The sequence below is a fragment of the Triturus cristatus genome, chromosome 11 (genome assembly GCF_964204655.1).
Source record: "Triturus cristatus chromosome 11, aTriCri1.1, whole genome shotgun sequence".
Lineage (NCBI taxonomy): Eukaryota > Metazoa > Chordata > Amphibia > Caudata > Salamandridae > Triturus > Triturus cristatus.
Genome location: NC_140594.1, coordinates 7,678,804 through 7,750,892, shown reverse-complemented (window position 1 = coordinate 7,750,892; position 72,089 = coordinate 7,678,804).

Below are 72,089 nucleotides of genomic sequence, written 5' to 3'. Positions count from 1 at the left end.
TCTTATCCGGCTGCCCTCGTGTAGACTTAACGGTGAGTGCATCCACCTCCCCTGTCTTCTCCTCTTGCCCCCTTCCCCCTGGGGAGTATTTGTCGTGGTGAGGGAGGGTGGTGGGGTCGCGTCCCTCCCCCGGCCGTCGGCCGGGCCTCCTGGAGGGGTTCTAAGAGAGTTTTTACTTTAGCGTCTTCCTGCACGGTCATCTTCCCTGTACCCCCCCCTTTGTCCCCTGTTAGAATTGGGGATCTCTGGTTGGCACAGGTAGGTACTTGTGACAAGCAGGGACCCTCACCTCTAGTCAGGGTAAGGGGTTACACTCCTAAAATAACCCCTGCTCACGCTCTAGGTAGCTTGGCGCGAGCAGACAAGGCTTATCTCAGAGCGTTATAGGTTAAGCATTTGTGACCACATACAGTAACCCAGTGACAACACCACAAATGGACACCACACTAGAATTATATCAAAAATAGTGATCTTTTATATAAAGGCTTAGCACAACACCAAATAACGACAAAAATGACATACACAGTTCAAGAATATGATTTTGGAAAGAGTTCTTAGGTTAGCGACAAAATCATTCACCTTAGCGTCCATTTTAACCCACAGTACCTTATGATGCGATAAAAAGTTTCTAGCGGCACTTCAGCGTTGAAAATCAAGGTGTAGCTTATCCGGTAGAAATTTACTCGCTAAGGCACAATGCGACAAAATTCGGCCCGCTAACGAGCGGGGCGACAATTTCACCAGCGGTTATCTTGGTTGAGTCTGCGATGATTTTCGCAGCGATAAAATTACTCAGGCTAACGAGCGGTGCGATGATCTTGGCTTGTTCTGCGACGATTCCACACAGCAGCGGCAGGCTCTGCGACGAAGTTCGCAGCAATAGAATTCTTCCCGCTAACAGGTGAAGCGTGGATCTTGGCTGGTAGCGATCAAATTCGGTCCGCTAACGAGCCGGGCGATGAGTTTTCCAGCGCTGATCTGGCTCAGTGGCAGCAGGCTCTGCGACGATGTCCTCAGCGATAAAATTCTGTACGCTAACGAGCGGTGCGACGGAAATTTTCTCGCTAAGCCAGCTGTGCGTGAAACAGTGGAGATCTTTGGTTTCTTTATTCTTAGCCAGCTTCCCAACAGCAGGCACAGCTCCCAGAGGCCCCACAACTGGTTCCAGCACTCTAGGAGGGGCAGAACTCACACAGCAGAGTTCAGGGGGAAGCTGGGGGTGAAGTCATTTTGTTCCTGGGGCTTCTTAACAGGAAGCCAGCTCTACTCAGGCCCTTGGAGATCTTTTTAAGCACAAGTTGAAATAAAGGGGCATATCAACAAGAGCTTTATCTCTGCTTTTTTGGCTTTACAAGCCAAAAAAGCCGAGATAAAATTAGCGCCCTATCAACAACAGGGTGCTAACACGCAAATTTGCATGTTAGCACCCTTTTACTCTACGCTTCCCCTTGCATCTCTAATGAGATGCAAAGGGGGCGTTCCAGAGTAAAATAATAGGAGAAATGTCGCTAAGCGACATTTCTCCTATTATCAAGAATGTCGCTAGCCCTGTTAGAGACAAAAAAAGCAGCGCTAACCGCGGTTAACGCTGCTTTTTTACGTCTGCTAATTTTCAGACTTAGCCATGATATCCTATGGAAGGAGGATATCATGGCTAAGTTTGCCTGTCCCTATCAACAAGGTAACGTGTGATTATCGCTGGGTTTCCAGCGATAATCTCACGTTAGCCTGTTAGCGTGTAGATTTTTATCTCTATTGAGATAAGCGTTGCTAATAGCACGCTATCTCAGCGATAAAAATTCACGCTAGCCAGCGATAATTATCCTCACGCTAAGAGCGCTGAGCGATAATTATCGCCGGTTGTTGTTGATATGCCCCATAGTCTTTTGTAGTCTTTCTCCTCTCCTTCAGCAGCAAGGCAACCACTGCAGGCCAATCCCCCAGGTCAGGGACAGTACTCCTCCTTACAGCTTTCCCAGTTCCTTCTCCTCAGGCAGAGGTTCTTCTTGTCAAGCAGGATCTAATTTCTTGGGAGCAGGGTCCCAATACTTATACCCCTAATTCCTTTGTTCCTCTGGGGTAGAGGGGCCTTTGCCCAGTCCAAACCAGTTCCTGAGCACTTTGTTGACATGACTTTCTGTTCAGGGTGCAGGGCAGAGACATCAGACACTCCACAGGAGGTGGAGCCAGCATTGTGGTGGAATGGCACAGTCCTATTCAGAGTCCAGGTGTACTCCTCCCACCCATCTGGATGTCAATCTCTCTATTCACCACCGGGCTGCCCCAGCCTGTCTCCTGGAATTCCCCAGCCCTGTCACTCACAGAAACCAGACAGCAGATACACACCCTAGCAGAGGTGGGCTGAAATGGTTGGGAGAGTAAATACCAGCTTTCTAAAAGTGGCATTTGCAACCACTGAATATTAAAATAAACTTTACTAAAATATGTATTTTATTATTCTGAGTTCAGGCATACTAAACGCGAATTTCTACCATGTTCCCTGGGTCTGTTAGGATCATAGAATGTAACAATTCTAACAGCCTATTCTGGCCTATGGAGAACATGTAGCCTTACAAAAGTGAAAAACGAAAATGGCTGTAATTCACTATTAGGACATGCCACACACATCAGGGCTTGTCCTACCTTATGCTTACAATGCACCCAGCCCTTGGGCCTACCATGGGGTGACTAATTTGAAGTTAAGGGAAGGTTTAGGGACTGGCAAGTGGGTGCACTTGCCCAGTCAGCATGACAGTACCAGACTGCACGCAGGTTCTGCAATGGCAGACCCTAGACACATTTTACCAGGACGCTTCTGTGGGTGGCACAACCAGTGCTGCAATCCCACCAGCAGCATTTGTATTTACAAGCCCTGGGCACTCCTGGTTCACTTTACTGGGGTCTGACAGTAAACTAAATAAGCCAATCATGGAATCCAACCAACATATACATTTTAAATAGGGAGCACATGCACTGTGGCACTGGTTGGCAGTGGCACAGTGCTCTGAGCAGCTAACACCAGCAAGACACATGAGGCACAGCGACAAAAAGTGGAAGGGAGACTCACGCCAAGGTGCCAGGTCTAACACGTGTCCCCTCCAGCTGAAATGTGGGGAGAACTACCCTACCCCAGGGTGTTCCTCATCACTAAGGCGGAAAAATCTGGACAGACCGTCAGCATTGGCGTGATCTGTACCAGGGCGATGTTGCACCGTGAAATCCATACCCTGTAGGGAAATGGACCACCTCAACAGCTTTGGATTCTCACCCCTCATATGCATCAACCATCTGAGGGGCCTGTGGTATGTCTGAACCCGGAAGTGAGACCCAAACAGGTATGGTCTTAGCTTCTTCAGTGCCCAGACCACAGCAAATGCCTCACACTCAATAGCACTCCATCTCTGTTCCTGTGGAAGTAACCTCCTGCTAAGGAAGGCTACAGGTTAACTAGGCCCTCCTCATTAATCTGTGAAAGAACAGCCCCCACACCATGCTCTGAAGCATCTGTCTGAATGATAAACTCTTTGGAGAAGTTGGGAGCCAAGAGCACGGGCGCCGTGCACATAGCAGTTTTCAGGGCCTCAAAAGCTTTCTGACAGGTGTCAGTCCAAATCACTTTCCTGGGCTGCTTCCTAGAAGTCAGCGCTGTCAAGGGGGCAACAATGTTGTCATACCCCTTGACAAACCTCCTGTAGTACCCGGTGGGACCTAGGAAGGCTCTCACCTCTGTCTGGGTTTTGGGTGACTCCCAATTCAGGATGGGGTCTATCTTGGGTTGAAGGGGCGCCACCTGGGCGCTCCCAACCTGGTGCCCCAAGTACACCACGGAACCCTGCCCGATCTGGCACTTACTCGCCTTGATCGTGAGGCCTGCCCTCCGCAGCGCCATCAACACTTCCCAGAGGTGGCGCAGGTGTTCTTCCCAAGTGGAGCTGAACACTGCGATGTCATCCAGGTAGACTGCACTGAACGAGTCCAGTTCAACCAACACCTGGTTGACCAACCTCTGGAAGGTGGCAGGGGCATTCTTCATCCCAAAGGGCATAACCCGGAACTGGTAGTGCCCATCTGGGGTGGAAAATGCTGACCTCTAATTGGCCCCCTCGGTCAAGGCGATCTGCCAATACCCAGACGTTAAGTCAAACGTGCTGAGGTAGTTGGCAGCCCCTAGCCGATCTATGAGCTCATCAGCTCTGGGGATGGGGTGTGCGTCGGTCCTAGTGACCGAATTGAGTCCTCTGTAGTCCACACAGAACCGGAGTTCGGGTGTGGCTCCCGGCGCTGCAGCCTTTGGGACCAAGACCACTGGGCTGGCCCAAGGACTGCTGGAGGACTCAATTACCCCGAGTGCAAACATCTTGGAGACCTCCTCCTTGAAGCATGCCCTCACCCTGTCAGTCACCCTGTAGGCCTTGTGCCTCACAGGTGTACTATCCCCAGTGTCCACATCATGGACGCACCAATCAGTGACACCAGGAACCAGGGAAAACAGATCAGAAAATTGTCCCAGCAGCTGGCGACAATCATTCTGTTGCTCAGGGGTCAGGGCGAAAGAGAGGATGACACCATCCACTGACCCATTTTGCTCCTGGGCTGACAGGAGGTCAGGAAGAGGCTCGGTCTCCACTTCCATCCCAGCATCTGTTGCCAAGAGCATGCCCACTTGGGACATCTCCAAGTGGGGCTTGAGGCGGTTGACATGAAGGACTCTTAAGGGGTTCCTTGGAGACCGCAAGTCCACCAAATAGGTAACAGGACTCTTGCGCTCCACAACCTCAAAGGGACCGGTCGACTTATCCTGGAGCGCACAAGGCTCCACGGGGGCCAAGACCCACACCTTCTGTCCAGGCTGAAGCTCTACCAGAGTGGCATTCTGGTCGTACCATCACTTCATCTCCTCCCGGCTGGCTTCCAGATTTGCCTCAGCAAGTTGCCTGAATCGCCTAGTCTGATTCCTGAAGGCCAGCATGTAGCTATATACATTCTGGGGAGGTTTCCTGGGAAGATTGCTCCCAGCCTTCCTTGACCAGACTTAGAGGTCCTCTCACTGGGTGGCCATACAGGAGCTCAAAGGGGCTGAACCTTAGAGACTTCTGTGGCACCTCACAGTACGCAAAGAGAAGGCATGGCAAGAGGACGTCACACTTACGCCTCATGGGTTCTTCCAGACCCATTATCATGCCCTTGAGGGTACAGTTGAATCTCTCAACCAACCCGTTTCCTTGGGGGTGGTAAGGTGTGGTGAACTTGTAGGTTACACCACACTCTTGCCAAAGGGATTTCATATACTTGGATATGAAATTGGTACCCCGGTCAGACACCACCTCTAGAGGGAATCCCACTCTGGAGAAAATTCCCATCAGTGCACGTCCCACCACGGGGGCCGTCACTGTCCTCAGAGGGATGGCTTCCGGGTACCATGTGGCATGGTCCACCAGGACCAGGATAAACCTGTTGCCCATGGCTGTCCTGGGGTCCAGTGGCCCCACAATGTCAATCTCCACTCGCTGGAATGGGGTACCGACCACAGGGAATGGCTGGAGTGGAGCCTTCTGCTTCCTCCCACTCTTTCCACTTGCCTGGCAAGTCTGACAGGTCCTGCAGTGAGTGTCTGAACTCCTGCGCATTTGGGGCCAATAAAAGTGGGTGACAAGCCTTTCAAAGGTCTTGTCCAGCCCCAAATGTCCTGCCAATGGCACATCGTGAGCCAGCCCCAGTAGGAAGGCTCTGAAGTCCTGGGGTACCACCAGCGCCCGGGCTGACCCAGGCTCAGCAACCTTAGGCTCTGTATATAGGAGGTCGTTCTCCCAGTAAATGAAATGTGACCCAGACTGATCACCTGCGGCCTGGTCTGCAGCCTGCTGCCGCATAACCACGAGAGAAGGGTATTCTTTCTGTGCCTTACAAAAGTCCTCCCTGGAAGGCCCTCCTTCCTGCTGCCAATGGGTCAGCTCAGGCAGGTCCCCCAGTTCAGCTATCTGTTTCCCAGTAGGCTCCAGGGCATCCCCCTCAAGGTCTGCTTCCTCCTGGAGCGTGGGAACTTCAGGGGCTGGTTTCCCGTGCCCCCTGCCTCTTCTCTCTAAGGCCGGTCCCTGAGCCTTCCTCTCAGGCTCCAGGACCTCTTGAGCACCTCTACTTGCTGCCATGGACCGTGGGGTGACACACGCCCAATCCGGCATACCCAACATCTCCAGGTGGGCACTCCGCTCCACCTTAGCCCAAGGTGAGCTCTCGAAATCGTTCCCCAACAGACAGTCTACAGGCATGGCAGGCCCCACTGCTACCTGAAGAGTACCAGAGACCCCCCCCCACTCAAAGGGAACGTGAGCCACCTTGCAGTGACTCTCTGTGCTGTCAGCGGCAACAACTGGATAGAATGCTCCTGGGACAACCTGCTCTTGAGACACCAGGTGACACTTGACAGCTGTCACACTGGCTCCTGTATCTCTGAGAGTTTCCACCCTACGGCCATTAATGGTCACCCACTGCCTGTATTTCTTAGTGTTCTCAGGCAGCTGGGTTTGGGGGACCATCTCACAGTCTCCTAATGAGACAAGGGACATCTCTGCGGGACCCCACCCACCTTGGACTGCCCTCTCCTCCCCCAAGGCTACACTAGCCATCAGCCGGGGCGGAGCACCAGTGGGTGCTGGTTTACCATACAAAGGACACTTTAAATCAGAGGCAAAATGACCCATGTTACCACACTTGTAACATTTTAGGGGCCCCTTTTGAACAGGTGGACCTGTCGGGGCCCCGGTCGGTTTCTGGGGTGGGGGAGGCTGAGAACCTTTCCCTTGGTTCCCTTGGGCATTGCTTTGGGGCCTTCTTGGGAACTCCCTCTGGTTACCCCTGTCCCCCCACTTTTCTGCTGGGGACCCTGCCCACCTTTGGCGGAATCTCCCATTGGACCCTTGTGGACCCTGGTACTGACCCAGCGGTCCGCCTCCTCAGCAAGCTTTCTAGGGTTAGTCAGCCTACTATCAATCAGGTGCTGGCGTAGCTCAGGAAAACAATAACTGGACAAGTGCTCCCATGCAATGAAATCAAAGAGACCTTGATAATCTTCAACCTTGCTACCCTTCACCCAACCATCCAGTGCTCTGCAAAAAAAAGTTAAATACTCAACATACGCACTGTTTGGAATCTTTGTGCAACCCCTGAACCTTTGCCTATACAACTCAGGGGTTAACCCATACTTAGTCATCAACGCTTCTTTCATATGGGGATAAGAATTATCATCATCTATAGGCAAGTCTAGCAGTGTGTCCCGCCCCTCACTAAGGAACTGCCCCCACAACCCCGCTCCCCAATCTTTCTCAGGGACCCGGTGGGAAGACATGGCTACCTCATAGGCTTTGAACCACTGTCCTATGTCATCACCCTTAAAAATTCTTACACCACATCTTTGGGTATGTACACCCTTGATTCTGCCTGCACTGACGGTGTGCTGCCACCAGAGGGAGTAGACTCTAAACTTTTAGCCTTTAGATCTAATTCCCTCAACTTCATCTCATGCTCCATCTGGAATTTTATCTCTTCCAGAGCCATCTTTTTGCTTTCCAGCTCCAGCTGCCCATTCAATTTAAGTTTTGCCATCTCCATTTCATGCATCCTGGTTTCTTTCCTGTCTGCCAACTCCTCTGGCAACAGGTCTCTGCCAAAACTATGGACGCTTCCTGCTGGTTCATTATTTCTGCCTCCTCATGCGATCTTGACTCAATCCAGGCCCTCAGCGCCTTGAGTAGATCTGCCTTGAGCTTACATCCAACAATGGGGACTTGGAACTTTTTACAGAAGCCCTTCAGCTGGGCCTTGGTGTAGCTCTCTAGTCTCTCCTCTTCCCATTCAATATCTTCAATTTCAGAGACTACAGATGCTGCTCTCCCCACAACGACTGAACCAGGCATGATTTCTTAAAAAATGGCGATTTCCAGCAAAACGAAAATTAAAAAAGTATGTGGTTGCGCTATTGGTCTGCCTTCACTCTGTGGCGTTCACCAATCACTGTATATGTATCACAAATGCAAATTCGAAATCCTTACCACTGACCACCAATGTTAGAATCCGGGTTCTCTGGTTGGCACAGGTAGGTACTTGTGTCAAGCAGGGAACCTTTCCTCCAGTCAGGGTAAGGGGGTGTACTCCAACAATAACCCCTGCTCACCCTCTAGGTAGCTTGGCGCGAGCAGACAAGGCCTATCTCAGAGCATTCAGGTTAAGCATTTGTGAACACACACACACAGTAACTCAGTGACAACACCACAAATCGACTCCACACTAGATTTATATAAAAAATAGTGATCTTTTATATAAAGGCTTAGCACAAGACCAAATAACGACAAAAATGACATACACAGTTCAAGAATATGATTTTAGAAAGAGTTCTTAGGTTAGCGACAAAATCATTCACCTTAGCGTCCGTTTTAACCCACAGTACCTTATCATGCGATAAAAAGTTACTAGCGGCACTTCAGGGATGAAAATCAAGGTGTAGCTTATCTGGTATAAATTTACTCGCTAAGGCACAATGCGACAAACTTCGGCCCGCTAACGAGTGTGGCGACAGTTTCACCAGCGGTTATCTTGGTTGAGTCTGCGACGATTTTAGCAGCGATAAAATTACTCACGCTAACGAGCGGTGCGATGATCTTGGCTTGTTCTGCGACGATTCCACACAGCAGTGGCAGGCTCTGCGACGAAGTTCGCAGCAATAGAATTCTTCCCGCTAATAGGCGAAGCGTGGATCTTGGCTGGTAGCAATCAAATTCGGTCCGCTAACGAGCGGGGCGATGAGTTTTCCAGCGCTGATCTGGCTCAGCGGCAGCAGGCTCTGCGACAATGTCCTCAGCGATAAAATTCTGCACGCTTACGAGCGGTGCGACGGAAATTTTCTCGCTAAGCCGGCTGTGCGTGAAACAGTGGAGATCTTTGGTTTCTTTCTTCTTAGCCAGCTTCCCAACAGCAGGCACAGCTCCCAGAGGCCCCAAAACTGGTTCCAGCACTCTAGGAGGGGCAAAACTCACACAGCAGAGTTCAGGGGGAAGCTGGGGGTGAAGTCATTTTGTTCCTGGGACTTCTTAACAGGAGGCCCTTGGAGATCTTTTTAAGCACAAGTTGAAATAAAGTCTTTTGTAGTCTTTCTCCTCTCCTTCAGCAGCAATGCAACCACTGCAGGCCAATCCCCCAGGTCAGGGACAGTACTCCTCCTTACAGCTTTCCCAGTTCCTTCTCCTCAGGCAGAGGTTCTTCTTGTCAAGCAGGATCTAATTTCTTGGGAGCAGGGTCCCAATACTTATACCCCTAATTCCTTTGTTCCTCTGGGGTAGAGGGGCCTTTGCCCAGTCCAAACCAGTTCCTGAGCACTTTGTTGACATGACTCTGACTTTATATTCAGGGTGCAGGGCAGAGACATCAGCCGCTCCGCAGGAGGTGGAGCCAGCATTGTGGTGGCAGAGCACAGCCCTATTCAGAGTCCAGGTGTACTCCTCCCACCCATCTGGATGTCAATCTCTCTATTCACCACCGGGCTGCCCCAGCCTGTCTCCTGGAATTCCCCAGCCCTGTCACTCACAGAAACCAAACAGCAGATACACATCCTAGCAGAGGCGGGCTAAAATTGTTGGGCAAGCAAATACCAGCTTTCTAAAAGTGGCATTTGCAAACACAGAATATTAAAATAAACTTTACTAAAAGATGTATTTTATTATTCTGAGTTCAGGCATACTAAACTCGAATTTCTACCATGTTCCCTGGGTCTGTTCGGATCATAGAATGTAACAATTGTAACAGCCCATTCTGGCCTATGGAGAACAGGTAGCCTTACAATAGTGAAAAACGAAAATGGCTGTAATTCACTATTAGGACATGCCAGACACATCAGGGCTTGTCCTACCTTATGCTTACAATGCACCATGCCCTTGGGCCTACCATAGGGGTGACTAATATGAAGTTAAGGGAAGGTTTAGGGACTGGCAAGTGGGTGCACTTGCCCAGTCAGCATGACAGTACCAGACTGCACGCAGGTTCTGCAATGGCAGACCTTAGACACATTTTACTAGGCCTCTTCTGTGGGTGGCACAACAGCAGCATTTGTATTTACAAGCCCTGGGCACTCCTGGTGCACTTTACTGGGGTTTGACAGTCAACCAAATAAGCCAATCATGGAATCCAACCAACATATACATTTTAAATAGGGAGCACTTGCACTGTGGCACTGGTTGGCAGTGGCACAGTGCTCTGAGCAGCTAACACCAGCAAGAAACATGAGGCACAGCGACAAAAAGTGGAAGGCAGACTCACGCCAAGGTGCCAGGTCTAACATCCCCTTAGGCACCCGGGCCTCGGCCTCCCCATTGTCAGCCCTTGGCCACATCTCCCCCCCGCTCACCTCCTGTGCTCTGGCTGGTGCCCCGGCTGACGGCAGGGTCCTGGTCCTGCGCTGGACCCCGGGCACTTCGGGGCCTTCCTTACGGCGCTGTGTGGGGGGCCTTCAACGTGCGGGCAACCGAGGGCCGGGCGTGGGTCCCCACATCCCCGGCTCCCGCCCGCTCCTCCTGCGGCGGCGACGATGGTCCTTCTATGTCTGGGTGCTCTTCCCTGCTGCGTGGGGCGTCTACCCTCGCCGGAGCCCTCGCAGCTTTCGCCTCTGCCGCGGGCTTTGTGGCATATTTTTCCGCTTCTGCTGCCTCTTGTCAGGTCCGGCCGCTGCCCGGGCCGTCTGGCCCTCCTCTGCCCTGTCGAACGCATGCACGGGGGGCCGCCTCTCCCGCCGGAGCTCTTTCCATTTCGCCCCAGCCGCGGGCTTTACCCTCACCTGGCCATGTGGGGTCCCCTGCCGCCACGTTCTGGCCGCTAATCGGGCCTTGGGGGCCCCTGCCTAAATGTTGGACGCCTTTCCATAGACACCTTTTCCACCCCCCAGCGTCTGCCCTGCGTTCGGGCCTAAACCCCCCATCCATGCCATGTACTGCACATGCGCAGGTGCCTCTCGCATCGGCCCTCTGACCCCCCGCTCCCCCCTTTCCTCTCTATTTGTCAATCCACTTCTTCAAGGCCCTCAAATCTATTGCTTACAGGTACATGAAACAGCAAGGGTCTGAAGGAGGGATACCCACAATTGTTGCTCTGGTAGTACTGTGGTCGTCCGTCAGGATCTAAGGAGGTATTAGCCCTGTCTGGTATGTGGCGGCGTAAATAAAAGTGATCTAATGGTAGCGCTTGGATCTCAGTGTGTGACTCTCGGGGACTAATTTCCTGGCTTAAAAGCCAGAGAACGGTCTGGGGATTCCTAAAGTTTATAGCTATGCAGTCTCCCTGCTTCATCTTGGGGCTATTTCCCACCTAACCAACAAAATTTCTCCTGCCCTATCATGGGGAATTTTATATGCCTTGCCAACCAAAATAAGCTTTTGTTCCTAAGATCCAAATATGACTCTTGCTGGCCATTTTTTATCACTGGTACCCCTGTCAGCACGATGACATAAGGAGATGAGGCTGGGGGCAAATTTATAGTGGGTGGTATTATCACTTCTGTATTACCAGCATTACTCTCTCCTCCTGCATACCCCTCTCTATACTCGCTGGCCCTGGTAGAGAAGTGACAATTTTATTTTCATTCTGCCTAGTATTGACTAAGCGGTCACCGCTGGCCTCGGGTTGGGATTCCTGCTTGTTGTGCGAGTCATGTGAACTTGCGCCTGCTGTTGTCCTGGTCTTAATAAAGGCGACTAAACAGTTTTGTCCCTCCTGCTAGTTTGATTATTGCGCACGCTAGGGCTGCGTAAGGCGGTGGAGTCTTGGTTCCTTTGAGGCCCTAGAGTATCTGGGGGTGGCAGGCCAGGAGTGTCTACCTGGCGATTGAAGTCAGAGCCCCTCAAGATGGGTTGGGTTTGATAATTCCACGTGATACCTAGCCTAGTCTCCCCCAATATTTCCAATTTGTGTATTTGATCTTCGAAAGGAGCAAGCTCTTCCTTTACAATCGTTTTGAACGGAGCCAGTCGACCTCCCACCACACTCTGTACCCAGAACGGATAAACCAGCTCGGTTTGGGCGCTGACAGTGCAGCCGCTTATTACGCTGGAGGAAACCACGCCAGTCGTTGGCCCTCTTTGGCTTTCTTACTATTGGGAGCCCCCCCCACCCCATTTGTTTGCCTGCGCTTCCCAATCTTACATGAAGTAAGAGTAGCACCACCCTTACAAGGTACTGTTTTGTGGGCCGCTTCTGGTCGTGGAGATGCCCTGGGCGCTTCCCTTGGAAGCAATGGTGGTGGGGTGGGGGTTCTTGAAATGGATCGGTCAGTCAGTGGAAGTCACAAATCTGGGGTGGGGGAAAGACGCCTCTCAGTAAGTTTGATTTCTGAGGTTACCACTCCTATCGCCCTCTGTAACATTCTGTCGATAGAGGTCGGGAGTAGCAAGGAAGGGGGGGGGGTTGTTTGCTGGAGGGACTGTTTGGCGGCACAAGTGCGTTTCCCAATTGCAAAATTTGGGACAGGCCTAGAATGTCCCTCTTGCTAGGACCCACCACACTTACACTCCAGCCTAGTCTACCGTGAACACACAGAGAGACAGTTGCTCGTTAGCTAACTCTGGGGCATATCAACAACAACCGGCGATAATTATCTCTAAGCGCACTTAGCGCTCGGATAATTATCGCCGGCTAGCGTGAATTTTTATCGCTGAGATAGCGTGCTATTAGCAACGCTTATCTCAATAGCGATAAAAATCCTCACGCTAACAGGCTAACGTGAGATTATCGCTGGAAACCCAGCGATAATCTCACGTTACCTTGTTGATAGGGACAGACAAACTTAGCCATGAAATCCTCCTTCCATAGGATATCATGGCTAAGTCAGAAAAATACCAGACGTAAAAAAGCAGCGTTAACCGCGGTTAGCGCTGCTTTTTTTGTCTCTAACAGGGTTAGCGACATTCTTGATAATAGGAGAAATGTCGCTTAGCGACATTTCTCCTATTATTTTACTCTGGAACGCCCCCTTTGCATCTCATTAGAGATGCAAGGGGAAGCGTAGAGTAAAAGGGTGCTAACATGCAAATTTGCGTGTGAGCACCCTGTTGTTGATAGGGCGCTAGTTTTATCATTCCTTTTTTGGCTTTTAAAGCCAAAAAAGGAGAGATAAAGCCCTTGTTGATATGCCCCTTCTTTCTTTTTGTACTCCAAATGTCTACGGGGCATATCAACAAGGGCTTTATCTCTCCTTTTTTGGCTTTAAAAGCCAAAAAACCAGAGATAAAACTAGCGCCCTATCAACAACAGGGTGCTAACATGCAAATTTGCATGTTAGCACCCTTTTACTCTACGCTTCCCCTTGCATCTCTAATGAGATGCAAAGGGGGCGTTCCAGAGTAAAATAATAAGAGAAATGTCGCTAAGCGACATTTCTCCTATTATCAAGAATGTCGCTAACCCTGTTAGAGACAAAAAAAGCAGCGCTAACCGCGGTTAACGCTGCTTTTTTACGTCTGGTATTTTTCTGACTAAGCCATGATATCCTATGGAAGGAGGATATCATGGCTAAGTTTGCCTGTCCCTATCAACAAGGTAACGTGTGATTATCGCTGGGTTTCCAGCGATAATCACACGTTAGCCTGTTAGCGTGTAGATTTTTATCGCTATTGAGATAAGCGTTGCTAATAGCACGCTATCTCAGCGATAAAAATTCACGCTAGCCGGCGATAATTATCCTCACGCTAAGAGCGCTGAGCGATAATTATCGCCGGTTGTTGTTGATATGCCCCTCAGTGTCTTATAAAGCACGACTACTCGCCCGAGAGGGTCTCAAGGCGCAGCTTCTTCCACTAACCAAAACCCAAACCAACCACCACAACCCGGTCCTACTCCTCGCCTGTCATTTGAGGCCCGAGGCGGGGGTTCGGCCAATGACAATCAGCGCATCGAGATGGAACGCAGTTTTAGTTTGAATAGATAATATTATTTTTAAGTTCATTCAGAAAAATGTCACTTGTAGGGCGTCACTGTGCGCCATGAAGTGACGTATCGTTAAATTCAAACAAATTAAAAAGACCTTGTGGCACAACCACACTAAGAGAAGATGCTGAGCTTTTGATGGAGGAGGGTGGAAAGAAAAAACACTGCCTTTAAGTCAGTCTTCCAGATGTGAGCTACCTGCATGCAAGCTGATGTAATCCGGCTGCAAAGATGCCCGTCTGCCAACAGTGACACATGCGCACGCCTGCTCATACAGTCCAGGTGCCAGGATGCCACTTTGGCCACGGTGAAACATGTGCATGCAAGCTCATGTAGTCCAGCTGCAAAGATGTCCAGCTGCAAAGATGCCAGTCTGCCCTCAGTGAGCCATGCCAGCTCATACAGTCCAGGTGCCAGTCTCCAGGAGTGAGGCATGCCCACGCCTGCTCATACAGTTCAACTGCAATGATGCCCGTCTGCCAGCAGTGAGAGACATGCCCACGCCTGCTCATACAGTCCAGGTGCTAGGATGCCAGCCTGCCAGCAGTAAGACATGTGCATGCCTGCCCATACAATTCAGGTGCCAGTCTCCTGGAGTGAGGCCTACCCATGCTTGCTCATACACTCCCGATGACAGTGCCAACAGTGAGACATGCCCATGCCTGCTCATACAGTCCAGGTGCCAGTCTCCAGCAGTGAAGCATGCCCATGCCTGCTGCTCAGCAATCCAGCTACAATGATGCCAGTCTGCCAGCAGTGAGACATGTTCATGCCTGCTCATAGTCCAGGTGCCAGGATACCAGCCTGCCAGAGGTAAGACATGTGCATACAAGCTCATGTAATCCAGCTGCCAGGATGCCAGTCTGCCAGCAGTGAGACGTGCCTACACACGGTTATTTATTTCTTCTGTGTTTTCTATAGCGCGAACATGATCCAGTTGGGTATCGGGGCGCTTCCCAGGTAAATAGTAAGTTCACCAGTTGCGGCTAGCTTGACGCACGCGCGGGGGGGGGGGGGGGTAAAACTTACCTTTGCTTCTGGTCCCGCGTCGAATCACCTGCTCTTTCTCTGCTCACAGGAAGCAGAAGCAGGCAGCCTCCCTCTCCTCCCCATAGCCAATCACAGTGCTGCAATGGCAGCGTCGTGATTGGCTAGGACGCCGTCCATACAGGTGTCAATGGGGAGGTAGTTTTCTCCATGCAGGCTGCATGCAGCCTACATGGAGAAAACAGGAGTGTGCAACATTGGGCTTGCCACTCCTCCCCAACGTGCCCACCCCAACCCAACCCTTCTTCTGCTTTCTCACAGAGCGAGAAGCAGAAAGATAAAATGGTATTTATAGCATTTTATCTTTCTGCTTCTCGCACTGCGAGAAAGCAGTGGGGCGACGCTCCTCCGCCCACGTTGAGGATCCGCCCCTGAAGTTCACTCAACAATAGTTGTAAAGGTCTGTCTCTATGCATATTGGATTCATAGAGCTATCAATACAAGCTATCGTACGGCAGGCAATCACCACAATCACACACTGACCCACAGCAGGTAATCACCACAGTCACACACTGACCCACAGAAGGCAATCACCACAGTCACACACAGACCCACGGCAGGCAATCACCACAGACACACACAGACCCACGGCAGGCAATCACCATAGTCCCACACAGACCCACGGCAGGCAATCACCACTATCATACACTGACCCACAGCAGGCAATCACCACAAGCACTCACTGACCCACAGAAGGCAATTATCACAGTCACACACTGACCCACAGTAGGCAATAATCACAGTCACACACTGACCCACAGCAGGCAATCACCACAGTCACACCCACTGACCCACAGAAGGCAATCACCACAGTCACACCCACTGACCCACAACAGGTAAAAACCAGTCACACACTGACCCACAGCAGGCAATCACCACAATCACAAACTGACCCACAGCAGTAGGCAATCGCCACAAGCACACACTGACCCACAGAAGGCAATTATCACAGTCACACACTGACCCAGAGCAGGCAATCACCACAGTCACACACTGACCCACAGCAGGCAATCACCACAGTCACACACTGACCCACGGCAGGCAATCCCCACAGTCACACACAGACCCACAGCAGGCAATCACCACAGACACACACAGACCCACAGCAGGCAATCACCACAAACCCACACTGACCCACAGCAGGCAATCACCACAATAACACACAGGCCCACAGCAGGCAATCACCACAATCACACACAGACCCACAGCAGGCAATCACCACAATAACACACAGGCCCACAGCAGGCAATCACCACAATAACACACAGGCCCACAGCAGGCAATCACCACAATAACACACAGGCCCACAGCAGGCAATCACCACAATAACACACAGGCCCACAGCAGGCAATCACCACAATCACACACAGACCCACAGCAGACAATCACCACAATAACACACAGACCCACAGCAGGCAATCACCACAGTCACACACTGACCCACAGCAGACAATCACCACAATCACACACAGAGCACCATTCGCTGTTGCCACCGAGACCCAATAAAAGGTAAATATCTATGAAGAAATGTCGATGTCAAACCAATCTACTGCGATGAGACTGATGGTAAATGCACTTGGAGCTGCAGGTTGCAATGTGAGGTAATTTTCACCCCCCCCCTTGCACCCCCTGTACCAGTGGTAGAAGTGGGGGATACAAAGTAGGCGTACTGTGGGCAGAGAATCAGAGGGCGGGAATAACCCATGGATTAGGTCAGTGGGCGGAGTCAGAGGTGTGGCAGAAAGAACAAAATATCCCAACTTTTAGCATTTATTTCCCATTTCACTGACAAGTTACAGCTTATTACATTATTTAATTTAACCAATGGATACACATGTTTATTTAAGGTTCAATACGAGTTATTGACATTAAAATAAATTCACAAAGTGGGATGCGTTTCCAATCACAGAATGTCCCAAATATTCTTAAAAGTTGAATCGCAGCCATTTGTCTCCCAGCCATGGAGTTTCTGTCATCAGCACGTCTCCCTTTTCCCGCAAGAGCAGTTCAAACGTGAATGGCAAAATATCCTAGTTTGCAAATGTTTTCCACATAATTATGGCTCAGCCATATTTTCCACATAATACATCATCTGCTGCATAATCTGATGATTTTAACTAATAAGTTGTTTATAGCTCAAACGGATCAAAGGTTCCTAAAAAATGTGACTTGTGCTGCTGTGAAGTGGAGGGCCCTTTGCAAAGGTTGACTGGTCACTTCTCACTGCTGCAGTTGTATGTTCCACTGGTACCAATGAGGAAACATCTTTGCAGAAACTGTTAGCATGTGTAAAAACGTCAAAATAATAAAGTATCAGAAAATTTACAGCGCCACTAATACCAGTGTAGGGTGTCAGAGCACTTTACATCACACATATTACACAGAGAATCAATCATACGTGTGTAAATCACTGTATTGGAAATGTTACATAAGACAATGGACTACAAGGTGTGTGAGTCACATGACAATCATACTAGTAGACAGCATAGTTGAATAGTGATTGGTCTGGAGAAACACAAACTCAGAATTTAAAACATAATACCATGGTTGGGTGTTCTCTTTAATAAACAGAATTGATTTCTACCCAAATGAACCCTTTTTCTGAAACATGAGGATAATCAAAGACTGGGGAAAAAAACCATAACGCTCTAATTTATAACTTGCAGTTTGCATGCAGCTCTTACATGACAGTTAAGAGCTCACTGTTCAATGTTAGGCTTTTAACTGCATGGTACATGTTCTTAGCAGCACGCACATTAACCCTCTGCGCATCCTTTCCATGAGTCAAAACGTTTACTAGACAAAACAATCTCTCTTTACTAAGAACATTGATCACTGGAGTCATCATGACATTTTTATTGTTGCCGAAAATTGTTGGCGGCCAGGAAGGAGGCAGCAAGTGCTTTTAAATACATATTATACTTGCACACACAACGACCCCACCTGAAGTCAGCGCCAGCCGCGGTCCATGCAGGTAACAGCGCTGGGGCGATGATACAGAGGGAAAATTATTCATTTAAATTTACCCTCTGCATAGTCCCTCGAAATCCCCCCTTACCCGGCCCTTCTGCCCCACCACTGTTAGCTGCAAGGACCGTGGCTGGTCAGCGCCTGGTGCGGTCGTACTGCCCTAGAGCCACCCTGCTTAAGGGTCCTGTGACCTCAGTGATAGAGTCACTGTCACTCTATGGTGTGCTGCTTCATAGGCCTGCCTCCAAGACTGGAGGTGAACTTCAGTATGGTTTGTGGTAGACAGGCCTTCAAGGTTAACCCACACTTGCCACTGCTAGGGTCCACCTGCTGGTGGTGCTAAGACACCAGGGGGCATATTATCAGCAGGCAGCGATAATTATCGCTAAGCACGCTTAGCGTGATTTTCAATATCGCCGGATTACATCGCTGAGTTAGTGCATTATCAACAACGCTTAACTCCAAAGTGATAAAAAATCCAGCAATAGCGGCAAAATGCCTGAATATCGCTGGAAATAAAAAAGCAGCGTTAGGGAAATCGTGGTGGACTTAGCCTGACAATCCACTTCCCATTGACAAGTCGGCCAAGTCAGGTTTCAATCAGGCGTTCAAAAACCAGCGATATTCCCGGTTAGCGCTACTTTTATTTTCGCTATGCGGGTCCGGGGCTGGATTGATAATAGAGGGAAGTTGTGTTAGCGTCAATTTTCTTGTTAATTTAGTGAGGAACGCCTACTTTGCATATCATTAGCAATAAATATCGCTGACATGCAAAGCGGCAGGATAAACGGCAGCTATCGCAAGGATACTAGCGCGAACGCATGTTAGCGAGTCCTCGGTGATAGTGCGATAGGAAAATCACTGCTTTCCCGGCAATATGTGCTGGAAAAGCGGCGAAACTTTCCTTGATAATATGCCCCCAGGGCTTTTAAGATCTTGTGGGGACTTCTAAGGTCTAGCATGGGAACATGCTCCCTCAGGGGAGTGGTCTGGTGGACTGGTGATGAAAGCTGAACCCGGTTCCCCAGTTCCAAATTCAGCAGCTCTGACCATAGTGCCGCATCCTCTCCCCCACTGAACACCATACTGCCCCACTGAGAGACACTTGCAATGCACTGACCCACTGTAAACACCTGGATGTGACTCAATTCAAATTACGCACTAGACAAGAGCAAAATGCAGCCTAAAATAATTAACAACATCCTAGAAAAAGCAAACACTCAGAGGGAATGCAAGATTAAGTAAAGCATGTGATGTAAGCAGGAACAACATGGTTACCTTTTTCAGTAATTAGTGAGTGCTTCCACCTGAAAAGTTAAGGCCATGACTACAGGCCCAGAAAAGACCCGTTTCAATGCCCGTTGCTTATATCCTTACAAAATGTAAGCATTATAGATTAAAAAGACCACATTTGTAAATACAGGGCCGCGGTATGCATTTTCTGTTCCAATTCACCCATCAAGCAGGTATTTCAGTACCTCCAGGAATAGTGCACTTACCCACCCAGAGAAAACAATGATGTTTAAAGAGCGGCGAGAAAACAAAAGTAGTGCTTCACTGGCAAACACTGTAAAGTGGCGCTAATGTGTTCAGGTGTGAATAAATCAATCGCCACCTTGCAGCCACTCTGTCTTGCTTTAGTTAGTTATTTTTCATATTTTGAATGTTTTATTTCTCTACCCCGAGACTGCACTTAGAAATTGAAATATATCAGAAAAAGACGAAGTTTCCAGTAAAAGTGTTCTTTTTTGTGTCCGTTTCACAGGGGAGCAAATAAACGAAAGAGAAGGTAATACAGGTTTCTTGAAGTCTCGATTTTCACTAAATGAGGAACAACGAGACAGAAAGAGAGGGAGGAGGGGGAAGAAAGAGAGGGAAGAGGGGGAAGAAAGAGAGGGGGGCAGCTGCCAGCGGCAGGAGAACTGGACACTGTCCTGGTCTTCTCTGGGCATGAAGGAAAAGACAGAGGGGCATATTATCAAGCACAGTGTTAAAATTAACGCCGCTTGGGGGGCGGAGCTTGGCTCGCGACGAACATGGCCGCCTGAGCCCGGAGCTCCTCCGCACCGGCCTACTATCCTGTATTTATCCGACACCCCCTCAGGCATAAATCATCTTTGGACGACTGCTGTTGGGTCCGGGGGCCTCGGCGTCCCAGATCTGGCCTTTCGACTCTCGGAGGCCCCCCCGTTCCGGAGCTGTGAGGCGGGGGCTCTGGCGCGCTGCTGGGCCTTGCATCCCCGGGGCCTGGTAGACAGGGGGCGTGGCTGCGTCGCCTTGCGTGCGGCCGGGCTCTGTTGGGACGGGCCGGTCCCCGGAGCGACCTGTGGCAGGATTCGTGGGCCCTCGGCTGACTCGCGCCAGGGCGAAGGCGGGGTGCTGATCTGGCCCCGCGGAACGATCGTGTGAGCTGAGCCACTTGCAGCGCCTCCTCGAGTGGGAACCCTGGTCCCGCTGCCGTCCATCTCCATGCCTAGAGGGGCCTGGACAGTGGCCCGCGCCTCGAGGCAACCGGCATTTAGGAGGAGCAGAGATGGACTCGCCGGCTACAGGGAGGTTAGTGGAGATCGGACTTTGATTTGACCTATGCGAGGCTGGCGGCGCCCTGCCGCTTTGGATTGCGGCCTCCCTGCGGCCTTCTGAGGGAACTGTGAGCGCCTAACCCGAGTGGAGCCCTCACGGAGACTGCCGGACAGCACGTATACTCCTGGGATACAGTGCATCGCCCTAGTGCCTGCTGCCTATACTCTGACCTTTTGCTGTGGGGACCGTCGCTTTGCCTGTGACTGGCCTGCGCTGGGGCGCCTCGGACATCGGCGGCCGCGCCGTGGGGGCGACCTGGAGATATCTCGGCCCACTGCGGCTCTCGGGGTCGGGCGGCGCCGCCCTTGGGCCTGCCCTGCACGTGGGTCGGACGCTCCTGCGGTAGCCCTGTGCCTGCATCGGCCGGGAGTGGTCGCGGAGACGGCCTGGCACCATGGGAGGGAAAGGCCACCGCTGTGGGGCACAGGCGAAGCTTGAAAAATACGCTTTCTGTCAGGATCAGAAACGGTCCCCCCCGGACGGGCCTGCGGAGTACACGCTGGCGGACGTCATGGCCACGCTGACACAGATGCAGGCCTCGATCGGCACTATCTCCACAGATGTCGCGCTCCTCCGGGCGGATGTCGCCAAAATTAACTCCAGACTGACTGAGGTCGAGGCCACCACGGAGACCCTCACGCGGGGCACGGCAGACCACCACAAACGCATACAAGCCCTTGAACTGGTGCAAAAGCAGCTGCTGGCCAAGTTGGACGACCAGGAAGGCCGGTCCCGACGCAACAACGTGCGGGTCGTGGGTGTGCCTGAGAGTGAACGCGGCCCTGCCTTAGACCTCTTTGTTGAAAAACTGATCACCGAGCAGCTGCAGCCCCGCGGGCTCTCCAAGTTCTTCTCGGTCGAGAGGGCGCACCGGGTGCCGGGTGGGAGGCCTAAGCCTGGGGCCCCCCCGCGCCCGATCCTGGCCCGCATTTTCAACTTCCGCGACCGTGATGCGATCCTCCAGGCGGCGCGTGCTGCCCCCCCCACTGCGGGTGGACAACGCTAAGGTCACCCTCTATCCGGACTACACCGCTACAGTAGTGCGGCAACGTAAGGACTTCATGGCAGTTAAGGCAGACCTCCGCTCTCGAGAGCTAAAGTATTCAATGTTGTACCCAGCAAAGCTGCGAGTGGAGGCGGAGGGGCGCACATGGTTCTTCACATCGCCGGCGGAGGCCTCGGAATGGCTCGAGGGGTGGCGTCCAGCAAGAGTGAGGAGCAGAGGAGAGCGCGCCCCGGGCGGCCTTCCCGACTCTCACCAAACCCTGAACGTTGAGGACTCGGGCGCGGGGGACGAAGTGCCCTGAGGCATGGTGCTGTGATGTGACCGAACTGTTGGACGCTTGGCGACCTGGGGCCTTGCTGTGGCTGTCGGCCCTTGGGGCCTTGAACCTACAGGGGGCTGACGACCCCGGGCCCCCCTTTTTTCCTTTTCTCTCATCTGACAGTCTGCTGCTTGAGGGGACAAACTCAAAGTATGGGGAGTGGCGGCTGTGTGCTGAGCGGCCTTCCCCCGTATGCACGTACCAAGTTTATGGGAACTAAGCACTCTGCTGTGTTGGGGTGGCGGGTAGTTGTGAATCCGCTAGGCAGGGAGGCAGGGAGGGGGGTGGGGGGATGGGGAGTTCGTTTAAATGTTGATTTGTGTTTTGTTTTAGGTTCACCAACCACTCAGGGGTGCATACGGCGGATTGGGCAGGTACAGGTGCACAGGGGTGGCACAAGGCAGGGCGCGACCCACACACCCTCCCCTGGAGATGGCGTCACATAGCTTGACTCGGGCGACCACTGATTCACTGCCAGGTGCCCCTGCTCAGCAGCGTTCTCCTTCTTTTGCGGTCCTCTCCTGGAACGTTAATGGCCTGGGAGACAAGATTAAGAGGGGGCTAGTGCTTCAATATCTCAAGCGCAAGGGGCCCGCGGTGGCGCTCTTGCAAGAAACACACCTAGTGGGTACGTCCACCAAAGCCCTGGATAGGTGGGGGTTTAAGATGGCAACACATTCAGAGTTTACGACAGGGTCCCGGGGGGTGGGCATACTGGTGAACAAGCGTGTCCCCCTGATTCTTCTTGATTCCCGTAGAGACGACTATGGTCGCTTCGCGGCACTCACCTGTCAATGGGAGGGGAGGGTTTATAATCTGGTCTCTGTCTACATCCCCCCCCGACACTACAACAAGCCTCCCTCAGGGCACTGGGCGAATTCCTTTTGGCGCTCCCGCCTGGGGAGCTCATCATGGGCGGGGACTTCAATGCAGCCATGGACCCTGCACTGGACAGGTCTGCACACAAGACTCTCGGGGCCGAAGCCTCCACGCTCGCAGACTTTGCTACCGCGCTTGGCTTAGTAGACACGTGGAGGGCATACTGGCCTGATGAGAGACAATACACCTTCCTCTCCGGGGTACACCACACCCTCTCCCGGATCGACTACATCTTCACCTCACCGGCCGGGTACAAAGGGGTGACTGAGGTGTCGCACCTCCCTAGGGGCATCTCGGATCACTCGCCGGTGGTCATCACGTTTGCGTCCGGTGACCCAGGTAGGCGCACATTGTTCCCGATCCGCCCCGGATATCTTAAAATCCCTAAAATTGCTAAGACCCTCAAAAAAGCGACCAAGAACTATTTCACCGAGAACGCTGAGTCTGTCCAGAGCGCAGCAACCCTCTGGGAGGCCTTTAAAACCGTCCTCCGTGGCCAGGCCATCTCCATCATTACGGACCACACTAAGACCCAGCGGCTCGCGGGGCTGGAGCGGGCGATAGTGGAGGCGGAAGCATCCCATACACTGCAAGGGGACGAAGATTCGGCGCATACCCTCCATATGGCGCAGCAAGAATATAGGTCCCATCTTTGGGAGGGGGCCCGAGCTCGACAAGTCGCCACCCAGCACACCATCTATGAACTCGGTGATAAGGCTGGCAAACTCCTGGCGTGGTTGGAGAAGGGGGACCGTGCGTCGTGATGGGTGGCGCGGATTCGCCTGGGCGACGGGGACTTTACCTCGGAGCCCCAGCGCATAGCCGGGGCCTTCGCGGCCCATTATCAACGCATCTATACCCCTGAGGCCTCTGCCACCGTGGCAGACAATGAGCTCTTCCTCAGGGACATCGCAATGCCTCGGCTTGCCGCTTCGGGGGCTGAGGCCTTGGAGGCAGATCTGACGGCGGAGGAGATCACGCTGGCGATTTTGGCCCTCCGCAGTGGTAAGGCAATGGGGCCTAACGGAATCCCAATCGAATACTACAAGCAAAATTCCGCTCTTGTGGTCCCTCACCTATTAGCCATGTATGGGGACGGTCTATCGACGGGGATTCTCCCCCGTGATCAGAGGATGGCTACAATAGTGGTGATCCCGAAACCCAACAAGCCGTCCCACGAGTGCTCCTCTTATCGCCCGATCTCGCTGCTTAATGCCGAGGCGAAGATTCTGGCCAAGGTGATTGCAACGCGGCTGCAGCCTTACCTTTCGACCCTAATACACCCGGACCAGTCGGGATTTATGCCCCACCGGAACACCGCTTTGAATCTGCGGCGTCTCCATGGCATCATGCGGCCATACTGTCGTTAGATGCGCGGATGGCGTTTGACAGAGTGGAGTGGCCTTTCCTCTTCGCCGTCCTCCGCCATATGGGGCTTGGCCCCAGGATTTGCGCGTGGATCCAGCTGCTTTACACTAAGCCACTTGCGCAGGTGGTGGTCAATGGCCGCGTCTCCGACGCCTTTCCGCTGGGTCGAGGGACTAGGCAGGGTTGCCCCCTCTCCCCGCTCCTATTTGCTATGGCTCTCGAGCCATTGGCGGCGTGGGTGCGACAGGATCCGATGATCCGTGGCCTTAGGTGGACATTGGACTGGGAGGATCGCATATCCCTTTATGCGGACGATGTGCTCCTCTATCTCGCCTCGCCGGCGCGCTCTATCGCCTGTCTCCTCAACATATGTGAATCATATGGTAGTAGGTCCGGATACGAAATAAACTGGGAGAAATCCATCTTATATATGCTCCGAGGCTCCCCACCGCGTCTTCCGCCAGGCTGTAACATTCTAGTAGCTCACGACGGGTTCAAATATCTTGGCGTGTACGTTACGGCCGACCGAGACAAATTTGTCGGGGAAAATCTAATGAGGCCCCTCCAACGGCTTCGCACCGACGTTAAACACTGGCGCGCACTGCCACTGACATTGCTTGGACGGGCTTCGCTCTTTAAGATGCTCGCCCTCCCGAGATTCCTCTATGCGTTGCAAAATACCCCCTTCCCGATTGCACCCTCTTACTTCACTGCGGACAACGCTGAGATCACTCGTCTTCTCTGGGAGGACAAGTCGCCTCGCATTGCCCTCCATAAGCTTATCAGTGGCTGGTATGATGGAGGTATAGCCCTCCCAGACATTAAGACCTATTACTGGGCGTCGCACCTCATGGTTATTAACCAGTGGCTCCATGTGCCGGGGGATGACCCCGCATACCGTATGGATCGACAACTACTCGGCCCCGGAGGGGTGATGGGAGCCCTTTACAACCCAAAAAGGAGTCGCGTTCCGGCGGGGCCCACAGCCCATACCCTCCGGATATGGCACGCGGCGCAACGGGCGATGGGCTGGGCTGGGAAGATTACCCAGGCAACGCCGCTTAGGGACACTAGGCAGCTCGGGGTACTTCGCACTACCAAGGGGTTCCACCAGTGGGATCTTATTGGTATCTCCAGGGTGGGAGACCTCTGGCGCAAGGGAGAGGTGACCACTTTTGCCCAACTGCAAGCGGATTACGACTTGGCGGACACCGAACACTTCCGATATTTACAAGTTCAACACGCTCTTCAGGCGGCGATTCCACGTGGGACTCGGCTCCCTGAGTCATCGCCCTTGGAGGGCCGGCTCCTCGTGGAGCATCTGCTCCAGAGAGCGACGTCCTTAACGTACCGGAAGATAATAAACAACCGCCCGACCCTTTTTCCGCCCTCAAGGGGAAGTGGGAGGCAGAACTTGGAGAATTTGATGAGACGGACTGGAATTCCGCGCTCTCATCCCCCAGGGAGGTGGGCATATCTTCCAAGCTCAGACTGGTCCAACTCAAAATTTTGCACCGCACATACTACACCCGTACCCTCCTATTCAGACTCCATCGGGTGGAGTCCCCGCTGTGTCTCAGGAACTGTGGCCACGAGGGGACCTTCTTGCATACCCTCTGGGAGTGCCCTGTCGTGGCGACTTATTGGAAAGGGGTGTTGCGTATTCTCTCCCAGGTAACAAAAATTCCCACGCTGCCGGAACCTCGGCTGTGTCTCCTCAATGTCTGGGAACAGACGGACCACAAGAGGGTGACCCAGCTCTGGGTGACTTTGGGGCTCATGCTTGCAAAGCGTAATATAGCCCAGAAATGGGGATCGGGGCAGGGGCCTACCCTGACGCATTGGATCCGAGATATGGACCTTGTAATGGTGACCGAAAAAACTGTGTATGTCCATAGAGGGTGCCCCAAGAAATGGTCCCAGGTCTGGGGTGGATGGAATGTCTACAGGGGAAATATCTGTGAGCCCCCACCGGATGCAGCGGACTCGGATCTCAGTGACCAGGACTAATGGCTCCACTGCTGGAGATGGGCGGGGAAGGAAACGATGGTGTGATGTCATTGGGCTGTTTATTTCTCTCTGTGACACCTGTATTGTCATTGCTCCGGTACCTCGTAACCTTTGTATGCCATGCCTTGCACTAAACGAGTGGAGTTTGTTTTATGTGGTGTTGATAAACCCAATAAAAATATTTCAAAAAAAAAAAATTAACGCCGCTTTAGGGGCAGAAAACTGACGCTGAAGTGGCGATAATTGACTTGATAATATGCCCTGGAGAATTCCCATAGAAGCCAATGTTGACACCAGAACATGGGCTTCTATGGGAATTCTCAAGGACATATTATCAAGCCCATTATTGCCGCTTTAGCGGCAGTTTTCTGCCGCTAAATCGGCGATAATTTTACCGCCGTTTCTTGATAATATGCCCCACTGTCCTTTTCCTTCTCTGCTCGTTCTGCCCTCCCCAAAAACGAGCCTTAACTATCTGCCTTGCCGATTTCTGCCGTCTGGGAGGCAGGTTTAAAATAAGAAAGTAGAGAAACGGACACTATGAAATGAAAGGAGTAGGGGCTCGCAGTGCCCTGCGGATCCTGCCCACTTCGACCACTACCCTGTACCTGCCCCCCATTTCTAAAAAAATTTAGTGCATTTTTATAAAGCGCGGACATTACCCGAAGGTGTTCGAGCGTGTCCCACCGATCCTCCTCAATGGGGATGAGATCAAATGGGAAAACAGCAGCTCCTACCTGGGGGTGACTCTGGACTCTACACTCACATGGAGAAACCACATGGAGAAGACCTGCCAGAAAGCAGCAACAAAACTGTCTGCATTATACCCACTCCTGAAGACCAAGCCGATGCCCTTGCAGAGCAAGGTGCGAGCAATCACCGCAATATTTCGACCACCCATGACGTACGCTGCACCAGTTTGGAGTGGCTGCCGCCCGCAGCATCGGAAAGACCTGCAGAGACTACAGAGCAGGGCCTTACGGATTGCAGCAGGTGCTCCAATCTTCACAAGAACAGCAGACCTCCACAGAGACCTAGGCGTTGAGATGTTGGACGACCATCTCCGCAAATTCATCAGGACATTCTACAAAGGACTGGATCAACAAGATAACCTATTGATCAGGAAACTTGCAGACATTTCTACAAACCCATTTGACCGCTACCCGAGGCCCATCGAAGCGCTAACCTTGTGAAACTGAAACAGCAACACAGCATCCAAAAACCCATCACTGCCTGAGGGCAAACCGCCCCGGCAGGTACCCAAAACTCATCACTGTCAGAAGGCAACCGCCGCGGCAGCCAGAGAAAGCTCATCACCGCCAGAAGACATTTGGCAGACGAATACAAGACTATGCGATAAAACTTGCTGACACTTCCGCAAACCCAATTGACCGCAACCCGCGGCCTATCACAGCGCTGACCTTGTGATCCAACCTCAACTGTGACAAAGCGTCACACATCAATAAGACAACCTAAACAGCGACTAAAAACTCAACATGAATGTGGAGTAATGAGGCTATCGCCTCGGTATCCAAAAACTCACCACTGTCAGATGGCATCTGACAGACGAAAACAAGACACACGGATGGAAGGTGTCAGAGCGCTGTACAATAGAGCTAGTTACGTTACAAGAGAAAAGTGGTACAAAATAGAACATTACAAAGAAAAACAGGAGACTAAGGGTACACAAACACAAAATCCAACACAGCACGCAGGGGTGAGGAATGTACAGGAAAAAATATAAATTTACAATTTAGAGCGAACTTCCAAGAATGGGCCTGAGAGGCCCCCATACCCCCAGTGTCACCACATCTCCTCTAATGTGCACAGTTCATCGCACACAACATTCAAGGATGTGAACACAACAAACAATACGTGACGGTGATGGATGGTGACATTTAAAGCGCTATTTCTTTAAAAATGAACATATCTGTGGTATTTTACCGCTTTTTCCTGCTGCTCGCGGATGGCTGATGGATGGATGGCCTGTTCGCTTGCAGAGGTGGAGCCGGAATCACACCAGAGTGCAGCATTTAAAAGGAACTGAGGTCAGCAGCGAGCGTTTCAGAATGTGTCGACGCCTGTGCTTCCAATGTCAGCTTCTCTTACTCTGGCCAAAAACAAAAGAATGGGCATCTCTCAGGTGCTCACCGTGGCTTCAAGTCCTTCCTCTCTTTCTGCTCTCGCACTGCACTATGGGCCTTGTAGTGGTGCACTGCACAGCTCGTTCCACTTACTTCACGACTTTAATGTTCACCATCCAACGTTCTAATGTGCAATGCATTATGGTAATTTAAGTAGTTTTTATCTTGTAGAAGTGTCTTTTCATTTTGCTATAGCAAACCTCCAAATATGCGTTGACATTAATTCTGTTTCATTTTCTATTGTTAGATTTCTATCCAGCAGGGGCTTATTTCATGCTGTGAGTGGACTCCGTGGGGGTGGGGGGCATGGGGGGGTGGTCTCTGTCCCAGACTCAGGAGCAGCAGTTGTACAGGTGATCACACAGGTTGTTTAAGGAACGAAGCCCCAGGGGGCGCCTCTCCTCTTTAATATTTCAAGCCCAGGTGTCTCGCCTCCTAATTAAGGCATCTCGCTAACCCCGCCTTTATTTATATTAAAAGAGAACGAGGCTCCTCTAATTATATTAATAGGATATTCTGCTGGTCTTCGAAGGGGTCTCTCTGCTTTGAGCAAATATTGGGGCGTATTTCCCTGCGCGCTGGTGCGTCACTTTTAACAGTGGGGCAACATAAGCCTCTGCAGTGCAGGGGGGGGAAGCTCAGCAAAAGTGGACCGTGGTGGGAAAGGATGGGGGGCAGGTGCACTTGTACTTTGTGGGGGGCCCCCCACTGGTTTCGATACGCGGCTGACTTTTAATGTGAGAAAAAATGGCGCCCGGGCGGCTCAAGGGGCTTGTAAATAAGCCCCGTTGTTTTACCGACCAATGAATGGTGGGTGTGGGGTCATCGGCTTCCAGCTCCTGCGGGGCAGCCAGGAGACTTCTAACGATAACATGACCCCCAGCCCACCCTAGGGTGAGCACCACCTGGAAAGATACTGATGCAACATACGTGTCATCTCCACCCCTACATTTTTTTAATTTTATTTTTAATTTCATTTTGAAGGTTTTGTATAGCACGAACAAGACCCTTGCGGGTATCACAGCGCTTTACAGGGCAGATGTAAGTGACAGAAACAAGCATAGAAAACTATAGGTGAGAGTGATACAACAATAGTAACTAATACAGACTAGCAAATATATACAAGGATATATAAATAGTTCATGTGAATTTAGCCATGAGAAAAGATTTCACTTCTTATTTGAAAAATGCAGTGGAAGGATTCTGTCTCGTTTCTGGGGGCAGGGCATTCCAGATCCTGGGAGCCATTCCAGAGGAGGTCCGGTTGTAGGTTTTCTTCTTGGCGAATCATTGAGGTTTCAGTAGAAGATTCCCGGAGCTCCTGGTGGAGCTGTTACCACAGAAGAGCACCAGTTTGAGCTCGATAACTCTGAGGATTGTGATGTAATGCCTTGTGCATCATACATGCGATTTTCAGATGAATTCTAGCCTCGAAAGGTAGCCAGTTGAGGGCTCTAAGGTCAGGAGAGATGGGAAAGTTTCTTTTGGAGCCTGTGATGAGTCTAGCAGCTGTGTTGATTGACGCTCTTAGATGGGCCGTCGTCGATCTGGGAAGGCTGCAGAGAGCGACACTCCCATAGTCCACTCTTGGGATTACTAGAGCTTGAACTGCCTGTTTGAAGTCGTTTGTTCGCAGGAAGGGTTTCTTTCTTCTCAAGGCGTTCATCTGAAATTTGCTCCTTTTGTAGAGGCACCGATGTTTTTCTGCATATTTAGTTTACTGTCCAGAGTCACTCCCAGTGATTTTGCTGAGTCGATAATGAGAGGTTGACCCTTGAGTGCTGTTAGATGGTTCCACCTGGATGAAGCAAAGAAGGCGGGAATTAAGCCCATCACTTTTTGTTGCTTTAAATTGAAACTTTTTGGGGATCATGTAATGGCTAGATATACTTCAGTCAGAAAACAGGCATTCGCAAAGCCAATAAGTCTCGTCTTTAGGGGTCTATTGACTGTGCCAAAAACAAAAAAAAGGTGCTCTGATGTGGCAGCTTTGGCATTTTGTACGTGTGCGCACCAGGTTGAGCGCACCTACAAAATGACACCAGCACTTTTTTTATTTATCAAGTTGGATCACGGATTGAGAAGTGCAGGTCGGAGAGAGCACACGGAAGCACAGGAGAGGCAAGCATCGTAAATGACACGGGGGAAGCATCCCAGAGCACAGGGATGGAAGAAATAACACAGAGAGATACAGATGGTACAGGTGTGTAGATGCAACACAGAGACCACTGGTGGGGGGAAGCAACTCGGAATGCGGGACAATAGAAGCAACTCAGACGGCGGATGAGAAAAGGGGGGGACAAGCAACTAGGCGAGAAAAAGCAAAGTGGAGCGGGTGGGAGAGAACCAAACAGAAGAGAAAGCAATGCAGGGAAGAAGTCCATGAGGGAAAGTGCAACATTGAGTGGATGGCGGAAAAGGAGACGAGCACAGAGAGAAACACGGAGAGAGTGCTTCATTTGTAATATGACAAGGGCCAGTGCCCAGAGCACTGCACAAAAGACAACGACTGGTGCTATTAAATGTCCCTGTGCCGAATACTGAGGCTGCGTAGTCCAGAATCCACCCCAGGCCTCTTTCATCCACTGCCACGTCCTCCGTGCCCCTTTATCTCACTCTTGCAGACTACTGCTTTCTCCCTTGTTGACAGTTTTTCCATCTTCTCTTACTTCTTCCCATTTGTGTGTTTTCCGCCATGTGGATTCATACTGGATCACATGCTCAGTTAACACATCACAAAGGAAACAAAGAATGTCCTGGTAGCGACTCTCTGTACCAAAGAAACTGCAACCGTTCCTTCCAGGAAGTGACATCAGAACTGATGCTCAGGTCTCGTACTCTGACATCTGATGGAGGCAAAGTCCTGCTCCAGTGCCTCGGAGACTTGACACTTCAAGACCCTGAGAAAATAGGATTACATCCAGGGGCGACTTCAGGGTGGTGCGACCGGTGCAGCCGCTCCTGGTGCTGAGCTGGTGCTGTGCTGTAGTTTGCTGTGTTAAGAAATAGCATTAAAAGATTGTCCTGCAGAGCTGTTTTGCGTATCCAGCAGTTTTCAGGTAATTATAGCACTCTCCAGATGGCTCTGGCTATTACTGTTCCTGCTGGTGAGACATCAGAGTTGTGTCTAGTATTAGTTTGGGCTCGTCATAAAGTAGAGCAGAGTGTTAATGCCCCCACTGCCAAGGATGTGTACCATGCAGATCACAGACTTGTATTTTATGTGGATAGCTCAGTGGGTTGCTGCTTCTGTCCCAGACATCCTTTTGTTACGTGCAGCTCAAAAGTTACAATCCTAATATAGTGAGGTACGAACTCTTATCAAAGAGCTGCATGCAAACTGTACGGTATACATTTTAACATGTGATTCGTAATTGTAAGGTAATACCTGAATTACAAGGAGACCTTACAATTACGGGAGCCCATAGGGTACCTGCACATAAACCCTCGAATCCTAAATACCCACGAACCATCCTAATAAACTTTTCTGATTATAGATTTAAAGAGCGAATCTTAAATGTGGCAATATCAAGGAGATCATTCAATACCAATGACATTAAAAGCTTTAAAATCTTTTCTGACATGTCAGCAGCCTCTGCCCATAGACGCAAGGATTTTGTCAAAATGATCGACTCTTTTAAAGCTAAAGGAGCACAGGCGATGATTGTGCAGCAATCCAACTTGTAAGTCATAGCCAAAGGAATAATGCTTATCTTTACAAAAATACTTGAGGCTCAAAATCTTTTGGACGCTCTCACAGTTGCATAAGAAGGGAAAAAGGAAGATAAAGATTATGTGGTTGTAGGCTATAAGACTGAGTCGTTATAGAAATGTTCCTTTTTTTTGGGGGGGGGTGGATGTGGATGTGAAGTGAATCAGGGGACGCAACAGGATGCAATAAGATGGCATCCAATAGGAAGAGGAAGGAAGAGGACAGGATAGTGGGACATGTTGGGGTTTCTCTTCTTATGGGGAGGGTGGGATGGGGGGGGTGAAGCAGCCAGAAAAAGAGAGTTCATAGACGGAAATATATTTTTCTTTTCGAATAAGTTGAGGAAAAGGATACATAATGTCGCTAGGAATTATGCTGTCTTGCATAGTTGTCATATTGAACATATTGCATATATTACATATATTGCACATTGGATATTGCAATTTATTATACTTCAGTGTTTATCTTCCATAATTGACACTGCAGTATATTGTCTTGAGTGGTCTAATTGCTACTTGATTTGCACTTTAATAGCTTTTCGCACAGTTAATACAAATTGTACTGTAGTATGTTGGTTTAGATGCGTGATTTGCACTTTATTGTATGATTTGCACAATTGTTATATTAGATATGGTAGGCGTGCGCAATTTGCACAATCCAATGGTCTGCATTTCAGTATATATCTTAGCCTGATATGGTGCTTTGGGAGAAGACATTTAATAATTCAAGTGGTTATTTATTTATGCATTTTGCACATTTGCACGAACTGCATTCAGAAATGCACTTAGAAATGTTCAGTTTTTATAATTGATATAACCTGTGCTGTAGTCTATCGCTCTGAGTGGTCTAATAGTTACCTGATCTGCATTTTAAATAGCTTTTCGTACAATCGATACAAATTCTATTTCAGTATGCTGGTGTAGATGCGTGATCTGCACTATATTGTATGATTTGCACAATTTCAGGTATGGCAGACCTGCGCAGTTTGCACAATTTAATGGCCTGTACTTCAGCTTATAATCTAGTTTACTATGGTTCCATTGGAGAAGAGATTTTATGATTAGGCGGTTATTTACTTATGCACTTTGCATATTTGCATAAATCTTATTAGTATATATATCACATATCGCACTTTAGATGAGACTCCCTGGGACGCATGGATAAAACAGGTTACATTATGAATAGGAATAAACTTTCAATTTTATCGTTGAATGTCAATGGCTTAAATAATAGGCGTAAAACTGGTGCTATAGAAAGTTGGTTAAAAAGTCACCACCCAGATGTGATCTTCTTACAAGAGACACATTTCCTAGCTTTAGCAGATGCTAGTAAGATGTTTAAAAACTGGGCGGGTTTTTATTGCTCGGCTGTGTCAGGGACAGCTCAGAGGGGCGAGAGCATTTATATAGGCAAGCATGTCCAATTTCATGTTGAAGCATCTCATTCAGATATGAGGGGTAGATGGACATTTTTACATGGGAAAATAAATCACACACGTGTGATACTTGCTACAATCTATGCGCCAGTTGCAGATGACCCGCTCCCCATTTTGCAGTTAAAACAAGCACTGACAGGTATACCTGGTCAGATTATATGGGGAGGGGATTTTAATTATTTGCAAACTCCTGTGGTTGATTCTACAAAAAAAGATCAAAGGCAAAACAAACCACAAGTATGCACTGCATTGTTGAAGTGCAAGACAGATTTAGATATTTTAGACGTCTGGCGACTCAACAACCTGACTAAACGTGAGTACTCTTGCTATTCAGCAAAGTATGAATCGTCATCAAGGCTAGATTTTTTTCTAACCTCCTATAATCTGGAAGTTAGTAAATATGAGCATATAGCGAATGCCTTCTCAGATCATGCCCTCATTAGGATGGAAACCCTTCTAGGGAAGAAAGATGAACAAGCATCAAGAAGGTGGTACTTTAATAAACTTAATTTAGCAGATGAGCAATGGTGCACAGATTTAGGGAAGGAGATTGGCTCCTTTTTTTCTATAAATAAAGATTCTGTCCCAATTAACATAATATGGGATGCTTTTAAGGCTACACTGAGAGGCATAATCACCTCAAAAGAGATACCAAAGCAAAAAGCTAAGAAGGAGGAAAGAACGGCAAGAGAGAATAGTCTAGCCTATGCAAATCAAGTATACTTTGGAAATAGGACTTCAAATAATAGGCAAGAAGTGCTGAATGCAAAAACAAGAATGAGGGAATTTTATTATGACTTAGGGGGTAGGGCAAGTAGACTATATCTTCAGACAAGTTATGAAGATAGTGAGTATACAGGAAGATTGTTAGCTTGGCAAGCAAATGAACAGCAAGTCTGAAACAGAATTGAATATATCCAGGACAAAGCAACTAAAGCTCGCGTAAAAACGACGCCACTAATAGGCGAGGTGTTTCTTAGACATTATAAAGACACATATCAGACATCCCAGCAGGTCTCTCCCAAAGTAATTGATGAATTTCTGCGGGAATTGCCAATTCCAACTTTGGAAAATTATTTTAAAGAGCTGCTGCTAGCCAAATTCACGAAGGAAGAATTAGATGCGGTTATCAGCTCTTGCCTAATTGAAAAACCACTGGAGAGGATGGCATCCCCGCAGAATTTTTTAAAGCATTTTCTACTATACTCTGCCCCAAATTTTTAAAACTTGCAAACTATTTATTACAAGGGGGCGACCCACCTGCATCCTTTCGCACGGCAGTAATGGTCAGTATTTTAAAAAAAGATAAAGATAGTGAAAATGTGAACTCTTATAGACCAATAAGCCTCCTAAATACTGATTACAAAATGTTTACTAAACTCCTTGCCAATAGGCTAAATAAGATGGTGGGGTCCCTTATTGGGACAGATCAGTGTGGCTTTGTAGCAGGGAGACAGCTGTATAATAATACACATTTTTTATGTGAGGCACTAGATTTTTTAATATCAATAAGGTTGAGGCGCAGATTTGGTTTTTAGACGCCAAAAAAGCATTCGATCTTGTTTCTTGGAATTGTCTCTTTTCAATTTTAGTAAATTTCGGCTTCCCAAATGACATTATTTTTTTATTGAAACAACTCTATACAAACTCACAGGCCCAAATTTTAATCAATTCTGTTATTATAGGGACATGCCAAATCAATAGAGGCACGAGACAAGGCTGTCCCCTTTCCCCGATTTTATTTGCTTTATTCATAGAACCATTAGCAATTGCAAACAGGGAAAAAAAGCCCATACGGTTCCGGTTCAAGGAATGACAAACATAAAATGATATGCTGATGACATTGTTCTCTTCCTGAACCCTTAGATAAATAGCCAGATGGAAGTTATGAGGATTTTTGCAGAGTTTTAAAAGATAGGGAGTTATAAAATTAATAAGTCTAAAACAGAAATTATATTATGTAATTGTAATGTGAATTCTCTTTTACTAGAATTTAGACAGACATATAATACCCGTCCGAAGAGGTATTTAGGAATTTATGTAACTGAGAGAGTAGAAGATCGTTATTCCCTAAATTATATTCCATTGTTAAAAAAGGTACAGTCTCAGTTAAAACGATGGAACCAGCTCCCATTGTCAATAATCGGACGAGTTGCGCTAATTAGAATGTCTATTCTTCCGCTTTTTAATTTTCTTTTTAGTGCAGCTCCTTGTGCAATACAGACCACTTTTTTTTTAAAGAAATAGACAGTATGTTCTCTTCTTTTTTATGGATAAATAAAGTACCAAGATTAGCCCTTGGCACTTTAAATTATCCTGTCACAGATGGAGGATTATCCCTTCCGAACATTAGAAATTATTATTATGCGACATTTGCAAATCACAGATTTAGATTCTTTTTTTTAGATCCTCAAGAGGTGGATAACTTTTTTATGAATAAGATCCTAAGGGAGTGCAATATAATAGACCCAACTAGAGTGACTAAATATCCTAAAAAAGTAAGTTATAAGACCCTACAATGGTTACTTAGACAAAAAACTCAGATGTTAGCACACTACGATATTGTAAGAATTAATATTTCAACAAGGCTTTCAAACATTTATACGGGGGAAACCGGTCTCTTGGAGAATAATATACTGAGGTTGTGGGAAGAAAACGGGTGTGTTCAAATCCAGGATTTTATCAAGGGGAACTCTTGGAAAAACTGGGCGGAAATCGAAATGGGACTTCAACACTCAAACACAATTTTGAAATGGTCATTTATTAAATTGAAATCCATATTGGAAAAACTAGATATGGAAAGTCTGCCTTATAAAACTATTATTAGTGAAGCCCTTAATTCCCCCACGCAATGGAAAATTAGTAACTGGATTAAGATCTTTGAGGACAATAAATCTCTCTCATTATACGAAAAAGTCAGGGATAGATGGAAGAAAAGGGAAGATATGCAGATCCTTAAATCAACCTGGAATAGGCTTAACAAACTTAATCAGCCATATTCAGAGGGGCTAACTTCAAACGCATGCAATATTATGTGAAATGGTTGATATATAGGACACCGTCCTTTCTTCATAAAATATACCCGCAAATAGAAGATAAATGTTTTCGTTGTGTAGAGAAAGGAACCTGGACGCATATCATCTGGGAATGCCCAAAAATCCAGAGTTTCTGGGAGGAAATTGAGAAATATCTTAAATTTGTAATTGATCCTTGTATTTTCCTTGATAAATCGATAGCGGTTTTGGGCTGCTCTACTCCTACCTATGCACATGAGGAAGGCTTGTTTGTTGCATAGCAAGATCTATAATTCTGCAATTGTGGAGAACAGAGAAGGTACCCACTTTTAATACATGGAGGGCAAAGTTGTCTAGAATACAAGAATTAGAAAAAAAATATGCAATAAGATCAGGAGCTGTAAGAAAATGTGAGAAATATTGGAGTTTGTTTGAGATATAGGATAATATTTTGCAGTGGATATAAAAGGAGAGAATACATATCTGGGTATATGTCCGGTTATAGCACTTTGCACTTTAGATTATGTTGATTCTTTGCACTTTGCACTTTAAATTGTTAGGTCTTTTTTTGTTTTTTTGTTTTTTTGTTTTGTATTGTAGGGATATTGTGATTGCACTACTGAGCATTTCCTGATATGGACATTTATCAAACTGTAATACATTGAACTTTAGATTTATTTAATTTTTCGTTTTCCTTTTCAATATTTCGAAATATGTATTTATATATGATATTATTGTATGCTAAATAAAGCCTATGAACTCTCAATAAAAAAAATATTTAAAAAAAAAAAACAATTTTAACATGTGATTCCTGTAACTTGTAATCCTCATTGTCTTATGTAACATCTTTTATTGTCTGATTTACACACTTATGATTCATTGTCTCTGTATAATGTGAGTGATGTAAAGTGCTTTGACACCCTACACTGGTATGAGTAGCTCTATAAAACAAATGAAATGTATGTGAGAGAGGGGCAATGGATAAATAAGGAGCACTGTTGGAGGGTGGAAGTGAGGGAATCTGTGGAGACTGAGCTTTTTGTGGGTACCAAAAAAGACTGTCGCACCAGGCACTACCAGCGCTAAAGCCAGCCCTGATTACATCTCCCTATTCTGATTGAACTTCACTGGCTCCCCTTGTTGGACTGCACCATGCTAAAAACAGCTGCATTATCCAGTGGCGGATGGTATCTATGGTGAGAGGTGAGCGCACGTGAGTGGAAATAAAATAAATTTAAAAAACACTTCCTTCTGCACCTGACCTCTTCTTTCTTCCACTCGAGCCCGGCCACCAAGAAACTCCCTTGACCAATATCCTGGAGCTGCTCTCATACAGCATGAGTTATACGGATACAATGGTTCTGTCGGGGAATTACAATTGCTTTGGGATGTTCACAATATAAATGCATTACATGTAACATGTATCCATGATTTAGGAAAAGCAATGACAACATCCAAGCAATACTTTTGAATCGATATTTTTAAGAAAGAATAATGAATAATTAGGGCTACAAAAATACAATTGACAGAAATGTGAAGAAGTGACATGTAAAGGTGAATACAAACGATACACTTAATACACTTAATATAACAAACACGATTGGGTAGAAGTAATTTTTGGAAGATTGAGTCCATATACTTGATCACATACGCATCCTGTTCATGTATGAATTGGTTTTGGAACTGAGACGTTTGTGTGGACTCATGGTGTACGTCGACGTTTCGACCCTATGTTAGGCGCAAAATTTTTAAAAAGCGTCACGGCGGGTCTTCCTCGGGACGAAGGGGTAGAAGTGTAGCCTATGGGGTAGAAAGTAACTTCTTTAAGGGTGTGTACTTGTCATTACAAGTAGTTAAATAAGTGTTCAGTAAGTAATTAATGCTTACCCTGCGCAAAAATCAATCACTGCGCGTGAATTGGGCTTCTAATTAACGAAGGTCGGTATGAATTGACCTAAAGGATAATATCAAAAGTGTGGTAGTTTCAGAAACTGGCCTTATCAAGAAAGCCAAGGTTAATAAACACAGTGTGTGTGCTAGATTATAGAAATGCAATAAAGGTGAAATAGCTTCAAAAAGCTGTTAGTTGAGATGAAGCTCAGACGACTAATCGGACTTGGTTCGAGTAAAAAAAGTCATGCAGTGCATTTAAAGGCTCCGTGTATGGACACAAAAAGGGATTCCGAGTGCTCCCCGGACAAAAGATTATATCTGGTGCTCAAAGGTCAAGTATTCTATTTCAAGGCTACACGCTCAAGGGTTAAATACACATACCTCCAGAGTGACACGGGTCATGAAACACCAGATATAATCTTTTGTCCGGGGAGCACTCTGAATCCCTTTTTGTGTCCACTATTGCAAGGCTGCCTGTTCCCCATAGGCCAAAATGGGCAGTTTGATTGTTACATCTTATAATCCTAACTGACTCAGGGAACATGGTAGAAAACCGAATTTAGTATGCCTGAACTCAGAATGATAAAATACATATTTTAGTGAAGTTGGTTTTAACATTCTGTGTTTGAAAATCACACTTTTAGAAAGTAGGTATTTTTCTGCCTAACCATCCAGCCTGCCTCTGTTAGGTTTGTGTATTTCATGTTTGTGAGTGACAGGGGCTGGGGTGGCTCCATGAGGCAGGGTGAGTCAGCACTAGGCTGAATAGACCTATCTGCATTGGGAGTGGTGGGAGGAGGAGCACCTGGGCCTGAAAAGGGCTGTGCCTGCCTTCCACAATGCAGGCTCCACCTGTGGAAATTTAGCTTGTAACTGAACATTATCTGCGCCATCTTGCCTCTCCCCAGCGCCTCGCACAGCGAACGCACGGCCACCATTTTAGGCACCCCACTCTCTCTCCCCGCTCATTGTCGATCGCCAGCGCGTTCCCCTGGCGCTGCAAGCATCCCCCGCGCGCCGGCCACCCCCGCTCTCTCATACACGGGCCATAAACCCTCTCCTTCTGCACGACCCTGCCATGGAACCGCATCCCACGCCTGACCGACATCCCATACATGGTCATGCATCCCTTTGATAACCCCCTTCCTCTGCGCCCCATTGTCCGAACCGATCCCAGGCCATCACCTAGCCCTGCGGATGCAGTTTATTGTCCCTACTGTAAGGGAGACACCCCACATCAAAGGGATTACAGTAGATCAAGGCCCCCCACCCCCTGAGACCCGACCGGTCACACACACCCCCGGGAAGTGGCGGAATATCCTGCTGTGTGATAGCCATCTCCTACTGCGGGTGGGGTGGGGACTTCCACTGTAGATATGTGTGGGAACGAGCTCAAAGTGGGGATTCTGAGAATGTTCTTCCATACATCAAAGTGATCTCAAGAATGTGCCATGTATGATAACCCTGCAATAAAGTCATAAACCTGTGTATAAGAGGCCAGGCCTCAGAGATGCAGTTAGAGCACCTCGTGACGATACCTTGCTGTCTGATCTGATGTGTTCTGCTCCGACGGAATAAAAACTTTGTTTCCTGCCTTCCAGTCTCCGGCGCCTGCCTCTTTCATTGGTAAATTATCGAATGGTATGAGAGGCGATTACCGCCGGGCAATACTTGAAAGGTTATCGACTGAAACTGCCGCTACCATTTAACAATTGGCGTCCCAAGCGTGGGGCCCATCAGCGACACGTGGATCCAGTGGGAGAGGTCCCGACGACAGAGTGAACGACTGCAACGATCGGGAGAGCTCCTGCCCGATAGACCCTCGTCTGGCAGCCGATCATCCGAACTTCACTGGTTCCGAGCAGACCTCTCTCGAGTGATCTACGGTCCTGACTGGGAACCATCAGGAGTGCCGTGGCAAATACGGAGAGTAGAGGACGATCGGGCGCTGGAGGCGGAAGACGAGAAACTGTCCACGCGGTCCGGGTAAGGTCGTGAAACACGACAAATTGCGAAATAATTGATTGATTGACTGAAATACTAGTATTGCTTATTGATTGTTCTCTTTGAGATATTCGCTGTCTACAAACGGGGAGGAGTAGAAATACTCTCTCTCTCTCTCTCCCTTTGCAGATAGTGAAGGGTAGGTAACGCAGACTTTTGTCCCCGTTGTAACCCGTCGTGCCTATCTTTATCTCCCCACTGATTGATTGTCCGAACATTGATTGTTTTGAAGAATAGTGCTCTTTGAGATATTCTCTGTTTGCAAATAACGTAGAATAGAAATATTCTGTCTAGTCTTTGCAAATAGTGAAGGGTAGGTAACGCAGACTTTTGTCCCCGTTGTAACCCGTCGTGCCTATCTTTATCTCCCCATTGATTGATTGATTGTCCGAACACTAGTTGTTCGATATTGGTTCTTTGGAGGTATTCTCTGCTTACAAATAACGAGGAATAGAGATATTCTGTCTAGTCTTTGCAAGCAGTGAAAGGATAGGTAGTGCTGACTTTTGTCCCCGTTGAAACCCGTCATGCCTATCTTCTCCCCACTGATTGGTAGTTGGTTCGGCCCGGACCGCTTATTAGAGGTGAACCATCCGGCTCCTCTGGAAGGCACCCCTAATAAGGACATGTTCACTAAATACGAACTAATCGCCGTAGTTTGTAGCAAGCTATGGCATAAAATATACAAAGGGGGACCCCGAGAGTCAGTGGCCACTGGTGGGATCCTTTTTGACCCTACAAAACTAAAGTAACGCTAGGAAATAGCCCTTTGTGGGATATATGGAACTACGGGAAGGAGCCAAGCTCACGGCCAGGACGGCCACGAGGTAGCCCGGCTCCATCGCTCTCGCTGCCTAAACATGTCTGCCCTACCACCCACCCCGCCCAGTAAACACAACCGAAATCCCACACAACCGGAAGTCTGTTGATACCCACCATCGACGTCACCGAACTTGACTAGGATCACGCACAATTGGACTATGCCATTTTCCGATTACACTGTAACTAGATTGCAAATATGTACAACACTCCAACAAAGTAGTATGATTAAACATTTTAATAACTTATAGGTATAACAACGTTCCGACAAGGTGAACAGGTTAAAACACGTTTTAAACAACTATTTACATGACAGTCTGCTGCGACCTGCATCCCAAAGCATTTACGTCCACGTGACACCGTCCTCGCCTCTCCTTCCTCGAAGTTGCAACATTGGCCTGTTTTGGGCGGTCCTTTTAGTCGGCCTTGGGCTATAAAAGCCATGCAAAAATCCATTGACATCAGTGGCGGACAACTGTGCGAACAGTCCGGAAGCCACACGCGGCGCCAAGACCCTGGCAACGCCGAGGTGGGCCTGCCACGTCGTGCGGATCTTCCCATTCTCTTCTTCTTCCTTCAATAACGAAGGGTGCCCTGGCGGGGGGAAGCGACGTGGACGGGCCTCCCCGCCTCCCCAGGTGGAGGCTCACCAGCAGATGAGGGCACCCCAGCCATTTTTACTCGCCGGCCAGCTGAGTTGCACCCTGCCATTTTACTCGCCGGCCAGCTGAGTTGCACCCAGCCACTTCACTCGCCGCCCAGACGAGTGGGCGCCCCTGCACTCACCGGCCAGCTGCAGCAAGACAGCCATTTACGTCTTGACCTGCCGGACAGCCACCCAGGCGCGGGTTCCTTTCTGCACCAATATTGCCATTTAACGTTTGACTCGAGAGGTGGGTCCCCGCAGCAGAATGATCGGGGGACCCACCCCGGTGGCCGTAACGAAGAGCTGCTGCTGCTGCTGCCTTTGGACTCCGGCGGTCGGTTCTTTGGATCCAGGCCTAGCCCACCGTGAGACGGTTCTGGACTCGAAAGCTTGTCTGCTTGGGCGTGGGCCCCACCCTTGACAAAACGCCCCCTCAGCTTTGCAGAGTCTGCGGGAGTCATTGGCACTCGACTCCCGCGGACTTCCGGTGAGGGCAAGCCGCCGCCATTGTTCTTTGCCCCGGGCGACAACCACCTTGCCTCCGCCGGATCCTATGAAAGAGACTGATTCAAGGCGGCGACAGCGAGACCTGCCTGCTGTCCCGCCCTGAGGATGGATCACGGCATCGCTGCGAGATCGTGGTGACGTCATGCTGACGCAATCTGACGCTAACGAAAAGTTCTCGAACTACCGAAAGGGATTCTGGTCCAGCAGCTAGTTAGTGGAAAGACTTAGACTGTGCATTGGACCCACCCGAACTCGCCCCAAAATGGCGCCAATGTAGGAGGGGCTTACAGCTCCTTATGGCGTCCCGATTACTTGACATTTATGTTAAAAAAAAAAGAGAAAAAAGAGATATGTATGCGATGTTTCCACACATGATGGTCGGGGGGACGGGGAGGGTACCGATTTTATGCTAATGTAGTGTTGCTCATGATACTCGACGCCTCTCACGCCGTGGCCGGCCTATAGCGGTTGTAGGCCCGTATTTGTATACTGACATTGTTTTAAATAAAGGGCTTCTTAAAGGAATTACGGAATCAGTGTCATGACAAATCATCTAGGTTGGTAAAGGTTTTTCTTTTGAATAAATGATTGTTACTCCCAATCAATAGAAAACAGATAATGCAGACCCCATTTGCCTAAATCTTTTTGATTAACGGAATTTGTACCCGTCACACCTGTCTTTTTTTCAAGAGTTGTCAGAAAATGGTCAACTATAGCTTAAGGTATATGCCGAATGCAAGGTATGGTATCTTGCACCATAACACACGACCGATTGAGAAATGCATGTACGACCAGGGAACCCGAATTTAGGAGATGAATGAAATAGAGCATCTTTTTCTCGGAAGAAAAGAATAATAGGTCTGTGGTACTATCCACTCCTGCGGCTAGCCTGGTACGCGGTAAGTAGAACTTTTTCGTGTCTACGCGCGCTAATGTACTTTGAATACTGCACATCCCCTCCCCTCTTTTTCCCCTCCATAGGTCACGACGAAGTTCCGACTGAAGAATGGAGTGGACATGGACCGCACCATGTTCAATATAGGGAAAAACATAGACAAACGTTGTGGGATAATGCGCAAAGTACAGACCACCATTGGGAACATGAAAAGCTGTATGGTATGATTGTGCGTGTGTGCTACGATTATGCGGTATGAATGTGTGTGCATTTCATGCTTGGGTCGCATGAAGAGAACGTCATCGTATGATTGAAGTGCTCGTCCATCGATCAAAGGGAGGGGAGTAAAAGGTCCAACACCCCTCCCCAAGATAAACTACAAAAATACTGAAAATACGCAGCATACATAGGAAAGAGGACAGGAAAGGAGAGGTCCCCATACTCAACGTAGCCCTGAGTCTCCGTCTTAAGTTTCTGCGCTTGATGCATGTACTGTCACACCCTATCCGGTATTTGTGTGTACGTGATCACCGAATTCATGTCTTTCCCCCGCTTGTGTTTTCTTACATAGAACCGACCCATGCTACTCCATGTTGTGTGCGCACCAAGTAGCCTATTATCGTACACATGTCTCTCTCTCTCTCTCGTTTTGTGTCGTACATATGCCAAATAGCCTACTTGATGCGCACGTCTCTCTCACTCTCTCTCTCTCCCTCTCTCTCTCTCTCTCTCTCTCCCTCTCTCTCTCTCTCTCTCTCTCTCTCTGTCTCTCTCACTCTCCCTCTCTCCCTCTCTCTCTCTCTCTCTCCCTCCCTCACTGAAGGCTTCCTTGCCCTCTTCCTTTTTGAATAAATTACACGACACATACCTCCTCAGTCTGTGTATAATTGGCCTGAAACACGGCAGTGTTCGAACAAATTGACAGAAACAAAAACGACCGTACTTTACCACGTTACTACCTCTCCTTTCTGCAAAATGTTGAATTTAATTGACTAAGAAAGAAAGGACAGGTAAGACGACTGATGTCTCCCAATCTGGCCCTCATCACGGGGACTATATGTCAGTGGTTTGTGTTCTTAGAGCTTTAACGACACCATCTCCACCGCCCAGAACTGCCCCCGCCCAATTGTCCCGAACTAGAATGTCCAAGCACCCGTCCTCCCAGAATCACCCCAGCTCTGTACTAGCCGTCCCAGAGTATTTCGAGCAAAACAACTGATGACTTTGTTCTCTAAAGGTACATTGCCTAAGCTGATGGGGGTTACCTATTGTCTCCAGCAAGAAAAATGTTTAGCTTATGTCCCTCCCCAAAATAGATACCTATGAACCCATGACAGTAGCACCTCGCACTTTTTTCATAAACTTAGCAGTCCTCGGAGGAAAACGTGTATTAACAGAACTTGTGTTGAGATGAACGAGTCTCTACCGGAGAAGCCGGTTCGAATTTCTTAGACCAGAAAGTTGACAGATGTCAGGCTTCCTGCAACGATTATAGGGCACCGGAATCGACACCTAGCAGGCCAGACGATGGACAGGAACACCCACAGAAACCTGCACCACAGCAATGATTAATAGATTAGTAACACACACTGACATAAGAGTTAATAAACACCAATCATACAACAACCGATAAAAGCATTTCCCCAACTACTCGGTGGTTGGGAGAGAGGATGAAGTGTGTAAATGTCTTCCCTGCCAACTCTCTAAGATTTTGTTTCTTGTACTCATTCAAAGATAACATGCGGTCATCGGAAGAGAGGGGTCGGACGTGACGCACAGCCTGGCTGCGGACCATGGAACATCTATGGCATCGACCAAGGGGGAAGCAACGAAGCAAAAAGGGCGTGAGACGAGGCACCATTATCAGCATGATAAGCGATAGAACGAAGGGCTATCTCGAGGCCCCCTGCTCGCTGACCAGCGTGCCTGAAGTCCCAACCCGTCGGGCCCGATTGATGGGCCCAGTGCTGGAAGATTCTGCCCCCTTGGTCTGCTTTTTTTTTGATCCGACCCCACTCCACCCCCTCTTCCCCGGCATCCCGAAGCACGCCACACCCCTTTTCTCTCTCTCTCTTTTATATGGATTTTGAATTTGACTAACTACAGAAGAACAAAAAGCGGGTACCCCGTCTCAAAGTACCTATGATGAACTGTGTTAGGGAACAGGACTGTGATCGGGGAACAGCGAATGGTCACACCCTGCCACGTGAGAAATTGGATTTGAGCTGGACCTTAGCTCCACCGCCGGTGCTCAACAGTGCCAACAAAAGAAGAACAACAATAAGAGCTTACCAGTGATGGCTCGTTATAATAGGACACTGGAAAGAAGAACTCATGTTAAGTTGAATTCCTCTCCCAACCACCTTTTTATATTAACTATCTTCCTATCGAGTTTTCATGATGTTGCGTCAGTCACTTCCGACTGTACACTGAGAAGTTAAGAAAATCTAACTTTGTATAATGACATTCATTCAACACCAGCCATGCACACGACTATACTGACTATTTTTGATCCACACAAAGTCTGGGCCTTAAGTAATGTACGAAATATCCCTTATTTTGCCAGAAACATTTTTTTTGCTTTACGGTATCATGTTTGTGCTCAAACAAGCTCTCCTCCTCCTATCCCTGGGCCTGACATGCGGCGCAGCTGATGTAATTTTGTATGTACTACCTCCTCGCCTACTTTATCAACTGTATGTAACTATGTACAAATGTGTCAGATTACTCCTGCCTGCCCTAAAAACTCTGTATCTTTAAGGAATGTATGAAAAACATTAACGATATTATAGCTGAAGGGTTAACGAAGGTGAAATGTCGTCCAGGCAAGCTGGCGAGATATGTTAAAAGGGAGGACTGTGGAAATTTAGCTTGTAACTGAACATTATCTGCGCCATCTTGCCTCTCCCCAGCGCCTCGCACAGCGAACGCACGGCCGCCATTTTAGGCACCCCACTCTCTCTCCCCGCTCATTGTCGATCGCCAGCGCGTTCCCCTGGCGCTGCAAGCATCCCCCGCGCGCCGGCCACCCCCACTCTCTCATACACGGGCCATAAACCCTCTCCTTCTGCGCGACCCTGCCATGGAACCGCATCCCACGCCTGACCGACATCCCATACATGGTCATGCATCCCTTTGATAACCCCCTTCCTCTGCGCCCCATTATCCGAACCGATCCCAGGCCATCACCTAGCCCTGCGGATGCAGTTTATTGTCCCTACTGTAAGGGAGACACCCCACATCAAAGGGATTACAGTAGATCAAGGCCCCCCACCCCCTGAGACCCGACCGGTCACACACACCCCCGGGGACTTACACTGTAGATATGTGTGGGAACGAGCTCAAAGTGGGGATTCTGAGAATGTTCTTCCATACATCAAAGTGATCTCAAGAATGTGCCATGTATGATAACCCTGCAATAAAGTCATAAACCTGTGTATAAGAGGCCAGGCCTCAGAGATGCAGTTAGAGCACCTCGTGACGATACCTTGCCGTCTGATCAGATGTGTTCTGCTCCGACGGAATAAAAACTTTGTTTCCTGCCTTCCAGTCTCCGGCGCCTGCCTCTTTCATTGGTAAATTATCGAATGGTATGAGAGGCGATTACCGCCGGGCAATACTTGAAAGGTTATCGACTGAAACTGCCGCTACCATTTAACACACCTCCCGTGGTGCATCTGAGGACCCTGGCCCACACTGACAAAGGAAGAAGTTGTGCACTGGCAGAATGCACCCAGAACTGGTTTGGACTAGGTACCGGTACTCTATGCCTTCAAAGACAAAGGATTTGTGTGTATAAAAAGGGGGACCCAGACCCCAGAACTTTAGATCACTTCTGGGAATCAAGAGGACCCTTTGCCAAGGAGAAGAACCAAGGAAGCTGAAGGAAGAGCCTGTGCTGTGCTGTCTGGGGTTGGCCTACAGTGGTTACTTTATTGTCAAGGAAAGGAGAAAAGGAACTTTGTGTGTACTTTTGCAATCGTGAAGAAGAATCTCCAAGGGCTTGAACTGTGCTTGCCTCCCGACTGAAGTCTCAGGGATACCAGACTTCACCACCAGCTCCCCCTGAATTTCCTTGCTGGGAATCCAACTTGCAGAGAGGTGCCTACTGTTGATTGGACCCTCTGAGAAGACTGCTTGTCGCTGGGAGCTGGAAGCCGACGCAATGAGGAGATGTGTGTCGCCACAGCAGCAGTTGCCGTCGCATCGCCGAAGAAGCGTGCCACCGCCGCAGCTGTTCGCCGTCTCATCATCGCCGGTAGCGCTCCAAAAATCTGGAACTCTATTCCCCCCCACATCAGAACCATTCCCTCCTTTGTAAAATTCAAAAGCCAACTCAAAATCTTGTTCCTCAACCGTTCCGTTGGGAGTGGATAGGATCAATCGGAGCAGCTAGCTGACACCGCGCACTACTCCAATGCCATGGCTCCGAAGGACTCCAAAGACTAAGTCTGTCCTGCCCTGTTATTGTGTCACTCTACTGTTTTGTGTTGTTGAATCTATGCAATGTTTCCTGCTGTAAAGCGCTCCGATACCCTAGGGTCAGGCCAGCGCTATATAAAACTTCTTAAATAAATAAATAAATAAAATAATCATCGATGAAGCGCGTCGCATCACCGGAGAAGCGTGTCGCCGCCGCAGAGGTCACCATCGCATCACCGGAAAAGTATGTCGCAGGGCCTGTCGCTGCTCAGAAGTTACCAAGTTGGCCGCATGCCTGTCGGGCGTGCACGCATCGCATCCAAAGTTGTCGCATCGCATCAAGACACCAATTTCTCGCATCGTCCCGTCGCTTCGAGGTGCCATATTGTCGCATCGTCACCGGGCCGCAGTAAGAAAACATGTTGACACTGAGCACGTGTGACTGGGCCTCGTCAGCAGGCAGCTGGCACTGAGCGTTTGAGACTGGGCCATATCAGCAGGCAGCTGACACTGAGAATACGTGACTGGGCCTCATCAGCAGGCAGCTGACACTGAGCGTGTGAGACTGGGCCATATCAGCAGGCAGCTGACAATGAGCACACGTGACTGGGCCTCATCAGCAGGCAGCTGACTCTGGGCACGTGTGACTGGGCCTCATCAGCAGGCAGCTGACACTGAGCGTGTGAGACTGGGCCCTATCAGCAGGCAGCTGACAATGAGCACACGTGACTGGGCCTCATCAGCAGGCAGCTGGCACTGAGCACACGTGACTGACGCTGCAGAACATACAACTAGAGGCCCAGCTTCAAAGGTAAGAGTAGCAGCCAGAAGAAGATGATCTCCTCAAACACCAAACCCCAATCCTTCAGGGGCCCCCAGCCCTAGAAGGGGACCCTATTTTGCTCAAATTCAATGAAAGTGAAATATTTAACGACTCAGGGACCACTCCTCGTTCTTTGCACGAGGGCCCCGTCATTTTGCGTCACGCCACTGCGAGCAGCACTAGTCTCGAACTGACCAGAGGCGTAGATACCATTGGTGCAGCAGGTGCAGTGGTACCAGGGCCCTGAGCAACAGGGGGTCTATTACCCAGAGAAGTATTGCATTTTACTACCTAACAGGAGTCAAAGGGATCCTTTCCCTGCTTGTACCCGGGCCCCTGGCATCTTTGCTGCACTACTGAAAGTGGCCCCTGCGCGGCGCTTGCGTCAGTGCGCTACAGCTGCACCAGGCCCCCTGCGCCAGGCGCTCCAGCCGGCACCACCACAAAAGGCAGTGATTGCAATCACTCGGGGAACAGACGATTCTAAACTCTGGGGGCTGTCACTTGTCACTGCTGGGGGAGGAGTAAACACGTGCCTGCGCGCAGGATGTGTTATCGGGGTCTATTATGAAAGTATTCAAGCGACACGATTCTGAGTCAGGCTGAGACTCTCACGTCTGTGACTCACGTGCACGTCCGACCGTGAGGGGAAATTAAAATGTGCTCTGGTAACTAGCTTCTATTTTATTTCATGATTTCTCCTTTCCGTTCTCTCCTCTGCGTGACCTCCGACCTCTTGCAGCGCCTGCTTCTTCTAGGTAGGCCTGGGTTCCTGCTGAGTGACCGGATCACCCACCAACGCGCGCCGGAGGCAGGTGAAGAGAGTGCAGGCTGCAGGACAGCGACCCGACATCACTGCAGCACCAGCGCTCTCTTCCTCAAGACCCCTCTCTGAGGGTGGGAGAGTATGCTCGTAGTGTGAGACAGCTGCTCTGCGAGGGGTGTGCGAGTATGCTCATTGTGTGAGACAGCTGCTCTGCGAGGGGTGTGAGTGCTGTTGGTAGTGTGAGACAGCTACTCTGCGAGGGCTGTGAATGCTGTTGGTAGTGTGAGACCGCTACTCTGAGAGGGGTGTGAGTGTTCTTGGTAGTGTGAGGCAGCTACTCTGTGAGGGCTGTAAGTGCTGTTGTTAGTGTGAGACCGCTACTCTGCGAGGGCTGTGAGTGCTGTTGGTAGAGTGAGACCGCTACTCTGTGAGGGGTGTGAGTGTTCTTGGTAGTGTGAGACAGCCACTCTGTGAGGGCTGTGAGTGCTGTTGGTAGAGTGAGACCACTACTCTGCGAGGGCTGTGAGTGCTGTTGGTAGTGTGAGACCGCTACTCTGCAAGGGCTGTGAGTGCTGTTGGTAGTGTGAGACCGCTTCTCTGCGAGGGCTGTGAGTGCTGTTGGTGGTGTGAGACTGCTACTCTGCCAGGGCTGTGAGTGCTGTTGGTAGTGTGAGACAGCTGCTCTGTGAGGGCTGTGAGTGCTGTTGGTAGTGTGAGACAGCTACTCTGCGAGGGGTGTGAGTGCTGTTGGTAGTGTGAGACAGCTACTCTGCGAGGGGTGTGAGTGCTGTTGGTAGTGTGAGACCGCTACTCTGTGAGGGCTGTGAGTGCTGTTGGTAGTATGAGACAGCTACTCTGTGAGTGCTGTTGGTAGTGTGAGACAGCTACTCTGCGAGGGGTGTGAGTGTTCTTTGTAGTGTGAGACAGCCACTCTGCGAGGGGTGTGAGAGTATGCTTTTTGTGTGAGAAAGCTACTCTGCGAGGGGTGTGAGTGCTGTTGGTAGTGTGAGAGCGCTACTCTGCGAGGGCTGTGAGAGTATGCTCATAGAATTAGACAGATACTCTGCGAGGGGTGTGATTGCTGTTGGTAGTGTGAGACCGCTACTCTGCGAGGGCTGTGAGTGCAGTTGGTAGTGTGAGACAGCTACTCTGCGAGGGGTGTGAGAGTATGCTCATAGTATTAGACAGATACTCTGCGAGGGCTGTGAGTGCTGTTGGTAGTGTGAGACCGCTACTCTGCGAGGGCTGTGAGTGCAGTTGGTAGTGTGAGACAGCTACTCTGCGAGGGGTGTGAGAGTATGCTTTTTGTGTGAGAAAGCTACTCTGCGAGGGGTGTGAGTGCTGTTGGTAGTGTGAGAGCGCTACTCTGCGAGGGCTGTGAGAGTATGCTCATAGAATTAGACAGATACTCTGCGAGGGGTGTGATTGCTGTTGGTAGTGTGAGACCGCTACTCTGCGAGGGCTGTGAGTGCAGTTGGTAGTGTGAGACAGCTACTCTGCGAGGGGTGTGAGAGTATGCTCATAGTATTAGACAGATACTCTGCGAGGGCTGTGAGTGCTGTTGGTAGTGTGAGACCGCTACTCTGCGAGGGCTGTGATTGCTGTTGGTAGTGTGAGACCGCTACTCTGCGAGGGCTGTGAATGCTACTCTCTGAGGGCTGCGAGTGCTGTTGGTAGTGCAAGTTTGCTACTCTGCGAGGGGTGTGACAGTATGCTCATAGTATTAGACAGATACTCTGCGAGGGCTGTGAGTGCTGTTGGTAGTGTGAGACAGCTACTCTGCGAGGGGTGTGAGAGTATGCTCATAGTATTAGACAGATACTCTGCGAGAGGTGTGATTGCTGTTGGTAGTGTGAGACCGCTACTCTGCGAGGGCTGTGAATGCTACTCTCTGAGGGCTGCGAGTGCTGTTGGTAGTGCAAGTTTGCTACTCTGCGAGGGGTGTGAGAGTATGCTCATAGTATTAGACAGATACTCTGCGAGGGCTGTGAGTGCTGTTGGTAGTGTGAGACAGCTACTCTCTGAGGGCTGTGAGTGCTGTTGGTAGTGCAAGTTTGCTACTCTGCGAGGGGTGTGACAGTATGCTCATAGTATTAGACAGATACTCTGCGAGGGCTGTGAGTGCTGTTGGTAGTGTGAGACAGCTACTCTGCGAGGTGTGTGAGTGCTGTTGGTAGTGTGAGACAGCTACTCTGCGAGGGGTGTGAGTGTTCTTTGTAGTGTGAGACAGCCACTCTGCGAGGGGTGTGAGAGTATGCTTTTTGTGTGAGAAAGCTACTCTGCGAGGGGTGTGAGTGCTGTTGGTAGTGTGAGAGCGCTACTCTGCGAGGGCTGTGAGAGTATGCTCATAGAATTAGACAGATACTCTGCGAGGGGTGTGATTGCTGTTGGTAGTGTGAGACCGCTACTCTGCGAGGGCTGTGAGTGCAGTTGGTAGTGTGAGACAGCTACTCTGCGAGGGGTGTGAGAGTATGCTCATAGTATTAGACAGATACTCTGCGAGGGGTGTGATTGCTGTTGGTAGTGTGAGACCGCTACTCTGCGAGGGCTGTGAGTGCTGTTGGTAGTGTGAGACAGCTACTCTGCGAGGGGTGTGAGAGTATGCTCATAGTATTAGACAGATACTCTGCGAGGGGTGTGATTGCTGTTGGTAGTGTGAGACCGCTACTCTGCGAGGGCTGTGAATGCTACTCTCTGAGGGCTGCGAGTGCTGTTGGTAGTGCAAGTTTGCTACTCTGCGAGGGGTGTGACAGTATGCTCATAGTATTAGACAGATACTCTGTGAGGGCTGTGATTGCTGTTGGTAGTGTGAGACCGCTACTCTGCGAGGGCTGTGAGTGCTGTTGGTAGTGTGAGACAGTTACTCTCTGAGGGCTGCGAGTGCTGTTGGTAGTGCAAGTTTGCTACTCTGCGAGGGGTGTGACAGTATGCTCATAGTATTAGACAGATACTCTGCGAGGGGTGTGATTGCTGTTGGTAGTGTGAGACCGCTACTCTGCGAGGGCTGTGAATGCTACTCTCTGAGGGCTGCGAGTGCTGTTGGTAGTGCAAGTTTGCTACTCTGCGAGGGGTGTGACAGTATGCTCATAGTATTAGACAGATACTCTGCGAGGGCTGTGAGTGCTGTTGGTAGTGTGAGACAGCTACTCTGCGAGGTGTGTGAGTGCTGTTGGTAGTGTGACACAGCTACTATGCTGTTCATGGTCTTCAAGGTGTTTGCTGTCGTGAGCGGGATCCATTTGAGCTGGTTCTGTTGGATGGTGTCGCATGAGGTGGGAGCTGAAGTGGTGAGGTGGTCTTGGTTGTCGAAGTTGTCAGAGATCCTCTTAATCTTGTGGTGGAAGATGGTGCTGAGTCTGTTGCACAGGTCTTGGGAGGGTGGGATGTCTGTTGTTTCGCTGCAGGGTTTGGCAAGTTACTTGATGATGGAGAGAAACTCTTTGGTGTTGTGTGCTTTGGTGAGGATTCTTGGAGGGATTTCTTACTTGTGGATTTGATGAGTTGGTGGTGTGCGGTGGTGGGTGCTTTTTAGGCGGTGCGTGTTTCTGGGGTTTTATTCCTCCTCCAACAACGTCGTCGGCAGGAGCATCTGAATTCTTGGAGTGCAGGGGTGAACCAACTTGCTTTCTTCATGTGTCTTCCAGTGGCTTTCTTGAGGGGGGCGAGTGTGTCAGCGCAGTTTGTGATCCAGTGGTGGAGGTTGTGTGCTGCGTTGTTTACGTCTGACATAGTCGTGGTGGGGTACCTTAGAGGGCGGAGGTGAGCTGGGCTTCAGTGACTTTGTACCAGCTTCTGTGGTGTGGCTGTAGGAGATGCTGTTTCCTCCCATGAATACTTGGTCGAGTGTGTGTCCCGCTGTTTGCATGGGGGCGGTGACTAGTTGTTTTCAGTCCTATGTGGGTGAGGTTCTCTAGGAGGCAAGTGGTGTTTGAGTCATCGTGATCATCCAGGTGGAAGTTTAGGTCTCCGATTAGGATGCAGTCTGTGGATGCGTGGGTGTTCCGCAGAGAGTCGATTTAGGGTTGGTCTGGATCTGGAAGTGGTGATGCTCCATGAGGGTCATTGTGTCGTCCGGGAGGGTGGTCATGCGGAGAGTGCTTTTGTGAATGACAGCGGCGCCTCCTACTGGATGATGGAAGGGTCCTTGAGCAAGATCTTGTACCCGTCTGGAATGGCGGTGGCGATGTTGGGTGTAGAGTTGGCGTTGGTTCAGGCTTCCTTGAGGAAGGTGATGTCAGGTGAGTAGGTGTTGAGAACGTCTAAGATTTCTGTAGCGTGTTTCTGTAGGGAACGTACGTTGAGGAGGATGCAGTTGAGTGGTTTGTGAGTGATGATGTCCGGTAGGCTGGGAGATGCTGCTGGGGTACGGAGGTGGGTGAAGGTGCGGCAGTAGTGTAGACAGGAGAGAGGGCAGTGGGTGTTGGTCGATGCGAGAGCTGGCAGATGTTGTTGCATCCGGGGATCAGATCGTGGAGGGTGCTAGAGTTGTAGTTGAGGCAGGTCAGAGGACCAGGGTTCCTGGGCCTGGTCACGGTCAGGTGGTGAACGAGCGCAGACAGGCTTGCCTTTGGCCCGCTCGCTGCAGCGACCACCATTATGTAGGGAACGGGGAGGGCGCGTCAGCTGGGAGGAGGGAGCGGCAAGGACACACTGGAGGGAGGGGGGAGGGGCCAAGGGGGCCACAGTGGTGGGGGAAAACAAAGGAAAGAGTGAGACGTGAAGAGTGAAAATGAAGGAAAGAGTAAGACGTGAAAAAGGAAAAAAAGTGACAGAAGGGCAGAACAAAGGAAAGAGGAAAAGGGGTACAAAAGGAAAGAGGCAAGAGAGGCAGAGCAACAGAAGAGAGGAGTGCTCTCCCACCGGGCCACCAAGGTTGAGGCGCTTGCAGGAGCCTGCGGGTGGAGGGGGTCCTCGAACACCCTGCAATAGAGCTCAGGGGGCGGCACTTAGTGGTGGACTAGTGGGAGAATAGTCACATTCACCAGGTCAGTGGTCTTGCTCTTCTTGCCGCATAGTGGCCGCCATTAAGTAGGGATCGGGGGGAGGGTGGATCTGCTTGCAGGCAGGAGCAGGAAGAAGACACTGGAGGGGGGAGGGGACACTGGGGCAGCAGTGGTGAGGGAAAACAAAGGAAAGAGTGACAAGTGAAAATGAAGGAAACTGAAAGAAAGAGTGAGAAGTGAAAGGAGAAATGTGACAGAAGGGCAAAACAAAGGAAAGAGGAAAAGGGGTGCAAAAGGAAAGACGCAAGAGAGACAGATGCAGAGGCAGAGCAGTAGAAGAGCAGAGTGCTCTCCCACTGGACCACCAGGGATGAGGTGCAGGCAGGAGCCTGTGTTGGACTTGGCCCTTCTGGCAAGTTCACCCCTAGAACTTTTTGCATTTATCCTAGCCTTTTTCCTATGTTGCATTATTGGTTTTAGGCCTCTAGGCGCTTACACACTGTGTCCCAGTGGAAAGTGCGTGACCGTGTTAAGTCCTGATGTGAGAGGAGTGCAGGGTCGAGTTTGGTATGTGCGAACTCGTGAGATTGAATGCTGCGCAATGATGTGTGCGGCGTTGCTGTGTCTAGTGTAGAAGTGCCGCTTCTAGAAGATGGCATGTCTGTGTAATAAATGTGCAGTGACTGTCTGGCTTGTGATTGGCTGGTGGCTGGCTCCAGGAGTCAGGATGGGTCTGCCCCGGTGGTGAATGGAGAGATCTGCATGTGATGGCAGGGAGGAGTACACCTGGGACCTGAATAGGGCTGGGCTTTCCCTCCACAATGCTGGCTCCACCCCCTGTGGGGCGTCTGATGTCCCTGGCCTGTCCTGTGAATAGGGAGAGGGGCTGAGCAAAACAAAGTGCTCAGGAACCAGTTGCATCTGGTTCGCCCCTTCCCTGCACCTTTGGAGACAAAGGATTCTGTGTATAAAAGAGGGGCTGTGACCCCATGAAAATGTTCTTGTTCTTGGACTAGAAACTACCAGGGGCGTGCTGCTGCTGGGGCTCAGGGGAAGGCTTGCCTCCCTGGGCCCTGCCCAGCCCCTGGATGCCCTGGATGCTGGAGGACTTATTTTGGACTTTTTGAGACTGTCCTTGCCCTGGAGGGCTTGCCTCCATGGGCCCTGCTTTGCCATTGAATCTCTACAGGAACTTTCTGCTGTTCTTTTACTCCTGGGCCTGAGGGACTGTGTGCTGCTTGTGGCGCCTCGACAGCGCAATGCGTTGCTTTGACTTTCCCCTGGGAAGAGGAGCGTGGGCTGTGCGGCGCTGCCCGGTCCTGTAGAGGGAGTCCCCCTCCAAGGGGATTCCCCCGTGGTGGCTGCCGAGCGGGAGCCCACCCCGCTGATTGGTCGTGTTTGCGGGTGCCCACCCCGCGTATTGGTTGTGAATGGAGGGATCCTGCCCCTCATCACTGCCTACTGGTGCCTTTGTTGCTGCTGCGGGTGCCCACCCCGCTGTGATTGCCTTGGCGGGAGCCCACCCCACACTTTGCTGGTGGAGATCACCGCTGCCACCCGGGCGAAAGCAGAAGTCAGGCGGCATTGTGCCTGGTGGTGGGCGGGACTTCTGGTTTTTCAGAGGAAGTCCCGCGCACGCCGCCGCCTTGGAAACCGACCGGGAGAAGGCGGCCCGGAAGACTGCGCAGGCCTCGCGGGACTCCCGTGAGTTGAAGGAGCCCCGCGTATGTCCCGAGAGTCCCGGGTCCCAGGAGGGGGCCCGGGTGAAGGAGAGAGGTGGCCGGAGCAGGCTGCAATAGCGTAGTACTGCATGCGGGGCTCCCGTGGTATAGAGGAAGCCCCGCACAGAGATAACCCCGAGCAGCCCCGGTGAGTAGGGGCTTCCTGAGCGGACCCGCCGTTACAGGCCGCTCCAACGAGGGGGGCACATTGCTGTTTTACGGGCCAGAGGGGCCTGTGTTCGCTCCATCGGGGCATATTTATTTAAAGGGCCCCAGTGGGGGTCCCAATGGCCAGTGGTGCCCATGCTGCCACGTGTGAGGGCATGTTTATTGTTAGAGCCTGTGTGTGGCTCCAACCTGGGGGCAAAGTAATTTAAAAGCCCCTTTTGCCGCCATACTCACAGCTGCTCCTCTAGTCAGTGGGCAGCTGCAACGATGGGTGCCATAGTAGTTAGAGAGCCCCAGGGTGCCAGGTTCCCTTGCTCCTTTCCCAGCTGCCCTGCGAGAGCGCAGGCAGCTGCAACGTTCTGCACAGAAGTAGTCTATAGTCCCTAAGAGGGACAGAAGAGGCACAGTGAGTGCCCGGCCTTTTTATTGTTGTTCACAGCTGCCCAGCAAGTAGTGGGCAGCTGCACCGTTTAGGTCTTTCTTTCCTTAGGGGATGTGTTTGAATCCGTAGTGAGATGCACTCCTTTGCTTCCCTTGACTTTCTCAGCTGCCCAGCAAGTAGTGGGCAGCTGCTACGTTTAGGTTCTGGTGCAACCTGGACCCTAATGTGATTGAAGTACTATTGTGGTTTAATGCTTTGGGTGTTAGGAAATGTACAGTGTGTAGTATGTTTTGTGCACCCTGTGTTAATGCTTATGGTGTTAGGAAATGTACCGCGTGTAGTATGTTTTGCGCACCCTGTGTTTTATACCTCTAGATATGATTTCTGCATAGGAGGTTGTTTTACCTGTTTAGGTTGATGTTAGGGAGATTATACTTCCCTGTGTGATGTACGCCCCTAGTGTAATTATACTTAGGAGGTAGGGTCTAATGCGTTAGTCTTGTGAGAGATTGCATAATGTGTTTATGCCCCTGGGATGTATATAGGATAGGATTTATACCTGATTCTATTGTGATAATGCTGAGGTCATTATTGCGCCAGTAGTTACTGGTGGTGCTCTACAGTTATATTTTGTGTTACAGTTGGTATATGTTTTACATTTACAATTGGTGATTTGTGCTAATTCTGACAGTGGTCCATGTGGCCCTGTCTTGTGTAAATAGTCCCCTGTAAAATTCTGCCCAGAGCCAGTTGGCACCGTGTAAATTATGTAATTATCATCTAATGTGTTTATTATAATACAAAGGCTATTTTTTATATATAAACTTGTGTGGAGTTTCTTTTGTGGTGGGCCTAGGGTGTTGTTGCTGTGTGCGCGCGCAAACGCTTTACACATTGCCTCCGGGATAAGCCTAACTGCTCGTGCCAAGCTACCAAGGGGGCGAGCAGGGGTAATCTTTGGCGTGTAACGGCCCAGCCCTGACTTAGAGTGGTGGTCTCTGCCTGGCTTTGGCGCAAGCCTTAGCCAACCAGAGATCCCATTTCTAACAGCCTGCATGTGGAGGAAGGTCTCGAACACCCGGCAACAGAGCTCAGGTGGCTCAGGGTGCAGCACTTAGTGGTGGAGCTATGTGGGGGGAGCAGTCACACTGACCAGGTCAGTGGTCTTGCACCATGCAACAGAAGGTGGGAGTGGGAGGCAGCACCACTGGGCACACCTAGAAGAAGAGAGGGGAGGAGCACGGACCAGCTGTGCAACACCTTGACGTGGTGGTTGAGTTGGAACAGAGGGTCCGCTCTTCACAGGTTCGTCAGGATCCAGCCGAAGAGACAAAAGCAGCAGAGAATGAGCCCCCTGAAATGCTTGAGTCTCGCTGAGCCCCCAATAGCTTCCCTCTGGCCCACTATCACAAATTGCGTGAGATATGCACGAAAGGAAATTGCTCCTGCCACCATGCCGGTCCTTACATTTTTGGTCTCAGTTAAACTTAAGACCAAAACTTAAGTTTAATCTGAGACAAAATTCTAACTTTACTACTTGTAAATGCCCTTTCTGAATACCGAAAGTCGTAAAGTTAGATTTTTGTCTTAGTTTACCTTTGTGAAAGGGGCCCAGTGAGTATAATCTGCTCAAGCGAATTATTTTTTGTGCTTATCACAGTGACTGGCCCACCTTTGTCAGCGTTGACTCCAGTAATGTTCTCCTATGATTACAAGTGGGCAAGCGCTGCACGCAAACACAAATAGGTTTAGCAAATAAAAGTTACAGAAACGTAATTATATCTGAGTGCTATTGATGGAGCAAGGACTCGTAGAAAAGAGACTTGCTCGGAAGCGATCCGCTCCTTTAACTTACAAACAAGTTACTAAAAGTGTTTTGTATAAAAAACTAATGCGCACCACACAAATACATAGGTTAGTGAAGCTCGCTTATGTGTTTACTAATGTTAACAACATGAATGAAGGACTAAAACAGCTTTAAACGGGGAATCTTTATTGCGCATGAGTCAACTGTATCTACGCAGTATGACAATCTAATGCTTGGAGGGAAATTCTTGAGCATTAGCAGAAGACACTAAAATGGAGTCCTGAAGACTCGCGTGCATGGCATCTGCCTGGCTGAAAACAAAAAAAACAAGCAATATTACTGATGCTAATGCGGGGAAGGTATTAATAAGTGAAAGGGAATAGAGTAGAGATGGGTGGTATACAGTGAAACCATTTTATTTGTGAAAGTAACATCTGTCTTTTGACTTTTTCACTAGTGCGTATTTGGGCCTCTCCTGCATAACCGGACTGAATGAAGTGACGTGATGCCTGCGCATGCTCACTGAGTGAAGCCATGAAGGCCATGACTAAGGCGTTGAATGGAAGCCAAATTAGAGTGCTACAAGCCTGGGAACGGATGGTGAAGAGTCCAGCAATGAGGTGTTCTATTCATCGTAGTGTCATTAATGTTGTAAAATGGATACATGTTGTGGATGGGAATAAAATTTTGAATAAAAATTAAGGGGATGGGTTTGCGAACAATGGTTGAACTGAATTAAATGACATGTAAGCATGGTGTGATGATCTTTCCCCTTGCCTGACCAATTAGATCTCATATTTGTACGATATTATAACTTTAGTGGGTGGTACATGAAGATCGAAAGGTATAATTAAGATAGCTTTAGTTAGTTAGTTAGCAGAGCTCGGGATGCTGTCTGTGTAGCGGGAGATGCTGATGCTGGGAGAGATGCTGTGAGATGCTGATGAAGAAGCCGAATGCATAACCTTCTATCCTAATTTAATTGGGTTAGACAAGAAGATCGCAGAAGAATCTTGAGGAGGAAGAGAGTGTCAGAGAGGTGTGCGGCGCAGCCGTCGGTATTTTATAGAGGTCACCTATCCTGTCCTGAATCCTGTCCTGAAGTCTTTGTCTCCTGACCTATCCCGGGGGACCATTACCAGCCCTTTGGCCAGGGGGTTGGTCTTCACACCATTCTTGGTAATTATAGTTTCGTGCTATTTGTAGATGCTCTCTTCTCTCTATCCTCTCTTTTCCTTAGACATCGTTCATTGAGTAAGTCTGTGTTATATTGTTTGATGATGTAATTGAATTTCTCTCCTAAGAATGATGGTGAATGCACTGTGTATTTGAGATGGTTCACGAGATTGAAATTTAGATAATGATTTTAAACTTCCCAAGCCTGTGGTTATTTATTTTAAATGAAAAGAGAGAGTTAGAGTTAATTTTCACCATCAACTAGTTCAACTTATGGTCCATCGACCAGAGGAAAGAACTTTTTGATCAGTGAAAGGTTAGTTAGGAGTTAAGATATAACTGATTCTAAATTGTGGAAATCATAAACTTTGAGTCCAGCGGTTTACTCAATTGCATGTGTTTATGGGCCCAGGTGAGTATATGGTAGTGGAGTATCTGTTGTTGGTACACCGCTGGATCACTATAGTGTCTGGAGTATAATGCGTTTTTTGTTTTTAAAATATTTAAAAAATAAAAAGCAGTCAGCAAATCTACCCTTCTTAGACACACCAGGGGATCCACCCATACCTTGGAGGCAGCAGTATGATGCGTTCAAAACCTATTTGGGAGTCATTAGGGCATCAAGATTTAGACCAAAACATAAGAAGTTTCTACTACTTCATTCTCTGGTGTTTGAAGGGAGATCAACATTTAAGTACCTGCCAGACATTCAAGTGGTTGAATGGGAGGAAATGGATGATTTCCAGGAGGTAGTAAAAAACTCATCAATAGATTTGACATCCCACCTAGACAGGCAGTTTCATAGCACAAATCCCTCAAGAGGTAACAGAAAGCAAATAAAGATGTTGACACATACATACCTGTGTTACGTAAGCTGGCGGGGGAATGCCAATTTGATAACTTTACTGAGCAATTAATTTGTGATCAGTTTATTTGTCAGTGCACCGATAGAGCAATTAAACTGAAGTTGCTATCTATGGACAATCTTTCATTGACCAAATAAATCAGTGTTGCAAAAAGCATAGAAACATCTATTAAAAAGGCTTAGGAACTGGGTGACAAAACCCAAGAACAAGTAAATTCTGTACGATCCATTGAAAAAAAAGGAAACTCATCTCTTTCATCTAACACTTTCACGCAAATAATTAATCAATAAAATGTGTTCTTTAAACAGACCAATAATTGTTTTAGAGGCGGCAATCCATCCCATGCAAAAAGAGGGAAATCTTGTCCAGCTAAAAATGTCCAAAGTCGATTGGGTTCCAAAATAGAGAATTTTGCGAAGGTGTGCGAGAGTATGAAACACAAAAGTACCAATGCTACAGCAGTGTGTGATGAGAATGAGAGTAATTTGGATGATCTGATTGGTGAAGTACAGGACATGGATTTTGTTGTTAATGAAAGTGTAGTGAAGCGGGGTGATCTGCAGCTGTGTGTTGATCCATGTGTCAATGTGCAGATTGGAGATAATGTGGTACAGTCATTTGTTAGACCCCGGGGCCAGAATCACTATGATTACACAAGAACTATTCCTACAGAAATGGGGTGATCGACAGTTGATTCCATCAGACAGATTCCCATTCTCTTCAGAAGGGACTAAAATTGAACTGCAAGACTATTTCAATGACATATTGATGTTTAAAGGGATACACATCCTTCGGAAAGTGTATGTGGCAGTTAAGGGATTAAATATATTGGGGTGGTTTCACCAAGGGCTGTTTGGCATGATTTTACATCCAGGAACTGCTGAAAAAGTGACGGTTGTAGGGGATAGCAGTGCAATTGAAGACTTGTTAAGCCAGTTTCGGTGTTTTCAGGTGAACTAGGGAACATAAAAGGATTCAAACACAAGATTAAAGCTGCAGAAAATGCCACACCCATTAAACACAAATTGAGAGGGGTGTTTTTCAGTGTCTGGGGCGATCTGAAAGAGAACTTGAAAGGTTATGTAGCAAGGGCATCATTAAACCAGATGAGTCCTTGCTGTGGCTTTCCCCATCAGCAGTCGCTTGGAAGCAAATGGGGAATTGAGGGTATGTGTAGATCTTAGGGCACTCAATAGAGAGATTTGTGTTGACTCACACCCACTTCCAAAAGTCAAAGAGATGCTATCCACAATCTCTGGTGCACAATATTTCACAAAACATGACCTAGCTTCAGTGTATCACCAGGTAGGGTTAGTACCTGAACTGCAGCCCTTGACTGCATTTGTGTCACCATGGGGAACCTAGTAGTATTGCCAAATGCTGTTTGGCCTCATGTCAGCAGCTTCGGTGTTTCAGATGGTGATACCCACTATGCTCAAGTGCATAACTAATGTGTCTATTTTTCAAGATGATGCTGCATTCATGCACAAAAATGTAGTGAAAATAACATCCTCCTCAGACAGGTCCTCACTATTTTTCATAAGGTGAGTGTGGTTTTAAAAAGGGAGGAATGTGAATTTTTAAAGGATTCAATGGATCATCTGGGATATGTAATTTAGTGTGATGGAGTGCGACCGAAACCAGGATCAATTGATGAGATGTGGGAGAGGTGTGGCACAGCGGCTAGAGCAGCTGACTACAGAGCACGGGACTCCAGGTTCGATCCCTGGTGGCGGTGGCAGCTCAGCATCATGTGATTCTGGGCAATAGCTCACTTAATCTACCTGACAGACCCCAGCACCTTGAAACCCTTTAGGGGGTATCTGTGAGCGCTTTACAAATAGGAAGTATTATTATCATTATTATATACTTGATGCACCACCCCCTGAGGACAAGATGGGTGTAAAATGTTTCCTGGGTCTATTGTGAATTCTATTCATGATTTATTCCTGAGTTTGCATTCAGGATCAGACCTATAACAAATCTACTTACGGCCAGGGTAGATTTTAATTGAGATACAGACTGTGCTGCTGCATTTACGGATATCAAACAACTGTTGTCTAATGTGAGAGTGATCAAACCTTATAATCACAACCAAAAGTGTTGCTTGACGATTGATGCAAGTAATTTACTTTTGGGTGCAGAGCTATAACAGAAGTTTTTAGATTAAGGGGCCGATTGGGATGGCGGTCGGAAAACCACCCCGACCGCCTTGGAAGCGGACAACCACCGCCCGCCGGCACCGTGGAAAGACCAGCAGTGAAATTAGGATCAACCGCCAAAATACACCGACCTCGGCGGAACGGGGCCAAGAAAAAATTCCCGTAGCTGGCAGAGATGGCCAAAATACGTCCGCGGCAGTCGGATTCGCGGCGGAAAAACACCAACCCGCCACAAGTATAGTGGAGACACTGCACGGGAAATTAGGATATCCCCGATGGTCCCGCAGTACGTTCCGCTTTTCCTGACCGCCGCGGTCGCAAACAGTGATGAATGGGAGAGCCGGCGGAAGTGCTTCAGCAAAGCCACCACTGCGGACGATCCGTGAAAAATATGGCGGACAAATAAAAAAAAACACAATAAGGCCAAAAAGTGCACACAGCAAACTAGCCATGCCCCCCAAAAACACAAAACACACCCCAATGACACAACCACATGGCAAAAAGAAAAATACAATTCCCAGGACAATACTCACACCATGCCTGACAGCAATACCCCATTTGGACACACCCACATAGCTGAGTATAAAACCAGCCCCTTCCTTAACCACAATCCTTTGCAACACTCCAGAAGAGAAGGGCATTCACCAGATCAGAGGAGAGGCAAAATAATACAGCACACACACATCACCAGCACCATCACTACCACACCTGCACTACTAACCCCCTGCATATCACACACCATACACATCACAAACACACCCACCACTCACACTCCTGCACCCACAACCACTTTTCACACCACACATCATGGCAACACATAAGATGCCCAAATTCAGAGAGTGAGTTGGCTGTCATGGTAGATGAGATAGTCAGAGTGGAACCACAACTATTTGGTAGCCTTGTCCAACAGACACCCTTAGCCACAAGAAAACGAATGTGGGCAAGGATAGTCCAAAGGGTCAATGCAGTAGGGACCACCCCACGTTCCAAAAAGGAAATCATGAAGCGGTGGCTTGACCTGAAGAGGGTTGTCAAAGAGAGGAGGAGCAAGAACCGTGAGCTGGCTCAGAGGACTGGCGGTGGCCCTCCCATCCCACCAAAACCATACACACCATGGGAGGAGAAGGTGCTTGCCGTACTGCATCCATAGAGTCTCACAGGAGTATCCAGGGGAGTGGAGGCTGGTAAGTACAAACAAATGACTACCACCACACTGCTATGTACTGTCTTGCCTTGTCTACAAAGCTACAGCACCAAGGACAAATTTCATTCATCTGCACTACACATTCACAAAAACATGTCTCACAGATCCAACATCCACTCACTTCCACACACCCCAAACGTAGCTAGCAACATCACCATGGGGGCATGTGTACAGGCAGACAGCACTACAACTCCCACCAGGCCCCTTTGTCACACTGCATCAGCAAGATGGAACCCTCCCCCCACCCCACCCAGAAGCATGTGTCAGCCATTACAAAACCCACATCAAACTTACAGGTAGGAAGCCATCTTGCCTGGAAGGGTGTTTGGGGGTGGGAGATCTGTACCACTACTCCCACCATGCCCCCTGTCCCACACCTCAGCAGGATGGAGCCCTCCCCCACCCCACCCAGAAGCATGTGTCAGCCATTACATAACCCACATCAAACTTACAGGTAGATAGCCATCTTGCCTGGGAGGGTGTTTGGTGGTGGGAGGCCTGTACCACTACTCCCACCATGCCCCCTGTCCCACACCTCAGCAGGATGGAGCCACCCTCCCCCACCCCACCCAGAAGCATGTGTCAACCATTACAGAACCCATATAAAACTTACAGGTAGGTAGCCATCTTGCCTCGGAGGGTGTTTAGGGTTGGGAGGCCTGTACCACTACTCCCACCATCCCCAAGTCCAACACAGCAGCAGGATAGAGCCATACCCCACCCAGAAGCAGTTGGAAGCCATTGCAGTATACCAAACAAACTTACAGGTAGGTAGACATATTATTCTGTCTTGTGACACCACTGAGCAGGATGTAAGCCTCCACCACGCACACACAGATGTGTCACATAACAAAGCCAAATGTGAGCACATAACAGGTAAGTAGCCAGTATGTGCACCCACCCATTTGTCACAAAATAAATGGTGCCATATGACAACACCATCCTTCTCATTGCACAAATATGCACACCGACCCCATTGCACCGCACAGTGTGCACACAGGTAAGCAAAGGAAACTGTCACAGCTACCAAAGTGTGACACACCAATGCACATGTAAAAGAAAGTCAGGGCACGATCATGCACAGCAGCTATTGACATGTGCAGTGCCATGGGGCCAGAGCAACAAGGACCCTTCAAAAACTAAGAAAGCATGTTTGGTGGTACAAATCAAGATATGCACATGACAGGACAAAGGTATGCAGGAGATGACAATGGCCAGTCCATGTCCAGATGTGAGGTCTGCCAGGTCAGACAAATCAACAAAGAGTCCTCAATAAAATAATATGTTGTGTCAGTCCCTAGATGTCAACAGGTCCATGTAATCACAAATTATGCACGTGGCGCATGGTATGTATTGACACCTCACACCATGAACAAGCAATGCATGTACCACTGCATCATGTCAGGGGGCACAGTAGTGCACATAGAAAACATTGTGATGATCAGTCAACTGTGTAGAGTACAAACAGTGAATGACACACAGCTAACACAAAGCTTGCGGGGTGCAAAACAATGACCATTTCTCATCTGACCCACAGGTGACCAAGAACTCACTGCCGAGAACAACACCAGCAACCTGCAGAGCTAGTCTCCCCCCCCCCCCCCCCCTCCCCGGTACATGGACTCTCGGATGATGACTCCCGGAATTCTCTGGACGATGAGCTCGAAGCCAGCCCATCTGGTGTGCCAGGTCGCATCAGGTCCCAGGACCCCATCATCCCCCACCACATCTGCTGCAATAACAATGTCTCTGCAGACCCCTGCTGTCACGGCCTGTGTGTCCTCCACCACCACCATCACCACCACACCACCAACATCACCACCGCCAGCGCTGCCTGCAACACTCCCCCTGTCCCAGAGGATGACACCAGCAACTGAGGACGGCAGGGAGAGGGTGTGGGTGCCTACAGTGGTGAGGCAGCAGGTCCGTGGCAGCAGGGAAGCTGGGAGGGGCAGGGTCACCCACAGACAACAAGAGGCTGGGACCCAATCCCTGGACCACATCACCAGAGTCCTTGGGGCATATGAACGGGCCCAGGGATGAATGGGCCGGTCGGACAAACTGTTACACAAGCTCATCCTGCTGATGAGGTCCATTGACACCCACATGGGACAAATTGTGGACCTCTTGGGCTAGCAAGTGGCGATACTGAGGGACAGGCCTGCGCCACAACTAACACCGCCACCTCCCTTTCGTGAGTCGCAGGATGACAGTTCACCATCCTCCCCTGCGGCCACAGAGAGGGGTGAGTCCTCAGACCCCACTGGCCCTGCAGCAGGCCCCCCCACCAAGTGACGAAGGGGCCATCCTAAGAAAACCCTGGGAGTAGCTGGAGGCAAAGCACCTGCCAAACGCAAGTCACAGAGCCAGATATGATGGCAACCCACTTCACCACTGCATTGACTTTTTGGACTGTCCTTACCCACACTGCCTTGTGTATGGCATCTGTTTGTTGGACTGGGTCACCATGGTGACTACTCGATTATCTCATTTACCATTACTGTCAACTCAGTGCTCTACTAATCACCTCAATGTAAATGTACAACCCCCTCACATGTCACCATTGTAAATAAAAAACCTTACACACATGTTGTTGTGTCTACTTCGTCTTTATTTCAGGATGTACAGTTTTCAACATGATTACAAAGTACCAGGAGACTGGAGTGTATGTAGGCAAGGAAAACACAACACTTGTCACCAGGGTACTCCAATCTGCACTCATTACATTGAGCAACAGTACCGACAAACATCCTGTATCTGTGCAAAACTATCCTGTCCCAGAAACATTAGCAGCCAGCACTGAGATGACAACAGGCTGTAGTCACAAAGCTCACATACACCCTCACAACAACAGCAACATCCACAGACAATGGGTACGTTGTACATTGTCACCCACCTTCAAGTGAAGTAGCGGGTGATGAGCTCTTGACACAGGTCAACACCTTCCTCCTTTCCACTGTCCTCATCACTGGACACGGGTTGGTTTGCAGGCGGGGGCCTTGGGTCCTCATCATCATCCAGAATCAGGGGAATATCCTTGGGAATGTCTAGGTTGTGGAGCATGCAGCATGCTACTACAATCTGACACACTTTCCCAGGCAAGTACATTAGTGCACCTCCGGTCGTGACTTAACAGACCAAAAGTACACTCCACCACACGATGTGTTCTCCCGTGGGCATCATTGTAGCGGACTTCAGCCGGGGTCCTGGGATTCCGGAGTTGGCCCAGTAACCAGGGATGGTTGGGATATGCAGAGTCACCTAGGTGTGAGAAACACAAATAAACATTGCTATGTCACGGAGGCAGAGGGCAGCAGGTCACACACCCAGCACGCCACATAACTAGGCATACTGCACGCTCGGGGAGCAGATTAGCCATCAGCTGGGGTACAATGCTGTTCCGTAGGATGTAGGAGTCATGGCCTGAACCTGGGAATTTGGCACACACGTGGGAGATGATCATATCTGCCAGGCACACCACTTGCACATTTATGGAGCGGTAATGTTTACGATTCCTGTAGATGTGCTTGCGTGTCTGTGGTGGTACAAGCCCAACATGGGTGCAATCAATGGCACCAACAACATGGGGGATGTGTCCAAGGGGATAGAAATCTCCCTTCACAGCTGCCAATTTAGGACCCCTGGGAAAATGGATATATCTGTCTTTGTAGACCATCATAGCGGACAGTACATCACGCAGCACCATGCTGAACATCGGTTATGACATCCCACCAGCGCTGGACACTGTCTGCTTGAACGATCCAGTGGCAAAAAAATGCAGGGCCGCCATCACCTTATACGTTGGGGTGAAAGCTGTTGGATATGTTCTGTGGGGCTGCAAGTGGGGCTCCAACATATCACAAAGGGTCTATACGTTGGCTCTATCCAGACGGCATTTCCGAATGATCACCTCATCCTCCATGTCTTCCAGCTCTGTCAAGTGACGAAGCAGATTTGGTCTCCTCCTAGTTGAGATGAAAGTGGACAGATGTCAATGCAATACATCATGAAGTGGGCACAGCAACTCATGTTCTGGATGGCATAACGCCAACAATGACTGTGATCAAAATTGAGTTACAGACCAGCCTACATGTAGAGACACCTTCTGCTACACAAATGGCACACTTGTAAAGTTACATAAAGCAGGTCCCTCAAACACCACCTCGGTCAATGTGAATGCACATAGGGATATGGCCACAATTACCATGGGCACGCCTGGGAGTGTAGCATCCAGCATATGTGTAACAAATCAACCCCACTGTCTCATACCTAGCTGCTGTACCTGACACACCTTTATGCGTCATTTGAACCTGGCACACATCAACAACACAATGACCACAGTCTGAGCAGAAAGGACGATTGTGTGCATGATCAGACATGAGAGGACATGCAAAAAAGAACATCATTCATTGAGACAAACATTGCTGTGAGTGTCACAGTACCTCAACATATTGACATGTGTACACATTGTAGAGTCCATTACAACACTGTCCTGTGTACAGGACCATCAATATCACAAGTGACATGTGGGGAGTACATGCCAATCTACGAAATCACATACACAAACATGGCATGTGTAGTCACCAGTGGAGTTAATAGAACATTGGCATTGTGTGCACAATGATGTGCCATTTACCATGTGGCCACTCTGCACTGTTGATGTTTGCCAGATGGCACCCAAATCATGGTAGCTACCGTCTGTCCCCAGCGGTGTGTCATCAGCACTCCCCATTTACACAAGTGCAGTAGTGATAGGCATGGAGACATGCCCAAATGGTTGGCATGCTCCGCCGCCCAAATCGCGTTGCCTCATGTGAATGTATGGCACCCAAATCGCGGTAGCTACCGTCTGGCCCCGGCGGTGTGTCACCAGCACTCCCCATTTACACAAGTGTGGTAGTGATAGGCATGGAGACATGCCCAAATGGTGGTTGGCATGCTCCGCCGCCCAAATCGCGGTGCCTCATGTGAATGTATGGCACCCAAATCGCGGTAGCTACCACCTGGACCCAGCGGTGTGTCACCAGCACTCCCCATTTACACAAGTGCGGAAGTGATAGGCATGGAGACATGCCCAAATGGCGGTTGGCATGCTCCGCCACCCAAATCGCGGTGCCTCATGTGAATGTATAATAACAAAGCAACAATGTCTCAACCAGTGATCAATAGGAAGACTAATAAGTACATAAATCACTGAAGGAAGGAAACAGGAGACCAAGATTGGGGGTAAAGGTTGTTATTTAGCAAGTAGTTATAGCAGCACTACATTACAATTGGATTAGAGTAACCAAAACAACCAATTGTGCACCTACCATGCTAGGTGTGAGTGATAAGTGCAGTGACACAAGTGATACAAGTTCAAGTTCAAGAAAACTTTATTTCGGAATAATCCATAAAAGCACATAAAAACAGTATAAAACATTGACAACAATGGATAAAATCTTTAAAAATAATGCGTCCAGCCAGCCAATACATACTAATTACATACATAAATCAGGTTGACATTTTTAGGTATTTTTTCCGTTTGTGCCAGAAAGCCCCCAAGAATTTTGCCACTGCAAAGACAATGTGTGCGGCCGTTTCGCTCTTGAGAATTCTAAAGGCTTGGTGACACCTTACAAAGCCCATGTTCCTACAAATCGGAATGATCCACTTTCTGCGGAGCTCAGTATAGCCTGTGCAAAAAAATATAAAATGCAGCTCAGTCTCCTCACTTGCTCTGCATGCCGGGCAAATACTGGATGTCGACAGGGACCAGGAGCTAGTGAAAGCGCGGATTGGCAAAGACCCGTGCCTCCACTGTAGGTAGAGCTTCCTAATTATTACGGGGTAAACATTATCCAAGGCCGATTCGAAAGTGTATGTGCTCTTCATAAGAAGGAATTGGTTTGTTAGGGACCCTAAAGATTTGGAGGGTCGAAGTAAAGGAGCCTTAGAATCATGATACACCTTGGTTAGAGCCTTTTTAGAAAATTTGGGACACACATTTCCAGGATCATTCCATAGTGCATCTAATCCTAGGCTCATCAAACTATTCCTTATGAATTTAAGCCAAGGAATATTCCCCGAGTTTGGGAAGCTGAGAACTTCCTGGAGACCCTGTCTATAGTGAATCAATTCAGGCACTGTCCATAATCTGCGCCAGTAGATCACAGGACGAAGTGCCAACTCTTCCTCCAATGGTCTAATGCCTAAGTCAAGTCGTAGGGGCACTAGCGGTGTACTCGGAGGAAGGGCTGCTAGACACCTAAGGAATCTATTCTCCTCCTTTGTCAGACTATCCAGGATTTTATGACCCCATAGTTCACTCCCATAGGTAACTACTCCTCTTGCTTGGACTCTATAAATATGAAGAGGAGGGCCTATGGGTTTAAGGGTTGACCTATTCTTCCCCACCAATGCTAGTATTCCTCCGATATGTTGCGCCAGCTTCAGCCTTGTTTTCTCCTGATGTTGACCCCACCCCAATTCCTCATTGAGTGTGACACCAAGATATTCAAACGTGCTCACTCGGTCTAGTACATTTTCCCCAATGCGAGGAATACGGTGAAACCTGGGTGGCGGATTGAAGGCCATAAATTTGGTCTTTGTGGTGTTAATTTCCAATCCATGCTCTCTACAGAAGTCCCCAAAACCATCCAGAATACGCTGGATTCCCATAGGTGACTTGGAGAGAAGGAGGGTATCGTCAGCAAACATAATTGCTGGGACCCTCCTTCCCGCCAACTTCGGGACATCCGAATTGGGGACCCCATTAAGGTGGTCAATGACCCCGTTAACAAAGAGGCAGAACAGGGTCGGTGCAAGTACGCACCCCTGTCTTACCCCTCTCTCAACCGGGAACTTGTTTGAGAGTGCGCCCTGCGCACCGCACCTCACACGGGCATAAGTGTTTGTATGGAGGCGGATGATCATGTTCAGGATATCAGCTGGCATCCCAGCTTTCGCCAGGACTTCCCAAAGCTTACCACGGGGAACAAGGTCGAACGCAGCCCTTAGATCAACAAATACAGTATAGAGGCTGCCACCCTCCAGCTGTATTGTTTTCCAATGTATAAGGGACAGCCTAAAGACCTGGTCCACGGTAGAGATCTTCTGGCGAAACCCAGCCTGAAGAGGGCTCAGGACATCCCTCTCCTCGATCCAGTCCAAAAGTCGATCCAACAGAAGCCTCGCAAAGAGTTTCTGTGGAACGTCTATCAGACTGATCGGTCTATAATTGGCGGGGAGCAAAGGTGAGCCCCTTTTAAAAATGGGCACAATCTCCGCCCCCAGCCAAGTTGGGGGAAGTGCCATCCCATGAATAATTGCATTAAACAGTATCAGAAAGTACAGTGCCCAAATTCTGACTTCGTGCCTTAGGAGGTCGCCTGGAATCTTATCTAAACCTGGCGCTTTTCCTAAAGAAAGGCAAGTGATTGCCCTTTCCACTTCCTCCAGCTTAAAGTCTTCCAACACCGTGCAACTATCAATGGGGTTCACTAGGCTCTCAGGCGGTATTCCCATTTGGTCTAGCCCAACACTGCTATAGAGGGACGAGAAGTGTTTTTCCCAGACTTCAGCTGTAACATTACCTTCTAACGCCTTTACAGGCTCAGCAGAACCATGTCTGACTATGTGCCAGAATTTTTTGGAATCTCTAACTTTGAGAGCAGATGTTATTTCTGACCAGTTCTCCCAGTCCCAGTCTATTTTCGCGGCTTCCAGACTGGACTTATAGGCCACCCTCTTTTCCCTGATCACAAAGGATGTTTCCTTATTTTTAAGTGCTTTGAGGAGATCTTTCTTTGCTACCCTGCAGCTGGCATTGAACCAAGAGGCTCTTTTGCTCCTCGGTTTCCTGCCCCGGACCACAGGATTCAATACCTCAGCTAGATTGACACAGAGAGCCTGATGGATATCCTCAAGGGAAGAACAGCCATCCGACGAGGGCAATTGAGGGAGGAGGCTCTCCATTCTTTCCAAAGTTTCAGCCACTTGCTCATATATAGCCCTTATATGGTTCGGTTTCTCTAATAGTCTATCCCACCTTAGTCTTCGTCTGTTGCTAGACAGAGTGAGGCCAAGGGCAGGTAAACCATATCCCCGAGAATCTGGCCTAAGAAGACCATCCGCAGCTAAGGAAAGGATTAGAGGGTTGTGATCACTATCAGCCCTTTGGGCAATTTTAAAGTCTAATGCCAATTTCCAATCTTGGAGTTTGATCAGTATGTAATCGATCCTCGACTCCTGCCTTGGTCTGTTAAAAGTTGGCTGGGGCGGGTTATCCCCCTTAAACCTACCATTGCATGCTCTGAGTGAGTTTGCCACTGTTAATGTTAGAACTTGCAATAAGAGAGGTGAGGCTACCCTGACTGGCGGACCTGTAATTCTTTCGATTCCCCAGAGATCATCCTCCTCACTGGTGATCCCATCTAAATACGTCGGGAGTGGTTCAAACTG